The sequence below is a fragment of the Salvia hispanica genome, chromosome 4 (assembly GCF_029641045.1).
Source record: "Salvia hispanica isolate PSC_SH4W2 chromosome 4, Shi_PSC_v1, whole genome shotgun sequence".
Lineage (NCBI taxonomy): Eukaryota > Viridiplantae > Streptophyta > Magnoliopsida > Lamiales > Lamiaceae > Salvia > Salvia hispanica.
In genome coordinates, this window is record NC_142695.1 from 5427090 (window position 1) to 5488501 (window position 61412).

The window sequence follows — 61412 nt, forward strand, 5'->3', positions numbered from 1 at the left end:
CAAGTCAACTTCGATAAATTTATTAGTTGTTCGATATCGTAAATACGCATTTATCCACGTTGGAATGACTGAATTATTTTATGAAAAAATTGAAAAAAGTTGAATTTGAGGTGAAATTGAATTGATTGTTGTATTATACCACTACCATTAATGATACCCTCGTTTTTTCACCACTGCTAAATTACTTAATTTGTCATTAATTAACATTACTAGCATTAAAAGATATGACAAGATAGTCTCTCTATTTAATTTAATTTTCCAATTATATAAAAAGGAAATGGTTTCCTATATTTAGTTGAGTTTTTCACCTTTTGGTCTTTTGATGGAATTAATAAAAGAAAAATATAGCATTTTGTTTATAATATTTTGTTTATAATACCAAAGTCAAAATTACAAAAATTCCAATACAAGTTTATAATACCAAAGTTTTGGATAGGAGTATTTGTTATATTGGTAAGCATTAACTTTTTCGATTAACAAGTAATACTAAAGGTTTGGATATGTGTTGGCATTATCCATGTTAACAAGTAATAACTCCAAAATTACTTTTACGATTAATATTTACGAATCACTCTGACAATTATTCATTTTATTTAATCTTTGAGTTGTCAGTAGGATATTAACAATGCTACTATTAATTGTACTACTTCGTATTTATAAATAATTATTTAAAAAGTGATAAACCCAATAATAAATTTAAATATATTTGCATATTGCATGGGTGGAAGTATTGATGTTTGGTTTCTTAAGTTTAATTTTATAAAGTTTAATTAATGTTTTATTTTATATATTATACTAGAATTTTTTGTTGATATGAAAATTTGAAGCATTATTAGCTCCAATACAAGTTTGTACATTTATTTTATGCATTAGTTATTCTCAAATTTTATTTGTTATTTTTTATATTTATCTAATTTTTCCTCTTCGTCAATTTTAGTTTTCTCTATTTAACTTAGTAAATATTTATTCTAAATATTATACTTCTCTGTCCCAACTAAGTTGGTACACAAAACTTTTGGGTATCGAGACACAAAGTTTCTAAAATAATTTTCTTTATTTACATCTTGCACGAAGTATAGGATTTACTATGAATGTCGTCAGCTGCTCAACGCGCAGGGAATTTGTAGATGTAATAATTAACTGTTGCTAACTTGGTAGTAGATATTTAAAGATAAATATGTTCTTTACATGTTTAATTTATTAATAGTTCTTTCAAGATTTTTTATGTATATTTTGTTATATGGTATGTAGATAGGGATGTGATCAGATCAATAAGTGAATATCTGTCAAAAATTAAAGCAAATCTCAGTCATTGAATCTTCTGATGTAACTGTTAGATGAATGTCACGTGTCATCTAATAATGTAGAATGTGTAGTCTAATAATGTAGCTCGGCTAATAATCTAACGTGTTTTAGTCTAATAATGTAGATTGTGCAGTCTAATAATGTAGTTCGACTGATAATGTAACACTTTTAGTGTAATAATGTAGCTCGAATATTATTATCGCAACCATCCAATCTAAGGATCCAAGGGCTGAGATTTGTTTTGATATTTGACAAAATTTCACTTATTGACAAGAGTGCACCCCTGTGTAGATATGTAGAAAGATATTTACGTATATGTTTAGGAGAATAAGTACATGGGTGTACTATATATATTTTCAACTTTGATTTTGTAGTAGTACGTTAATATTACATATTTCATCGTGATATATCAAAGTAATAATAATCGTTAATTACTTATATTTCAATTCATTGTACTTCGTATATTAATAGTAATTTTTCTATATTGTAAAGTTTCAAATTGATTGAATCATTTATTTTTATGACAAAAAGTAATAGTAGTACTACTCAAAATATTTTAAAACTTATTGTGAAGAGATATCATTTATATTTAAACAATAGTACTACTCTAAATTTGGAAGAAATATTGTGGAAGTCAGGGGCAGATCCAGGATTTTATTGTAGGAGGGGCAAAATTATATATAGAAAAATTTTATATATTTTAAAAGGGGCAATTGGTATAATTTTATGTATATATTCAAAAATTTGCAATAAATGTATAAAGGGGAAGGAGTGAGGAGGGGCATTTGCCCCACCCGCAACTAGGCTAGATCCGCCCATGGTGAAAGTGTGTCATTAAGAAAATAAAAAAAACGGAAGAATGGGAAGGGATTAATAAAGTTGTATCATTGATGCGTTATCGTAGTAGTTTTGTGTTGCAGTGAATGTTAATGTCATAATATGAAGTCTGCAAAAATATTAATATGCTAAACAAATTGTGATAATATATTTCGAAAGAAATTTTTTTATCATATGTTTATGATTAATAAATGCATACCAATTTTTCTGAAGAATTTTTGCATATCAGCATCTAAGTATACATCTTTTGTTGATTTAATCATCCGTTGACAAAGAGAAAGTCTGGAAAATGTAATTGATTTTGTGTAATTGTAGCAGTTATTGCTTTTATAGATTTGTAGGTGAATATTTATTCATAAGTATTGTACTCTGTTTGTACAAACTTAGTTGGTACATAATTTTTCGGTATGAAATCTTAAAATAATCTCTTAGTTTTAATTAAAGAGAGTATGTTTTTCTTATAAATTTATAAGAAAATATGTATTCTTAAATATTGTACTCCCTTTGTCCCAATTAAATTGGTACAAAACTTATTGGCGCGGAATGTGTTAAATAATTTCATTTACTCATATGTTGCACGAATTATAGGATTTATTATGAATTTCGTCGGCTGTGCAACGCGCTAGGGATATACTAGTTTTATAAATTCTTAGTATTTGACGGGAGAAAGCCCAAAGGCCAAACCTTATTACCCGATTGAAATGGATGCATCTACAATTAGCGCTGGTGCATTGGTTCGTTTACAAGAATTGAACCCGTCTTCCCCAAATTTCAAGCAAGGAGCCTCATTTAGGGTTATTGGAAAGTATGAATTCGATCAAGCTTACTTTCTGTTATTGGCTGTGGTTTGATTATCTTTTCGAAATCTCTGCTTATTTTGATAGTAATTGTTTATGTATGGCTTCTAACTTTGGAATTCTAAAATGTCTTCCAAGTAAAGATGCATTCTTGATTGATGATATTAGAGATTTATGAGATTCATTTCTGCTGCATTTTTCAATAGTATGATTGAGCATTTTATCGAACACCTCCCCTACATGTGAGAAACTAGTTGCTGTGTTAGTATTCAAGATTTGAAGAGTGATATGTTCTCCTATACGATAGCTAATTGGAACTGTTTGGAGATTTTTTTTTGCCTTATTTGTGTGTATAAAATGCAGTCTGTATCAAGAACTTCAACTGTGTGAGTAAGTATAGCTAACTTCCTATCTTGTGTAAGTTAATAATACTCTGTTGGTATTTTCATGATTCAACCGTGAATTAAGAGCGCTTCGTTGGTACGTCTTTTGCAGTTCGTTTAGCCAATAGCCTTATATATCTTTGTTTGTGCATATTTCTCAATCATGTGAAAAACAATTGTGAAGATCGAATCTTTCTTTGTTATTCCAGGATACGAGAGTGTGACTAGACGGTAGTATATGCGACTGTTGATGGAGATAGTAGCGCTTAAGTCTAGCTAGCTTTTATCTTGTGAAAATTAGAATTGAATTTTTGTATGATCCGATCATGAGTGAAGAGGTCTTTGATCCGATCATGAATTTTTGTCTCTATTTACGCATATTTCACAACCGTGTCAAACAAAATTGGGGAAGAAAGACATCATTCTTTGCATTTCTAGGTTACAAGAATATGATCTGGAGACGGCAGTGGCTATAATCGTTGATGGAGATGCTAGCTTAAAGGTCGACACACAGTACCTGACCCTTAATCTGCGCCCAGGTTCTCTCTACCAGTTCATCGGGGAACTGCAGATTGAGCCAAATACTGAGGTAAGGCGGCTCATTTCCACTTACACGGAAACTTTCTTAGCCTCCAAGTCTATGATCATCCACTTGTTCGTTGTACTAGTTGGTGTTCAGCTATGGAATTTGGATTTATACGTTGGTGGTGGATGTGAAGACAGCACTACGCCTGTTGCTTGATCGTATGGATGATTTCTTTTTCTCAGGGAATTTTGAAGGCTCGGGTTGGAAGAAATGTTGATGGACTGGACATTAACCTCTACCATCAGACAATGCAGCTCGTAAGACATTTTCAAGCCGAGCAAGCAGGCATTCGAACATCTTAATGTCGGATTGTAACTGCCATGAAGCAAGATTTGATGGATCAAATTCCACTGTCCTTGATCTATGCTCGTGGTTAGAACTTAGGAGTTCAATGTTAATGAATCAATATACCAATATACTTTATTGTTTATTATGTGATCATGACTCATGATACACTTTGGCTAAAGTATTTTGAGTTTAATTTTGACATAGTTCACCATATGGTTCAAAAGTATAATCAATGAACAATTTAACATAAATAAATTGAACACTTGTGTGGAAGCGATAAAAATTGTGAATTTGCACATAAAGCTTTGTTTTTCTTACTATAAAACCTCAAGAGATATACATAAAAACTCCCCACTTGCAAAATGATATGGTTAAATTAATTCAACTCTAAAATACTTTTCTCTTTTAGACCCACTTACAATGTTAAGATTAATTAATCCACCATTACTCACTAAGAAAATCTAACACAAAATGAACACTTTACTTAAATTCTATGGTCCATCACTAAGGATATAAGACACCTTTAAATCTATGCTTTGTGTATAGATTAGGTAGTATGATGTCACAATTCACTAGATTAGATGTGCTAACCCTACATAATCATAATTAATGTCCATTTATTAGTGTGATTGATCACGATTAAGTATTAACAACCCAACTAATTCTATATACTAAGAAAAAGAAAAGTCTTAACCATATTTCTTTATTGTTTGTTTGCTTCTATGTTGTTAAGACAAACTTTTCACATACTAAATTAATTTTTTTCTTGTGATAAGATTAACAACTGCAGAATGCATAATTTATTACCGACTTTTAATTGTGAGCCACCAATTTCATTTATTTTATTACCGCCGTTATATAATATTTCATACAGTGCTATCTATCATTTAATAATTAATTTATAATTAGTCTCCAATGATACGTAGGGACAAATGGTTGGCCATAATTAACTTGATATCTTAATCTATTCCCCTGTTGATCTACTGCGGTTTGCATTATTTTAATCACAATAATTAATTGATTAACTTATTAGTCAATTATCAACAGTGCGAATTTAATAGTAAATTTCTACGTCGACCTTAGCTAATAGTACAAATAAATGCATTACTTTATGAGTCATTGAATAGTTTTCTCAATTCTATCGGTGTAGCATTATTGAGAAAATTCATAGATATGACCGGAATTTTGTTTTTGGTGTTATTAATTTTGTTGGCGGTCTAACTATATTTTAATTTATGACCTAATATCATTCAAACATATTGAATGCATATTTATCTCTCTAAAAATATATTCGATAAATTAATTATAAAGTAATACATAACTTGTTAAATTTATAAACGATCAATTAGAAATGATTTATTTCTTTTGGCTTAGCTAAATAGAGACGTAAAAGATTCAACTTTTATGCCTGTGATACAAGACAAGAAAAATCAAATATATATACAAAGAAATAATCTCAAATATTATACTCCTACTTTTTATGTTTCGATAATGAAATTTATTAGTTTACACAAAGCTTAGATTTGTGGGGTTTAATTAACGTGTGCATGCATATAACCATGTATATGTAATGTATATATATACACTATATATATGATTAGTACACACACATTACTTAATGGAGTTTAACCCTTCTGAATTATCATCTCTTCTTCCATATTTCAGCTCAAACCGCCGGCCCTTCACCGGAGCCTTGCCGGAGAGTGGAGTTTCCTAAATCTCAACAACTTATATATACAAAGGTAACTCTAATTTTGCTTTTTTCTTCTTCTTTTAAATCTATTTGTGAATGAAAACTTGTATTTTTAATCTGTCAGATAAAAAAGATCAGATTTTGCTCAAAAATGTTTGTTATGACAAATAATTTAGTACCAAGATTTTTCTGGGATTCAATAATTTTGAGTATTCATCGCCTTGGAATGCCTTATTTCGATCCCTGAAGCTTTCTTTTTATTAAAGATTCAATTTTTATGTGTTTTACTCATATTTCAAATAATGGAATTTGCAGACTGAAGCTTGATTTCTGCTTCTAATTACAAGATGGTGCAGCTATCCAACATATTCAACACACTATCGAAAAACATATCAAATAGAACTGAAAAGAAGAGCAGGCTTAGCACTGGAAGGGAGGCTGCGGCTGTTCTGTTAAAGGAAGCAAAGAGGAATGAACGGCTGCTGACCTCTTCTGGTTCCATAAATGGCAGGAAGAGCGAAACCTTCGCTTCTAGCTACTCAAAACGAGGCAAAAAGGGAATCAATCAAGATTGCTTCATTGTGTGGGAGGTAGGAAAATGATCAGTCTGCATATTGATAGAATTTAGTACTCTACTGTTGAAAGTTTTCCCAAATTTTCTTGAAATGGATTTGATTTGGCTTTCTGATTAGTACTATTGTGTGTTTTTAGGAGTTTGGTGGCCAAGAAGACATGGATTTCTGTGGAGTCTTTGATGGACATGGAGCATGGGGCCATTTTGTGTCGAAAACTGTTAGAGAGATGCTGCCTTCGTTGCTTCTCGGTAGTTGGAAAGAGGCTGTTGAGCTCAATGCAGGCGACTTGGATTGCATCTTGGAGTCGGAGAAGAAGCAGATCCAGTTTGACGTGTGGGAGCAGTCTTTCTATAAGGCTTGTGCTGCAGTTGATCAAGAACTCGAGCGACATTCTGCAATCGACTCTTTCCACAGTGGCTGCACTTCCTTGGCGCTTGTTAGACAGGTAAACCGCGATTTCCTCTTTATGTTTAGCCATCAACAGGGAGAGATTGGCGCATTATTTGTTATTCATAGGCCTATTTCATAGTCATTATCATGAAAGTTACAAACTTGGCTTCATTGTTAGCTTATTAATTGATATTGATCTTTGTCACATTTAGATTTTCTAGAAAAACAAATGCCAATATTAGTGAGTTTGTTGTGTTTATGCATTTCTTACTACAAGATTATCATGAAAAATTCTTGGTTTTTCATGGTTGTAAATGAGTGGATATTTAGTTATTGGATGACATAGATGATTCTTGAAAATAAGTGCTAAATAGTATGTTTCTCCAAACATAAAGAAAATGTGATCTAAGGCTATTGCTGTTGACCTTCTTTTCCATAGGGTGATCTCATGATAGTTGCAAATGTGGGCGATTCGCGGGCTGTGCTAGCAACTACTACAGACGAAGGGAATTTGGTCGCGACTCAGCTTACAACCGACCACAAACCAAATTTACCATGTTAGCCCTCAATCTCTACCTCTTTCCTCAACAATAATGCAGTTTCAAGATCTTGATGTGTGTGTTCATTGCCACAGATGAGCGCAAACGCATAGAGAAGTCTGGAGGGATGGTTTACTCCTGCCCGGATGAGCCAGGGGTGCATAGGGTCTGGCTGCCAAACGGGCAGGGGGTCAGAGGCCCGGGCTTGGCTGTATCGAGGGCATTTGGTGACTACTATATTAAAGACTTTGGCCTAATCTCTGAGCCACAGATAACACAAAGGTGCATTAGCAGCATGGATCAGTTTGCTATTTTGGCAACAGATGGGGTATGTATAGATGCTACTAGTAATCATTCCATGCTTCAAATCTATGATATTTTGTGTGTTTGAGACGTGAAATTTAGACGCCTAAACTGGCAAAGACCGATGTTCTTAAAATAAATGGATTGATAGGTTCTATCATATGTCAAGTTGAAATATTAAATATGGACACAATCCTTGAACTATGTTATAGAGATCAAGAATTGATTTTTCTTGATTATAACAATGATTTTGTTAGGTGTGGGATGTGATTTCCAATGAAGAAGCAGTGGAGATTGTTGCTTCTTCAAAAAGGGATGAATCTGCAAAGAGGCTGGTTGAGTATGCAGCTTGTGCATGGAAACGCAGGGGAAGATGTGCTGTGATGGATGACATTTCTGCCGTCTGTCTCTTCTTTCATCATTCAGCTTCTTCCGGTCAAGAGACGACCCCGTGAATGGGAGCCACGGGCGCATCTATTAGATAGTCGTGCAGTGGTTGCAGATTTCTCTCAATTATTTGTAAATACATGTTTTTAGATCAAGGACACTCATTGATCTAGCTTATGAAGAGTTATTTTGATCTTTCTGTTTTATTAAGGTCATATCCATAAATTTCTTAAAGAAAGAGTTGCAACAAAAAAAAAAGTTATTTTTGGTTTAGTTATTTCTACTAGTATTAGAACTTAGTTCGCCTAAAAAATTCCATTTTTGGGAAAAGTTCACTCCATCTTCCAAATAATATTTGGACTTTTTTCCCTTATCAAACCACATGTGACAGATGATGAGAGTGTGTTTTTCTCTCAATTCAAGTACACATGTTTTCTTATGAGATTATAATTAATACATATTCGAAATTATTCATTGGTTTCAAACGTAACATGCCAAGATGAGATCTTTCTCAACAGCTCAAACATGGAGTATAATTTTTTTTTTAAATAGTAAAATATATCATACAGAAAAATATTGAATACTCCTATTGATTTTCAATGTTGAATAAGGGCTACATGTTCACTCTCATCTGGGGAATATAAGCTGGAAAATTGGAATGTATGACATTTTATATACCCAATTAATCAATATAACCTTACTCCATTTTTCAACTATTCATGAAACATGATCATAATCTAACTCCTCTTCTAGCTGTTTAATCAACAGTTCCATCATTTTCTTGTACATAGGCATATAATGATCATTTATCATAGTCTTCGACAATCGGAGCTTACTGTACAATTCTCTCTGCGTCTCGTACAACCCGACTTTCTCCTCAGCCTCAACGTCATGCTCTTCACTGCTCGGCCCCGTGGAGGGCGTACAGATGATGTGCATGACCCGCCCGGGAGGGTAGAAATGGATGTTGTCAGAGACATCAGAAGGTGAAATGGCTGCATGGCTTTCGACTTCATTGGAGAATGCCTTCTCCTCTTCGGTTATCTCCTCTGCCACAGCCTCCTCCTCTTCTTCCTCTTCCTGTATCTCGGCATGTACCTCGCTCTCCTTCCTCTGAAGCTCTCTCTCCAGCTCATACCACAATTCACCTTCCGAGATCTCCTCAATTGTAGATGCATCAACAACTTTCTCCTCCTCTTCATCGGTCTCATCGTGCCCAGTGGTCCCATTGTCACTAGAGGAACAGTATTCCACCTTGTTCGTGTCAGTGCTGCTTATTATTACTTCAGTTATAACTGTTTCGGATGTCGTCTCAGTTATAAGAGGAGCCTCAGGAAGATCATCCGCTTTAGCATCTGAGTGAGAAGAGACAGCACGTCGCCTGGGTCCCATACACGCCCATAGTGATATTGAAGAACGGGTCTTAACAACTGCTTCGGCTACTACTTGTGCACGCTTCATCACAACCTATGGTAATGAGTCAAATGGCAGATTTCTTAGCAAAAAAAATTCTCACAAATGAAGTCATTTTATGAATGAGACAAGGGTTCAAGATTTTGCAGCAGACCTTAGTGCCACTTGAGACTGGTCGTAGAAGAGCACCAGCACCAACAACTCTTGCTCTGGCATTCGACATTGAAGGTAGTCGAGACCCAAGAGCAGTGGCAGACCGATAGATGACATTCAGAACTCTGTTGCGCTCAACTTGATCTCGAAGATCATTTATCCAAGACGAAGCAGTCACCTGAAATAGAAAGGGTGGGGAGTTCTTAAAGCAAAGAACCAAACGTAATAGAAGTAAAACACGACAATGGTATGTTCAAATATCTTCCGGAGAATATGATAATCAGCAGTACCTCTGAACGAAGATCATCAACAGACGCGGCTGAAAATGTGGGCACCAGATCAGAACCATTTACTATTGTGGTAATAAAGTGTTTTCCTGACTCTGCTAGCTCCCACGTCATGCAGGCAGCTGAAAGAAAGATAATGCACAAATAATAAATCATATAGCACGATCAATCTACTAGCAATCACTGTCGAGCAAATTTGAGAACTAAACTAGAACATGCCTGGGGCAAAAGTAAAACAAGTAGCTGCTGAAAATTCTTTTTGTTCCCGGAGAATGTACGTTAACAAAGCAGCTGTACCACCACCAAGTGAATGACCAACAATCTGAAATCAAATATAAACTTCGTAGAACACAAAGAAATTGCACACTTGAACAAAGACTATTGCACAAGACAGAGTGAAGAAAAAATGTCTCCTACAGTCCTACCTTGATCTCATAGTCAGGATTTTGTTCAACAGCCTTGAGTAAAGTAGGAGTACTCAGCTTTGCTATCCATCGAGCAGCAGCAACCATTCCACAATGTGCATATCCCAAAACCAGATTACTGACACCACCATCATCCAAAACTGAATGGTGAAAAGGGACCACTGCACCTGTTGCTGCAGTCAATGTATCTTTAATGCTGTGAGTGCCACGGATCAAGAGAAGGAAGCACTTTGAGTTTTCATCACGTAAAATTGTGAAGGCCGGTTTCAGAATCTGCAACAAGAAAAATATACTTCAAAGGTTTGAACATGTTTGAGATACAGACACCGCAACCGATACACACTACACAGAAACAATATCACATACCCCTGCTTTGGGCTTCTGAAGAAGGACATTCGCTTCAGTGAATCCAGCAGTTTCTAAAAACACCGGAAATGGCTTCTTCGAGAAAAACATACAAAGGGTTAGCAATCTTAAGTAATAATACAACTGATCAATGATATCAACCCCCTTCAGCCGCACAGCCTTTTCGCCCGCATACACACTTGCAACCTGCAAATTACCCTGCCAGATCACCCAATATATCAATAACTCCCAAAAGCAATTCTCAACAATGAAAGATACTCAAAATTTCCTCCAAGTAAAGCTTGACTAATTTGCCTTTACACACTATAAAATCAATAACACATGTCTCAAGAGAAAGTACCAATCACCAAAAATCACTGAATTTGCAACATTGAGATCAATACATAAAAACTACATTAAGATCAAACATCTTTCTAGGTCATTGCTGCAAAAACAATACCATTTCTAAAAAATGCTCAAAACTAAATTGATTATGCACAGCATTCCGCAACATCTATATCAGACACAATTCAGCATATTATCTAGAATACACCAGTTTACAGCAACTCAACATCAATAATCGAGCTGAAAACCTTCAATTTCCAACCAAAATAGATTCACAGCTCTCACCTGCCTCCGAATGAGATAATTAATCCCGAAAGCCAAGTCAGCGATCGGCCATTTCCCCAACGTCTCGGCGTACGTAAACCTCAACGTCTCCGACATCGTATAAATCGTCTCCAGCCAAGTCGCCGGCGCTTGAGCAGGCCTCCGCGACAGCCGTTTCTTCACCGATCTGCTCTTCGATTTCGAGCAATCGCCACCGGCTGAATCCTCCCCTTCAGCTGCCGCCGAAATCCGCCGGCTCACCACGTAGTACAGCAGCACCACCGCCCCCACCGCCGTCGCCATTGTCGTGGCTGCCATCGGAGCTCCCGTCCGACCAAATCAGCAACCAAATAGTAATTGTTCACCCTTGATCACTGCGCGCTTTATGCAAAACATGTAAATCACATAGATTCGGAGATTATGCTATAATTCGTCGCATAATCTGTTGATCGATTAATTGAATTTTGCAAGAGGGAGAAGAATTGGGGAAAGGGGGTTCAACAATCTACAGTCGATCACTGAAGCTTTAACGCAAATGCATAATGACGTAATTAGCCTTCCATTAAACACCGATTATTTTTGGTGTTGCTTTGTGATTTGATCCGCGTAATTAAGCCTGATAATCTACTAATTGCATTCAATTGCAGGGTTGAATGAGTATCATTTCTTTTACTATGTGAATAAGTAATAAAGATAATTGATAAAATGCAAACTCACCTGAGGTATAAACTCAAAAAAAAATTCCACGATACAGTTGCAACACTGCTTCAATACAATATCAAACACAGTATAAAATTTCAAGATTTTAATGTCAACATAGTATCAACACAATATTAACACAACATCAATCATTGACTATCATTGAAATTCTGTTGACATTTTCCTGTTGATACTTTTTTGTGATCTGTTGACATTTTTCAATGGTCCAGACTTCAGATCATAGTTTTGAGTTTATAAAATATTTAGGGTTTTCGTTTCATCACGTTCCAACTAATAAATCATGAAATAATTTTGATTTTTGACGGATGGGATAATTTATTGGGGGTAGTATTGTCATTTGAGGTTAAGTGCGCATTGCGTTGGATATAGGAAGGCAATATGCGTACGCTTAGCGGGATGTGGTGGAGGAGTTATCCTGTGTTTGACGGTGCGGGTGAATTCTGTGTCATTTGATTACTTTACGAAATTAATCTGTATTTTGTTAAGGAAATTTGACCAATAAGATAATTTATACCTTTTTGTGGTATTTTGTTAAGGAAATTTGACTATTACGATCCCAAATTAAAATAATGTCAAATTAGTGGCCAAAAATGCATATCGTCTTTATGAAAAGTGAATTTGTGTTAAATTACTAGTCAAAATAAATAGTAAAAATAAATTTAATGCATGTATTAGAAGTGGGACCATGGCTTTGCGATGTACCAAAATAAATGGACACCATAATTTCATTAAATCATAATTTGTAAATGGTCCACCATATTTAAGAAATACTACTAATTAATTTGATAGGTCAACCATAATTTATGTACTTTACGCGTGCAATTATAAATAAACACTCACGGATAATGTCAAAAAACACCTATTAAAATAGTAAGTTATACTTTCACAATCAACTCAACAAAGTGCACTTCTTTGTTTATAGTATGTGTTACAAGTGGATTTTCCATTCATGAATACACAAGGCAATTATCATGAACTTTCTTTACTCTGCCAAAACAGAAAACAAACGTAGATAACCTAAAAGTACTCCATCCAAATTCGACAACACAATACTGTTTGCAATCAGACATTTCCTATGAATAAACAACTCTATACTATGCTACTCTTACAACACCCCTCATACAATCATATGTATACTTCCTCAGCACGAAGCAACTTAAATTGATAAGGGCTGACCCCTTATCAAATATAGAGCACACGAAAATATGAAAACTGGCAGATAAATCCTAGTTAATGAGAGATTAGGGTTCCAAGAACTCCGGTTTTGAGAAGAAGAATACTTTATTTCTTAATTGTCAAGTTATGCGACTCTCTAAAGGGGGAGTGGATCCCCTGCTGTGGTGGGAACACAGCAGGGGCTGCTGTACCGTGAAACGCTGCCGTTTTCATCTCAACTTTTACGGACTTTACTCTAATCCATATAGCCTTTAATAGCCGCACTAATTAATACACATACTGATTCACTGTAATCATTAATCATGAGTTTATTTATATGGAAATTAAGTAGGAGCTTACGATAAATTTCAGAATTTCATTTGCATCATGTTCAATTAAATTTTATTAAACTATTAATATTATAATAAATTAACGTAATATAAGTAAATTATTATTTGAAATTATAGTTAGAAACTTATAGCTTATCGGTAGCAACTGAGAGTGATCTATTTTTATAGACGGAGGGAGTATTCTACTTTCAAAAGTTATGGAAATGGCCAAAATTCAATGAAAAATAATTAATAAATACAAAATTTGAAAACAAAATGTGTTCAAATTTTGATCATTTTTATTCAAAAACAAATTAAACATGAAATTAATAACTCCCTATTGCAAATTGCAATCAATAGCTCTAATTATGTTTTTTTAGTAATAATCTATTGATATTACATTAATACTAGTTAACATAATTTCAATTATTAACTTTTAATTACTAAAAGTTAATATTCAACAAAACATTACTCTTACTTATATAAATAAAATCACTATGGACGGTGGAAATAGTAGTCAAATTTTAACTTAAAGCAATGATCAAATAAAATATTGATTGAATATACTACACAACATCACCAAGTGTAAGCTCAATTAAAAATAGTAAATAAATGATGTAACTAAATCAAAACGCCAAAGTCTGTAAAAGTTGAGACGAAAACGGCAGCGTTTCACGGCACAGCAGCCCCTGCTGTGTTCCCACCACAGCAGGGGATCCACTCCCCTCTAAAGGATCCTAGTATTTATAAGATCCAACCCTGCTTGATTCGACCTAAAAGTCAATTTGGGAAAGAATCAAGGAAGAAAACCCGAGGATCAAAATAAAATAACAAAAAATATGAAATACCAAAGGTATGCATGAATAAAGAATTGATTGATTCAAAGATATCTCCCACTTAGGGGAATAATCTTTGAATTTGGCAGGTCTTTTTGAGGCTCTCTTCAATTCGGTCTTCCCGCCTCTTTCACTTCCACCTCCTTCTGTCTCGGCTTCTAGACGCCCTTCTTCTTGGGCTGCTGCTCTTCCTCGTTGTCCTGTTCATCCGTGGCTTGAGAGTTGGATGTGATCACATCCAAGGGCTATCATAAATACGCGCTAAAAAGATGGCATTGCCTTGTAAGCCTTATCGATTCCCACCACATCATCTGCACAAGTAAATAAGACACGAGTTGATACTTCTCAAGAATTAACAACATATATAGTGATCAGTATTGTCCACATACTTAAATTCTCGCGATGATAATAAACTATTTAAGCTTTCAATGATGGGTGTCTCGTCTCTATAGTTCTCGTGGAGTATTTTCATGATTCTTCCCAACGGGAAAATTTAGAAGTTTAACAAAATGTCCCTAAAATGGCTGTTACTTCAACAAAGAGTACTTTACCTTTCACTCTATTGTATAATGATCATTATTACTTTTAGTGAGACCTTGACATCCTTCCAATAGCCAGACATTTTGTTAGTATAAGAGGTTCAAGAGATGAAAGTAACTGACTACTTTTATCAAGATTTTACTCCCTTCTATACACAATTCTATACACAAGTATTGAACATTTTCACCACAAGATTTTACTCCATTTTATTCCCACTAAATTTAAAGATTCTGTTCATTTCCAATTCTAATGGCACTACTCCCACACAAATTAATAGTATGATATACTCTCCCCCATCTCTACAATATAGACAATATTTGAAACTGCTGAGGTTTATTGCAAATTTGGTAAAATAAGAGAGATAAAATGAAAAAGTGATTGAAGTTTTGTTAGTGGAGAATGAGACTCATGAAAATTGAAAAAGATTCCTTTAATAGAATTGACTTGTTTTCAAAGGATATCCTAAAATAGGAAATATGGTTTATTTTTAAGGGACAGATAATAATTAATTTATATATCAAAGATGTAGTACTCATACTAAAATTAATAGTACTTCATCATTCCACAGTAGTAAAGTCAATAAAGTAAGAAAGAGAATAATGTAAAGAAGTCTTATCTATAATATTATCTTTCTTACTTTACTATTTCTCTACTTTAACTATTTAGTCCGCTATTATCCGCTCTGAGGAGTGATCAATTGCTAACTCATCACTTAATTGCTAACTACAACTAATTTAAGGCCATAGGATTTTAGAAAACGTGTGGTCTACAATTTGCCACGTGTAATTTTCGTTTTTATTAATAAAATCAAAAAAGATAAAAAAAACGTCAAATTAGGGTTTTAGATGAAAATGTCAATATAGTATTTCGGAAATATCAATACAATGCTTTGAAAATGTCAACACAATGCTTTAAGAATGTTAACCCATTGCTTATATTGACATTCTACATGTATTATATTGACATATTTTATATAGTATGTTGACATTTCTGCTTTACGAAAAAATTGAAAAAATTTTGAATTTTTTTTTTCAAATTTTGACGTCGGAACATATGCATGTATGATATCGTTGGAATCCTTATAAAATTATCTTTAATTTAATATATGTTATATGAATTTAACGTTTTGTGATTTCTTTTAAAAGTTAGTTATAACTAAACATGTAGTTAACTGACATTAATACCCCTATTGATATTTTATGGAATTAATCCTATGGTTTTATTGACGTTTTTTGTTGATCGTATTGACATTTCGTGTTGATGATCTAGGCCCTTAATTTGAATATCTAATGACTACTCCCTCCGTCCCAGATTAAGAGTCACTTTTTGCCATAAAAGTCTGTCCCAGTTTAAGAGTCACTTTTAGAATTTTTCATATTTGGTCATACAATTTTACCTCATTCTTCATCAAAATTACATCAAAATGTCATTATCTACATTAAAATAAACCAAAACAAAAATCAAAAGTCAAAAGGGACCCACCTTCAACCAACTCTATCATCTCACTTCATTTATTACACACTCCATCATCTCACTTCATTTATTACACACTTCAACTCTTTCTTAAAACCCGAGTCATAACAATAGGTGACTCCAAATATGGGACGAAGGGAGTATTATTTAGTTGTAGTTAGCAATTAGGTATTGAGTTAGCAATATAACCGCTCCCCTATCCACTCTTAATCTGATTTAGCAGTGGAATTAAGTCATTTAATAGCGGAAATGAAATCGCGAGATTTTTGTAGTGGATGAAACTAATGAAGTTTAAGGGAGTCTCCGTTGCCTCTTCCATATATATTTGAAAAGAGAATATCTCTGTTTGATATCGCTTCTAATTGTCTTTTTCTCCCGATTACATGCCATCATCATCTCTACATTTTGCAGCATACTAGTGTTTAACCATGTGCAATGCAAGACTTAAACTGATTTTTTGCACTAATTTGAGATTATCAAGCGAATACCAAAATATAAGTTTTCACAATGAATATATTCGCTCTTGCCAAATTTAAATTCAATACATGACAATGTATATGCATATTTCAATTTTTTGAGAAGCATCAAAAGAGAAATACTTCCTCCGTCCCATCAAAATAAGGACTTTTTTTTTTTCCGTTCGTCCCATAAAATAGCCCATTTTCATTTATTGAAAGTTCTCATCAACTCATTATCCATATACATCAATTGATTTACAACTTATACCATATCATTAAACACTAATAGTATAATTTAAACCACCATTTACATATTTCTCTTATTTTGCCATTATATCCATTAATTCCAGTACCGTCTCAAATATCTCTATATTTATGAGACAGAAAGAGTAAGAATTGAACGGTAATACTCCATGTCATTTCCGAGAAGAAATTAAAATCAATTTAATTCTAACTATGTTTACAACTTTTAGTAATTTAAATATAAATATATTTTGAAATTAGACTAGTACAACTTAAATATCAAATATGAATAAATAAATTCATTTATAAATACAAACCTCAAATAATTTCAATATACGGAATATTAAAGATTAATAGAAAGTCAAAAAGATTGAATATAATAGGAGTATATAGTTAAAAAATATTTACTTAAATGAAAAAGAACTCAATTTTTAAAACATAACATAAATTGACTGACATATAAAAGCCTAAAATAATTAAATCCTCAAAACCCTTACTGAAAGCGCGCCTCCAAAACCATTCTCTCTCCCTCGCACCGGCGAAACTTGCCCTGCGTGCCGCGCCGCCGCGACACCTCCCCGCCTGCCTCTCCGTCCCTCTGCTTCTCCGGGCTCGCGGTGGTGTGTTGCAGCATTGATTGATTTTCTTCATTCTACTTTCTAAGGAACAGCTCGAAAAAGAGAAAATGGTGTCGTCAAATATAAGAGACGTTTTAACTTCATTTAGTCCGAATTTGGACTTGTTTGCCATCACTCTCGGTGATGGTCGGGTGAAGGTGCGTTTCTTTCATGCTTTAATTGCTATAAATTGTTGAAAAATGTGATGATTTTTACTGTTTGTTTGTAGTGTTCCTTAATTTGATTTAGGTTGTGCTATGCAATTAGCTTAGTTATTAAAAACGATTTTTAGGCAGTGTAGCAATGCGCTCTTGTTGTTGAGTTGTTAGATTTTTTATTCATCTTTGTATCAAAATTAGGGATGTAACTTACTCCTAAGCTATTCAGAGCTTGACTCAGTTTAAGCTCGTTTACTGATTAAATGGATAAAAGAACCTAATAGCTGAAACATCTATCTAAATTTAGAATGCTCAGTGGGATCGAATAAGCTCACAGTCTCGAACTATTTGTAAAATAAAGCTCGAGGCTTGGATTTATACTAAATAAATGAAGCCTGAGCACGAGAGTATTTGACTGAATTACACTTTTAATAAAAACAATGAAATATGATGCAATTACATAGTTCATACATGCATTCATTTGCTGGGATAGTAATTCGTACGATAGGAGATTTGGATGTGGATAATAATTTAGTTTGTCAAACTCGTAGATATGGGACACCGGGAAGAGTCAGGTGCAGACTGAATTTGCTGATCTTGATTCGACAGAGACGAAGAGTGTCTTTGGGAATCAGGAGGGAGGGCACCTTTCCATGGATTATACATGTATGAAGTGGTTTTCTCTGGAGAAAAAGGTTTGGTTTTTGAGCATATATTGTTAAAATAATTTGTTGTATAGTTCTTTTCTATCAATGCATACTAGCTTATATATGATACTGATTATTGAATGATGTTGAACTTCTGTGTTCAGAAGAAAAGGAAGCTCGGGAGTTCCCTGCTGTTGTTGGGGACTGGAGGTGGGGATGTTCTCGCGTTGGATGTGGCTGCCGGTCAGTTGAAATGGAGGGTTAACAATTGCCATCCAGGGTGAGTATCAAAATGCTATTTCTTTATTCTTTGATGTATTTGAGTTTCGCAGGATACTAAATCTGGATAAGTGTGATATGAAATTGGATGGTTCGCCCTTTGTTATTTTGTTCAAACATTGACACTAGCTTGATGACTTGCATCTTCTTCTTTTTTTTATTATTATTTAATTAAAGCTGACTTGGCCCTAAAATTTTGTGTACTTTTAGCTTTAGTACAACATGACTGTTTTTATGTTTATATATCAATAAGGGTTAGCATAGGAAAATGAAGTAATGGTTGCAATGATTGAAATTACATCCTTACGGGGACCTTTCTGTCATGCTTTCATCTTCAACATCCATGAAATTTAAGCATAAATACATGTGTTTTTGTGCTAATCAGTTATTTGCTCTTCTCTGTTAAAATTGGCAGGGGTGTCAGTGCTATTTCATTTCCTGCACATGGCTCACACATTTACACGGTGGGTGCAGATGGAATGGTTTGTGAGATAGAAGCAATGTCAGGGAACTTGTTAAATAAGTTCAGTGCTGCTTCAAGGGCCATATCTTCGTTAGCTATCTCCCCAGGTACTTCCCACATCCTTTTTTTCAGAAAAGTTTCAATTTTCGTAAGCTGGTTTATAAGTGTCAACATAAACGACTGATAAGTTGTTGCATTTCAAAGCCTGTAAACTGGTGTACAGTTTTCCTTCCTTTATGGCTGTTGCAGTCTTCGTATAAGTTTTTGCTAGAATTTGTTATTTTCCTTACTCATTGATTACTGGTTGGCTACTGCACTAATCAGATGGGAGAATGATAGCAACTGCAGCATCTCAGTTAAAGATTTTCAATTCTACAAACCACAAAAAGCTGCAGAAATTTTCTGGCCATCCCGTGAGCTCATAGTTTCCTTTCTTTAGTTCCTACAATAACTAACTTTATTAATTAATTTTTTCTATATGAATTGCTGCTAATTTCTTTCACTTTTTCGAGCCTTGTTGCATAGATCATTCATATTTCTCCATTTATAATAGGGAGCTGTGAGATGCATGATTTTCTCTGAAGATGGCAAATATGTGCTTTCTTCAGCAGTAGGAGAACGATATATTGCAGTTTGGGAAATTGATGGTAACAAAAAGAAATCTGGTTCTGTTGTCCTTGCAATGGAACATCCTGCTGTATTCTTGGACAGCAAGTTTGTCAACACAGGCGATGCAGATGATGCCAGTCTATGTGTTTTGGCTATATCGGAAATTGGTGTCTGCTATTTTTGGCATGGGAAGACTATTGATGAATTGCGCAATTCTAAACCAACAAAGATATTCGTACCTTCTGATGATGAAGTTCTACAGAAACACAGGGGGGGAATTCCCAATGTATTTGCTGGAAAGCTACAGAATATTTCTATGCCTGCATCTGGTCACGTATTCCTCGCATACGGTTTGCTTATAAAACCGACATTTGAAAAAGTTATGGTTCAGCCTGGAACAGACTTACAATTAAGTTTTTCACACAATGGTATCCTGTTACCAACCAGCAAACCCCAAAAATCTAGAAAAACTTCGCACATCCGTAACGAAGGCAAGTCAGATGCTCCCTCTACACAATAAGATGCATCCTTGGTTGTTATGAAACTCTATATGGCATCACCATTACCATTAGCTTGATTCAAATGTGCATCTGCTTGCTTGTTATTATCAAACATGGTGATGTTAATTATTGTAGCTATCTTATCCTTAATGTGGTATTAACTTTTATGTACGTATACATATATGTTGAACAGTTACTGCTCTCGATCGCTCAAACATAGAGGGCGCATTAGGCCCTGTGCCTCAGATGCTTGATTTGGTTACTGGAAAGAGTGAAGCCAAACCTGTTGGAGTCAAAGGTATGCATGGAGAAATTCACCCCCCTTCTTTTATTTATTTTATGCTTCATTTTCTTTGTTTGTTTCTTCATAAGAACCACGTCAATGGTTTGAAAAGATCTGTTTGCTCCCTAGTCTCTACTCAAAGAGCAAATCTTCCATAGCAAATTATAAGTTTTCTGTGCTCTCTACTGAAAGAGCAAATCTTGCATTGCAAATTACTGTAATAGAATCATGCAAATGAAGCAATAAAGATTAAAGTTGCTTTTTACAAGTAGGCCTTGTGTCATTGAGGCATTTTGTCACAAGGATTACATAGTGATTATGAAGTTTTAAAGACCAACATACTGCTTTTCTTGCTTCAACTGTTGTGATCTTGGAATATAGTCAGTGACACTGCATGATGCTTGTCTCTTCGTAAATTGATTGAGAGGAGCGGATGCGCAATGATTATCTGACTCATGCTATGTACAATCCAGAAAAAGATGAATTAGACACTGTTACACTGTGCATGGAGGATCAGCTGAGATCTTTAGGGATACTCAGCAGTACGGATGATGCATTAAGCTCGACATTGGTCTCTAAATACCTGAAGGGCATCAATCTTGATGCAAGTACACCACAGAAAAAGGTATTCTTTATGATGAAGTTTTAAGCTTTGTGTCTGTTCCAGATATTTGGATATAGGATGATAAATTTGTCCCTAACTCTATAGGTGAAGACTACTGTTTTGTCCCTGGAACCTAGTGATGCATTCGACCTTTTAAAAGGATTGGTGGATGTTTGGCAATCCAGGTCTGATCTCTGAATATCTGGGAACTCGAATGTGATGTTCTTTGCTACGATAATAGTATTCAATTTAGCTCCTGCACTTGCAAACTATTACCCAAATTTCGCAGAATAAAATATGTTTCTCAATCCATATTTCGTCTCCTCCTTAATATAGTTATTCTTTTGCCAGATCACACAGTAGCAAGTATGTTCTCCCTTGGATATCTTGTATTTTGGCGTGTCACAGTGGTTTCATCAAATCTAAGGAACCAAAATTTCTTGATTCCTTATACAAGGTAAACTGATGAATATTACTCAAAATATCCAAGAACATTATCGTCAATACGTTAGAATTACTTAATATTGTCCTTTTTTGGCTTATGACTCACTTTATGCATACTCCATCTTCAGCTTGCCAACGCCAAAGCACCAGCAATGAACTCTTTACTCCAGTTATCCGGTCGTTTGCAACTCGTGTCTGCTCAGGTTAATCTTTTGATTTCATGTAAACTGAGTTTCCCTCTGCTTGTTTCTGTGCTAATGAGCTTTGCATTGTAACCAGATTAACAAGGCTGTAGACAACAAGACTCCCGTCTCAGAACGTGATGATGATGAGCATGAGGATGAGAGCGAAGATGAAGATGTTGATGAAGTTGTTTATGGAGTTGATGATGATTCTGAGACAGACAGTGAGAGTGATGATTAGACATGTTTGTAATAGAGAAGGGTAAGCGATTAACCCCTAATTTTGTCACCATTGTATTATGCAGTTATGCAATTCATAGTATTAAACAGTTTTGTTTTAATCATTATTGACAACACTTCTGCGATAACAGCATTTTGTTCTTATAATTAGATTTTTAGTCTATAGAGATATCAGTTTATAATCCATTTCCTCATCATGGATCACCAACTATTGAAATCAATCCCAGAATCTTCATAATCATTGTCGTTACAAATGCAAAAAACCGGTTTAGGCATTCAAACTTAACCCACAAATTAAAAAAAAAATCTTATTATCAATCACAATTAAAATTGAAAACAATATCAATCAATATAGTGAAAACACACAATAATCAATCAAATTATTGAATACTAGACAAATAAACTAGGCAAAAGCATTGGGGTTTTCCAAGAGATAGGCTTCAATAACTTTGTATATAGCCATGGCACTCTCTTTCCCGGCCTTCACCTCTTCCTCCTGCACCTCGTACCCTCCAAACGCCTGATACTCGCTCGTCATCTTGCAAATGCAGCCGCCGTCATTGGAGTTCTCGAACTTAATCTCGTAAGCGATCGATTCGATCTTGTCGGCCAATGCATCGCCCTCAACCATCGTGTATTTGCACACGAAGTTTTCCTTGTCTAGTTCATCGATACGGTTCTTCATGTACTTAAAGTGACTAGCTGCATGAGTTAACAATTAAAATTTTTATTTTTGAACTTTCAAAATATTCACATTAAAAAAAAAGATGAAAATCATGAAACAATTAATAATTCAATGAGACATAAGTTTATAAAATGCTTACCCTCGGTGAAATTTACTTGCTCGATGCTTCCAACTCCTCCATCTCCTTGCAATAATTCGACACTCTTGATGAATTGTGGTAGGAGTTTTGGCAATAGGGTGTTGGATTCAAGGATCAATGCCCTAAATGCACGTGCCGGGGCAACCGGGCTAGCGAATTCTTGACTAATTTTGGTGACACTCATAGTAGCGATTTCAAGAATAGTACGAGAGGGAATAATATGACTATATGTGATATGATATTGAAAAAATTAGTGATAATTATATGGAAATAAGTTGTATATTTATAGGTGTGTGAAGTTTGTTAACAATGCACTTGATCAATATTGAACATGAGTTATACAAAGACTTCAAAGTTGTGGGGATTGGAAATTCTTTGTTTACACACCTTTGAATTTTCAAAAATAAAATAAAATTCATAATGATGTTTATGTCACATTTTGTCTACACCGGCTGCTAAATATTTGGAATATATACGTGGAATTAAGATAACTTAAGTTGACGCCAAATTTTGACTTTCTTAAGTTTGAATGATTTTGATATACTAGTATATATGTGAGCCCTTGATTCTTACTTGTGAACCTAAAATCAAAAGAGGGAATTGAACCACTTGATTGTTATGAGTTTTTTTCTTGGTTGTTGGGTTTCCTTTATTTAATCCCTTTTTCAATTTTTGATCTTTTAGATGTAAAACGATAGACTCTTCTTTTGGTTTAATTAGACAGCTTTAGATTGAGATATTTACACGCACAAAATTGTGGGTGCGTATATGTTTGATTAACGAAATTTGTTGCATTAATCACAAAAATAATAATCATATTTCGGAATCTGCAAAAGCCAACTTTTCTTTGTTTTATTTTTCAAATTAATTAATTTATTAGTATTTTATTTTATTTGACATGGTAAAATAGAGCAATGAAGTTTGAACATTAGCGTTTATTTTTTCACTATACGTTGATTTTATTGTTTTTATTTTTATTTTTTTATTTTGATTCAATTTTTTTAAGTGGAGTTCGAACATTGCTTAGAAATGACGTATGTATGGTTTCCAAATTTATTTTAGATTAAGATGTGCAATCAACCCAAAAACGAAACGGCCCATTTCCTTTTCGTTTGGTATGCCATATGAAATTCATCACTTGGCAAAAAACAATAGTGATTTCAATATATATGTGTTTTTGCTTGAATCAAGAAAAAATCCACAAAATTTAAATAACCATAAAAGATAAAAATAACCATACACGTCGTTAAAAGTGAACAGTAAACTAACAAATACATACAAATTACAATACTCCAAAAAAATGTTAGAATTAATTATAGGCATGAGGGTGTGCCAAAAGATAAGCTTCCACAACTTCATACATTCCAACAGCCCTATCTTTGCCTTGCTCAATATCTTCTTCTTTAATCTCCATATTATCCTTTGTATAATATTCACTTGTAATCATGCACCGACACCCTCCAAATCCATATGCCTCAAACTTCACCTCATGTGTGATGCGATCAAGCTTAGCCATCAATCCATCCACTTCAATAAATGTGTACTTGCACCTAAAGTTTTCTTCGTCGAGCTCATCGATCCTATGCTTCACGTAGTTCAACGGACTCGCTGCAAAAAAAAAATACAAAATAAGCCAGCAGTCGCAGTGGTGAAGCCAGAATTTTTTTTTATTAATATATTAAGTTGAAAATATCATAAAACTTTCCTTAGTTACGAAATCGAAATAAAAAAAGTGAAATAATTCTAGTAGTAATATATTGAAAAACACACCTTCTGTGAAATTGATTTGTTTGATGGTTCCCGGTCCGCCGGTGCCTTCGAGGATTTCAACGTTCTTGATTGATGAAAACATGAGTTGGGGAGCAAGATTGTGAGAATCAAGGATCAAGGCCTTGAACATCCTATTTGGGGTCACTTTTGTTCTAAAGGTTTGTGACACTTTGATCACCCCCATTTTTTTCTTTTCTTCTCCTGTGTTTTTTCACACAAAAATTGAGATGGGAATATGATTCAAATGGGTGAGGGTTTGAGAGAATAGGAAGAAGATGAAAATGACTCTAGTTGACTTAAAGAAAATAAGTAGTCTTTCATAGTGGGGAACCAATTTTTGACCCATTCAACGCGCAAAGGGAACCTTCCCATGTGAAGTAGAAGTCCTTTTTTGAGTTAAATCACTTATTTTTGCTTAAATGTGATTTGGAGAATATTAGTTTTAGTTAGTGGCTTAACAAGTGATTAAGAAACTAGGTGGCCAACATGTTGAAACCATGTGAAGATGTTCTTGGAAAATCTCGAGGTGATGGGATTAAGTTTCCGGATTCTTTGCATACTAATTATTTGAGCAATAATATTAAATAAATAATATATTGATAAAAATGTGAGATCCCTGTACAATAAAATATAATAAATGTTGGAAAGATTTTTAGAAATGAGTTTATAATAATGAAATTAATTGCACCTCCCAGGCCCCCACCATTACATTAGGAAAGTGTCGGCATGAACATGATGGCATGATATCCAATCACTTGATGCACCTAACTAACTTATTAGATAGAGTTATTTGCCCCCGGTGACAATGTTGGATATTTACAACAAATTATTTCAATGTTTTGGCAATAGCTATCTGGGTTTAAGATTAATTACGAGAAGTACACCCTTATCATGAATATTTTAGGGATGAGTATTCGGTTAGTAGGTTATCGATTGACTAGTTAACCGAATAATGTTGGTTAATCGATAATCAAACTTTTTCATTTTGATGCGTTCAATCTTATAACAATAAAGCAATACTCCATCCGTCCCGGATAATTCGTCCCAGTTTTTCATTTCGGTACGTCCCACATAATTTGTCTCATTTCACTTTTACCATTTTTGGTAGTGGACCTCATATTCCAGTAGCTCATTCCTACTCACATTTTATTATAAAACTAATATATAAAGGTAGGACCCACATTCCACTAACTTTTTCAACTCATTTTTCATTACAATTCTTAAAACTCGTGCCCGGTCAAAGTGACCCGAATTATCCGGAACGGAGGGAGTATATTTTATTTCTCAGCACACTGACTTTCAAGGCTTTCAAAAAGTTGGGGTAGTATCAAAAGCACTCTAATGTTTTCTTTGTGTGTACATTTTGACAGAAAAGAGAGACATGAATTTATCCCACATCGATTATGAACAAAACATGGGAGAAAGAGTGATAGAACCATATACTACAACCTACTTTTTCTGGCAGACCATATTGCCTAATGAGTTATCCAAAAGGCCCATGGGCCTTCTAACACCAATATAGTTAGTTTTAAATTTTAGTTTGGTTAAATTGGGGTAATTAACTGGAAAACAGCTAGCTTAGGACTGGTTATTTTGATAACTGATTTCTAAATTGTGTCGGTTTCGATTTTATAGCGTACTTGGTATGAAACTATTTTTGTTAATTAAAATTTCAATTCGGTTTAATACATTAATCTTCGTGCCTTTCCAAATGTCTTTATCTTTATGTTAATCATACACTATATAAATCTCAGTGGAGGTGCCCTTAAATCATGAAGATTTACAATGAATTTGTCACTTTACTAGTATATGAATTCGTGGACCACCGTTGATATCCAACCGGTAACCAAATTTTCATGTTTTGAATTCAATTTAAATCACACCAAATTCATAGTATTTCATCTGAATGTATTGTATATGATAAATATATGTTGTATAATAACTCAATCCTATAAACAATATCATCTTTTATTTAATTGATTTAAGATAAAGAAACCATTGTTATCTAAAAAAGTCTCCAAATTAATGTACTCAATCGAAATAGATTATCATAAGATACTTGGTCCTTGTACTTGAATAACCATATAAAACGAAATAAAACATATCCATTTCATCACCACGAAACATCTTATTTTCCACCCAATTCACATACATAGGTTGGGCAAAACAAACTCAAAACACAATACATAGCCAAGTTTAATTTGTTGAAAATTCATCTTCATAAATTCATGCATAAATCTCTGGGTTGGCCAAGAGATAGGCCTCCACAGCCTTAAGCAAACCAGCTGCTTTCTCTTTTCCAGCCTTGATCTCTTCCTCTTTGATCTCGACACCCGGTTTCGTATAATATGTACTACCATTTTTGCCCTTGGTACCACCATCTTCGCTAGCTTCCATCTTCGTTTCATAAGTAACCTTTTCGAGCTTGTCCATCAATGGATCGCCTTCGATCAATGTGTAAGAATAGGTCATCGTTGCCTCGTCTAGAACATCAATTTTGTGCTTCATGTACTTAAATTCACTACCTGTGCGTGTAACATAAACCGAACTTAGTTTTTTTGGGTTAAATAAGGACCTGATACGTATTGTAACGAACTGGTTAAACAATTTGTAGCGAAATTCAAATGTATAGGCCTTGGACAAAATTTGAAATAGAATTTAATATAAAAGGACAAACTTTTTTGGTCAAAAACTTAGTTTAATTTATATTTCTTGATCAAACTAAAAATGTACTAATTATATAATAAAGAAAAGCAAGAAATTAGACCTTCTGCAAAGTTGATTTTCTTGATGGTTCCGGGGCCTCCATTTCCTTCAAGAATCTCAATATTTTTTAGGGCTTGAGGGGCAATTTTGGGAATTAGGTTATCGCCGTCAACGATCAATGCCTTGAACAGCCGCGGCGCGGCCACGGTGCTTGTGAACTCCTCCGTGAATGTCACAGTCGACATATTGTGAAATTTTTTTGATCACTTTTACTAATGAAATGTACTTGAAGATCAATTGATTATGCAATGAGTTTGTGTTGAGACATGGGAATTTATATATGCAATTTGATATGATAGATTATGTTTCAACAAATTTTTGCAGCCATTAAATCTTTTGATGGCATGAATTGTAAGGTACCACTAAAGATAAGTAGATATCAACATAAATGAGTTTATGAGCATATTGAATACCAGCCGAATAGTATGGTTGTTGTTAGGAAATTTAGAATGTCCCACTTTAAATTATGATGAAGTAAAGTTAATGTTGATTAGCCATTTAAAGTTAAGTTTAAACTAATAACTCTTCAATTCTATATAGAATTCATTATTAATTGTATTACCTTTAACATCCAAAATTGTCAATATAATTAATAACCAAATAAATATTCCACAAAAAACATATATAATTATTTATTCAAACCATATATAACCAAAATGCAACCAATTACATTTCAAGCAAATAAAGGATGCTATAGCACCCATAAAAATACACACCTTGTACATAAACACAAACAATACAACTTCAAACCACCACCTTATATAATTTATTTGGAAATTTGAAAATATTGATAGTTCCCTTTAATTTATTAATTACAACTAGTATTCATGTGGATGTGCATGGAGGTGAGCCTCAATTGCATGGAAGATAGCCTTTGCCTTCTCTTTCCCTTCCTTGATCTTCTCCTCCGTGATGCTGTGGTGCTCCGTTTTGGTGTGGTATGAGCTCTTCGTTTTCACCACGGAGCCACCATCTGGGCCAGCGTCGACCTTCACGACATACGAGATCGAATCGATCTCGTCTCCCAAAGCATCACCTTCGATCACACTATATTTGTATGTGTGATTGGCCTCATCGATTTCTTCCACCTTGTGTTTTGCAAATTTGAATTGGCTACCTATATGATTATATACAAGTTGTTAGAAGGTACACATGTTTCTATTTATTTTTCTATTTGGTAAGTGATAGTCTTCTATTTTACCTGCCATGCACATTTGGATATTTAATTTCTACGTAAGAAAGCAAGACAATGACTACATTATAGTAGTATTTCAAAATCAATTGGAATTAAATGACTTAAAAGACAATATTGCCCTTAGATTATACTTAAAAATCTAAATAACATTAGATTTAAAAGTTCATCAAACATTTCCAAAGCAAGATTGTATTGTAAAGGTGTGTGACTCACATATATAGCATGTATAGTGATTACTGAAAGTAAAACATGCTAAGTTAAATGTGACAACCAGAAAAGGAAAGCAGAGAGCAGAGATAGCGGTATTTACCTTCACCAAAAGTGATCAACTTGATGGTACCAACTCCGCCATCGCCCTCAAGAATTTCGAAGCTCTTGAAAGCCCCGGGGACGACCTTGGGGATGAGGTTGTCAGAATCGAGAATGAACGACTTGAACAACCTAGATGGTGAGATGGTGGAGACGACTTCGTATTCGTAGGTCACGATACCCATGATGATAATGTCCTTGATTTTAAAAATGTTGGAACAAATGGAAGAGAAGAAGAGTTTTAATGTGTTGTAAGGTTGAGTTGTGAGTTTAAGGTTGGAAACAAATGCACTATTTATAGGTGAACTTAGGGTTAATATTGGCATACAAGAAAATAATCTCATCTTTATTAATTACTTATGCTACTACTTTTGTCTATGTCGGGATAGTAGTCTATATTTTTATATACATATTAGTAATATTTTATAAATGGTGTACCAACTACTACAGATCAGAGTACATACATGTATAATTTGATAAGAATTAGAAAGATACTTAAGAATTTCTCTATGCATGTGATATGTAGTATTTTACACGTTGATTAAAATTGATTAATAAGTATGTATCCATGAATTTTCTTTTCTTCTAGAAGTTCTGCAGGTTGGATTACATTTACAATCTCACGTGCTATCAGCTTAGAATGTAAGATTGAAAGTATTTCACACATATATATGATGATTTTCGACGTAAATATTTAAAGTGGATCATATAGATGCAAATTGCAATACCCAAAAATATTATGAACCAAATGAGAATATGATTTCTCATTAGTTGGCCAATTATTGTTATTTCTTTTGTCTCAAGGTGTAATGATATGCAAGTCGAACTTGGCTCCAAGATGTTTGTTCGGTTGTATTCAGAATAAAATTAAATGATTTTCCCCTCGGAAAAAAAAAACGAATTCAATATTTAATTAAAAATTTTACTGTATATCGTATATAGTTAACGCAGTTTGATCGAGTCTTATGAGACAATGGTTTATTTTACAAAATTAAACAGTACAAATTTGATCCGCGTTTCAAACAAATGATTATAGTTTATTCAATTTCTCTAAACCGATTTTCGGTAAGTTAGTAATAGTGAATTAAATCAAGAAGTTATTAGATCAAATAATATTCTACTATTCATTAATCTCATATTGACGGTGAGTCTTTATTAATTAAATATTTATACGATAAAAGCATATAATAATTAAGTGCACAAGTAACGGACCGTGAAGCTTATAAGCGCGTTGTCGCAGTCCCTCACGCCGTGCTTTCATGTTTTGTTTTGACTTTGTATTACGTCCGTCAAATCGTTTGTATATAGTCAGTATGAATGTAACTTTCAACACTTCAACAAATCCATAGTAGAAAGAAAACAACTGCAATAGAACTTTGAGCTTTAGTGAAGTGGCAGGTAGAATTTGAAAAGCTAGTTAATAAAGTTGACACCCAGATTTAACAGATTTAAAATTAATTTAATTAAAAGAATTAATAAAAAATACACCTAAACAGAAGCCGCCTCAGTTATTTAGTTTCATGTTTTAGAAAATTATGTCATATGTCTATTAGATATTTATTCAAATAATTAAGGTCCGCATATAATTTCAATTTTGATGGACGGGAAAAATATACTAATAATATCATATCGATAAGATTGAATGCCAAGTCAAATAGAATATAATGGGACCATCTGTAGGTAGTCGGTGACTTATTTTCCATAAAAATACAAATTAATGACTAAGTATTATATTCCGCTTTAAAAAAAAGTTTAGATAATACTTTAAAAAAAAGTTTAGATAAACCTAATTAAATTGGTAATAGTTCCCCGAAATTGAGGCACCAAGACATGTTTTACTCATAAATAGGAGTGAAAATTAAGTAAGCATGTTGTTGATTTAGTGCAACGCTATATATGGCTTATATATATTTAAATTTTACTTAACCTTGAAATCAGGTGATCAGGTCATTGATTAATGCAGTAATTAAGCACAAATCAAGTTACTAATCTATACATTGACGCGTTCAATTCAACTGACTAAACCAAGTTGTTAATAAGTAATGTATAAATTTGCTTTTCAATTAGTTAGATGTATGCATGTGATCCTGACCACGTTGGATTTTATGGATTTTTATGAAATTATTAAATCATTAGTCATTCTATGCGAAAACTCCTATTCCCACATCAAATCAAATTAAATTCTTCTAAATTTCTTGAATTCACATAAAAAATACAACTTGTCAAAAAAAAATTGTGCCTTCATAATTACACATGGATTTTTCGCTAAGGAACGTTGGTCAAAATTTATGTGCTTAAAATCTTGACTTATTATTTATATTTATAGGAAATAGTTCATTAGGACTGCTTTTTAAAAGTATCGTAGAACATAAAATCACAGATATATTAAGGATGCTAATTTATGTCTAATTATACTACCAACATTTTACAAATTGTTCTTATTATTGGTGTCTCAATTAAAATTAGTGGATACAAATAGAAGTATTTTGAAAAAACAAAAGATTAAGATAATTTCTCATTAATTTAGGGACACTTTCTTTTGTGTTTTAAATTGTTGTTATTTTAAACATTTTAAAATATTAGTACTAGTGTCTTAATTTTTGTGTTTTTAAAATATAAGTAAATTTTTTATAGTGACATATCTGTTTATGATTTAGTATCAGTTCCTGACTCAATTGTTAACCGATTGGTCGTAGGTTCGAATCCTACTTCAATTTTGACTTTATCTCCGGGTAGTATCCGGATAAAACTACGCCGTATCTTTCCCGAAACATAACCTAGAATCAGATCCTCATTATCTAACCGAACCCGGAACATGCCATTGGGAAGTGATTCAGTAATTAAACCTTCATGAATCCATTTTTGTTCTTTCATTCCAGGTAAAGCCTCCTTGAGGTATATCATAAATTGATATAATTTTGGTTGATATATTTTGGTTTATGCTGATCTGATTTCTTGAGCCTATTTTAACCTTCAGATTCATATCCTCATGTACATAGACACATTTGAGGCTATATACAATTAAATTGTTAGTATTAATTTAATTAATATAAGGAGCCGGACAAGGACACTAATGATGTGTCCGAGCTATTTGTTAACATTCAATAATTCTTCATCAATCATCATGCTATATATCTCATGGTTAAGTGACATATTTTCATTACCATTACTTTTATCATTATGGTGAGGACAGAATTAGTTATTGGTAAACATTAAATTTATGTTTCTGTATTGTTCACACATGCAATAGGGGAATAAATAATTGAGGCGGCTTTAATTTGATTCGCATTTGTTAAACTTGATTCCATGTCCCACGAAACTAATATACAAAAAATTAGGATTGCCTGATTTTTTTTACTTTTTATTTTATTTTAGCTATTTCTACCTACTCCACTTCAGTAAAATTATCAAATAGATTTTTACAAAGTGTTTGCTTTTTGCTTTTGGATAAGGTGGAGGTACGTATTTTGAAAGTTAAGTTCGTTAATGAAAAAAATACTAATATTAATTTGCTAATCATCAATACTTTTTCTTAAATGGTTTGATCATCATAAAGTGACTAGTATTTTATCCGAAAAAATAGTAAGTCAGTGTCACTCCTCGAAATTTTATCATTGCATAAATTCGTTTGAATAAGAATACTGAAATAACCATGATATGACAGGCAAAATTAACTTTTCTAGAATCAAAAGAAAGGTAGTTTCATAGAAACTTAAGAGAAAATAAAAAAATTGAAAATGGAACACTTCACTTTCACATGCACCTAGTGAAACTACATTCTTGGCACTGCAAAGAAGACTTTAAAGTATGGACAAAAATATAGTGGAAATATTGATAAAGATGCCATCTATTCATTCACCTATAAATAAGGCCTCTTGTTACAAATCTTAAACACACAACTCCATTTGCTTCATTCTTTGCTACAAATTCCAAACTTATTTTCTTAAATCAAAGATATAATTAATATCATGGGTGTAGTGAATTTCGATTATGAGGTTGTCACCACAATCCCACCACACAGGTTGTTCAAGGGATTCCTCCTCGACGGCGACAATCTTATCCCTAAGGTCATCCCCGGCGCCTTCAAGAGCTTTGAAACCCTTCAAGGCGACGGCGGAGCTGGCACCATCAAGTTGATCACTTTCGGCGACAGTATGTACTAGTTTTAACCTGACTATGAGAGAAACTAATCTGACTATCAAATTAGTTTCTCTCGTAGTCAGATTAATTATGAATCCTATTCTATTAAATTAAATTCCATTGTATTTATTTTAATGATGTCATCCTATACACGTGCGCAGGCAGTCCTTTCAAGTTTGCCAAGCACCGCGTGGACGAAGTCGATGAGGCCAACTTTGTTTACAAGTACAGTGTGATCGAAGGCGATGCTTTGGGCGATGAGCTTGAATCGATCTCGTACGTCGTGAAGGTCACACCCGGTGCTGATGGTGGCTCTGTTGTGAAAACGAGCAGCTCGTACCACACCAAGACCGACAACCACAGCATCACCGAGGAGAAGATCAAGGAAGGGAAAGAGAAGGCAAAGGGTGTTTTCCATGCTGTGGAAGCTCACCTAAATGCCAACCCCCATGAATACAACTAAATCAATGCCAAAAATATATGGAATATCAAATTGAGTGGAATAAATGAGTTTGAATTTGTATTTGTTTGAATATGTAAAAGGTGTGTGATTATTTCTATTTTGTATACTATGTTTTTGTTGGCTAGGGCGCTTTTGTCCTTTCGCAATTTGAATGTAATTGGTTTGATAATAAATTAATAATGTATTGTATTGATTGCAATGAAATAATTCAAGATATTTGGAAGGTCATAAATTCATTAAAAAAAACTACTACAGTACTATTTAAAATCCAATAAATTGATATGCAAATCCAAACTAGAAATGAGGAACAAAGGAAAAACACAAGAATAGGATTTTCACCTTCACCAAAAGAAGAGGCCCAAAATATAGCTACTGCAGTGTAGAACAAATGAAAGGAATATAATCTTAATGCAAATTGCTTACTACATGAATAACGTGCTTAACCCAAAACCTAACACTAGTATTATTCAAGAATGTTGAGATAGATGTGGCAAAAGTATATATTTTTATTTTCGTAGTACTGATATAAGTAAAAGTCACACGAACTTTTATCTAACACGGCTAAGAGGATAACCATGAATTATTGACTTTCAAGAGAAATGACCTTGCAAATACAAAATGTCGTAAAGATAAGAAATTGCGCAGCTTTGAGATCTTATAACAGCTCTTCTTGGAAGAGATCCTGAGCAATAAAAAAATCTGAGAAAGAACTACCTCTATTTATGTAGTATTCAAGTCCAAGATGGCATGTACGCACTTCTGCACAATATCGAAAATTATCAAGAGAAACATCAAGATTGAGTTGCAATACCAAAAACCAAGCAACCCAACGGCAATTACAATACAACAAGAATCAAAGTCAGTATGGTGTGAGAAAAGTTGTTTACTTCTGAGACTTCTAACCTGGCATATTTAGTTTAAGATTGAATTGTGAACGCTGTTATGTTGATTTTTAGATGATAAAAAATATGATTACGAATCATACACGAACATGACATAAAAGATACATACATCTAAGATCATGGAATTAAACATAAAGTCAGTATGGTGTGAGAAAAGTTGTTTACTTGTGAGACCAAATGGCTAGATATAACTCACCTAAACATAATTATACAAAAATAGTTCACTCATAAATTTAATAAACTACTATTTGGTAATTGGTTGTATATATCAGATGAAAGTTACCCACATTTTGTACCCTGTCATGATTGTTGGTACATCCAGCTTCAAAATAAGACATCACCTTTCTCGATCCACGAGCATTAACATTGCGCTCCACCAATGTAGACGTCTTATCGATTGGAGGCCGCCCTAAGAACCCAGCTCAGGTATATCAATATTAACTGTTTTGCTTATCATCTAACATCATTCACCAATTACTAAGATTGGAATCAAGTTGCTAAACTCTCGAATCGCTGCAGATAACTAGGAACAGAACGAGTTATGAAAATCTCAACCAACTCAAGCAGATTCACTCACCAAGTGCTTTCTGGAAGCAGACAAGAACAGAGCTAGCCGGAGACCTTAGTCCCTCAAAATGTACAATCCTAGCATAAAAAAAGGGTGATTAACTGATTGTTGAGATTCACACCCAAATGATGACCAAAAATACAATTACTTCATCATGAAATCTGAATATATAGCACTGATTTTCTCCTTGGAGTCTCCCTGCACTGCTCTTCACTTCCCATTCTGCATCGAAAAAGTTTATTACTATCCTACATAAAATTACAGAATCTATCTACAGAATATAGCTACTTCAAAAATAATGTAACTTCTCTAAATAAGTAGAACATTCGCAATGCAAGTTAATTCTCCACAGAAAGACAATCATGGCCAAAAACTTAATTTAAAAACAATTAACACAACAATTAATTAAAAAAACATTTCGAGATTAACAAAATTAGGCCGACCTTACTGAATTGCAACTAACACATACATCCATAGCTCTGCTACTTGGTTAGAGATTGATGATTTACATTGAAAAAATTATATATACTCGATCAAGTGACGATACAAGAGGCATGCCTAAGTCAACCTATTACTTAAATTAATTAAAAATAATTTATAATAATTTATAATAATATCTAGTACTTTATGAATCATTATATAAATAAAAAACTAGACTGACTATGTTGTCTATACATTCAATGGAAGGTGGAAGTCTAAGGCTACTGGTCCTGAAAACATGACTAATGGGATGAAAAGGGTCAACGGGCAGCATCGAAAGATAAAGACAATGCGATGACCATTATTAGCAATGAATGATATACGAGTGACAAGTAGCATGAACTAAAAACTCAAATTTAGTGGAATTTGTTGGCTTTTAAGAATCGATCAACTCAGACCTTGGTTTCACGTAGATCTGTTATCGAATTAATTTGAGTCAAACTAATAGTTACAATATTTGCGTTCATTATGTGGATTCTATTTGCTTGATTTTCGTTTTATTTACTATCGTTTCAATCACAAATATTTTTTGGTAGTAAATAATAAATTATATTTGCTAGTTTATTCAAAACTATATTAGTATCATTATAACATCAGTCAATCACATATTTTTAGGCAATAAATAATAAATATAAATTCGCTAGTTTATTACAACTCTATTATATATCATTATAATAATAAGTCAATCACATATAATTTTTTGGCAATAAATAATAAGTAGATTATGCCCCATTCGCTAATTTATTACAACTATATAGTCAAATAAAATCTACATAGTGAATGGCTCGCACGCAATGCACTAATTTGTATATAGCATTAAATAGCATTTTATGAAATCTCATTAAAAACTTATCAATTTTGATTCAGGGTGAAATGTTAATCATTCAATAGTTTTTTTGAATAATGTTCCAAACCATTCGATTTGTAATATATTTGTATGTCTTACTTTACCGTGCAATTTGGGCAATTTGGAGTTTAGCTTTAAAATTGAATAGTGAAAAATAAATCACGAAAAATAGTCAAATCTATCAATATATAAAGGGAGAGTTTTTAGAAAAAAAATTTAATGTCAGTTTTGCCATTTTTGGCGGGAAAGTGATGGCTGACTGGATATATTGATTATGTAATGAATATTGTTCATTATTTACTCCAGCAAGTTTTTATCGAATAAAAAAAATAAAAAATTTAAAAAAATTTAAAAAATTTAAAAACATTAAAAAAGTACAAAAAAATAAATAAAAAATGTTTTTATTTAATAAAATATTAAATTAATTGTAAATTAATCAAAACCATAAGATTAAGAAAATAAATGGCCCAAATTCGGTCTCTAGTTCGGTCTTTAAGAATGGTTCGACATTGATCACAGCTCTATAACTTTATATCCAAATTTATTATTTAATGGTGTTATATATTTTGATCTTTTTATATAAAAGCTTAAATGTTTTTGTGGCAAAATGCATCTATTTCAGCTATTAGAATGGGGATCAACCTCTCTTCTGTCCATTTTCGTTTTTTATCAAAATGTTTTTTAACTTTTGTGTTATTATATAAAGTAAAGGTCAATTTTGGTTCTAAACATATGACTAAAATCCAAGTTTAGTCCGAAACATTCATTTTCTGAATAACAGATCCATAACATAACATTCATATTTATCCGAACGCAAATTGTACAACTATTATTTTATAATATTATTCATTTTTACTATATTAATTATTTACAGTACATTTCATAGCTTCAAATTAGAAATCACTATCATGGAGTAGTATTCTTCTTTTGTTTTGGCCCATATTGTTTATCTCATCTCGTCTATTAGGCCATTTCTGTAAAAGTCTCAAATATGCCCTAAGTTTACATTATTTCTTTGCCATCTGCACCCATTCACACAATAGATGTATATGTATGTTTTTTCTATTTCTTTTCTTTGTAGTATTCCCAAACCAAATATGGATCATATCTAAAAGGCCTCAACATAATCTGGTTATAGATTCACATCAAAATTCTTATATCGGCCTGGGCAGGGTACGAGGGGCTAATACGTTTTTAGCTAATAACAAAGATCAGGTATAACAATCTGTTTCAAGTTAGTCGACTATGAAAGCCTTCAGCCATGTCTGTAAGTTGCATCTCGTCTACCAACCAAGCCTCAGTCTGCTTTCTTGTTAGAGTCTTCATCAGTCTCTTCAGTTTTTGATTTCGATTCATCAAATGCCAACAACTGCATAAATTAGTGAACTCATAAATTAGTGAACTCATATGTTTTCTCAGAAGATCTTGAGAAAACAAAAATGCTAGGCCAAGAATTTTCAATGTAAAACTCCAGAATCTAGAAATAGAAATGACAACTCTTAAAGCAAGTATGAGGGTGTACGGTTTGAAGGACAGATAGTTCGGTAGATATAAAGTTGGATACGGTTAAAATAAATAAAACCATATCCCAAATAATAATCATATTCCACCTCTTTAGGTGGAACTCATATCATCCATTTCTAAATACTTATTTTAACATCAAGGAAAGTGATACACACCCAAATTTGGTGTGTATTGAAGAGGCAAGTGGATGGGTGGGGGGTGGTGAGTCTTCAATTCAGCCATTATCATTATGATTAATAAATGACAGTTCTGTGAAAGTAGAGAGTTGTTTTAATGCAACCATTATCACTATCTTTATTATTTTCATGAATAAGACTAGAAGTTGGAGATATTATCAATTTGTCCACCATTGTAGTTGAACGGCAGTGGCAGAGGCTTTCCTTGTAGGAAAAAGGGCTTTCCCTTAATTTCGTCCTATTTTTTTTAGCCAAGTTATTCTGATGTCGGTTCATTAATGCTACTTATGCCAGACATATTTTCTAGAATTCACGGTCCACCAACCTATCTCTCTGTATCAGAAAGTCCACATTGGATATAGTGTCACAAGTTTCTAAATTGACCAGCTTCTATGCAAATTTACCTTCCTCGGAAAATAAAGAAACGACACTAACATGAAATACACCATAATGGAGGGTGTTTTAATATTGTACAAAAATAAAAATCAAAATAATAATTGACTTACGGGTTTAACTTCACCATTCCATATGCAGTGAGCAGCCAAAAATCCAATGACACCAGGCACGATATAGAGCAGAGCAGGCTGGATAATTAATTAGAATTGAAAAACACAAAGATTAAGATTAAGACAAAAATATAGTATAAATGAAGATGATCTTTTTGGGCCAAATCCAGTCTTTTCAAGAAGATTACGCACTTGTGCAGCTTGAAACCAGTTCATTACGATGATTGTGGCGACCAGACCAGCTGTATATCCTAGGAAAGCACTCTTAAAATATTGGCTGTCCTTCCCTCTTGAGGCATCAAATCTAAGAGCTAACGCTACAAAAATCCCTGAAAAGTACAAGCCAAATTAAACTACTGATTGAGCTAGAAGGTAATTCAGTCCTACTCATACACAAAGAATGCCTATGAAATGAACAAAGGAAGAATAGTCATATACCCACTCCAAGCCACCTATATAGATGAAACATGAAAAAGAAGCAACAGAACTAATAGTAGAAGTATCTCTTATTTATTACTGTGATATCTAAATTAATCAAAATTGTAATAACACTTGTCTACAGTTGATATCTATATACATAATACATATATATGCATATAAAACTATTTTATTCAAATCCATAACTTTTACATGAATCACACCAAATACCATTTTGCTAGTAAATGAAAAGAAGACATGGTGTGATGCTATACTCATGTGCACATTATTGAAATCCGCTGTGCAAGTAGATAACAAACAATAAGGTACTCCAAATCATTAATCAATAGCTGAAACTGAAAAGTTCATACCAGGAATCACTATATCACCAAGTCCTAACATTGAAAATGGGCGAGCAGAATTTGATGTAGGGAACAAAAGCTGCAACAAGTGAAGTATTAGGTTTTCAAAATTCTGAGTCTTAACTAGGAACGGCCAAGCTAAGTAGACAGGTTATACAGTTCAAGTATGCACCTTTATTGGGGCATCAAAAGATTTCGCAACGCTAACCATAACTGGGGTGAAGAAGACCCAGAATATGTCATACACAAAAAGCCCAGCCTGTTATTGGCAGAATATATGCATTAAGAAAAGAAGAGAATGGAGAAAACAATAGTTGTCAGAAAAAGAAATCCAAAATCTCACGCTCGGCTCATAGAGAAATGGAGTTGAGAAGCTAGGTAGTTATGTGATAGCCATTCGTTTTATAAAAATATATACTTACCAGTAGAATGGCTCCAGTCTTGAACGAGCCAAGTGAAAGCATTTCAATTCCCTGAAATTATTATGTAGAAGAAATGAAAATGGTCAAAAAAAGCTACTCCTACAGATAAATGTTACTATAATGATTCAAGATCTCTAAGTTTCAATGTGCACCAGCTTAATCCACAAGAGTCATATGGTACGTCATATGGTACGTTGGATGCACAGAGATAAAATATCAGTTATTGTAATGTATTATAACCTGAATGGAGAAGGCGAGCCCCAAGATATTGTTAGCTAGCCAATGCTTCTGCTTAGCATACCAAGCGCAAAAGAAGGTTCCAGGAATGGCAGCAATTATCTGTGATTTTGTAAACTCAAACTCCAAAGCTGCGAACAAATATATAAATAAGAATGCCAGCATATTACAAGTAACAAAATGTTGAGAAGATTAAACAGTATTCCAGTGTTTACAATTTGTTGCTCCCATAACCTTTTTGGGTATAAAAAAATAGAACTCGCATTCTAAAATGAATGTTTTAATTTAGAAAGCTATTCTGGTACTAAACACTAAACAGCCAAGATATAACCCTAAACTATAATCCAAGTCAACTTAGATATATGGGTATTATCTTTGGTTGAATACCCGAAATGAAATGAGCAGCAAAACTGGGGATTCTCAAGAGAAAATTGTGACAAGATAACCATAAATTTGCTATTAGATGATAGAAAAAAATAATACAAAGTTATTGGCAAGTTCATACACTTGAAATATGGGAAACGTAATGTAATAACATTATCATTCCATGGTTTGGGTAGGAATCCTTGAATTTCAGGTAGCAGTGTTGCCCTACAAAGTTTACACAAAGTAAGTAATATTAATATAACATCATAATATAAAGCCAGATAAACCAATAAAGATGACTAAGCTAAATGAGACATAATCCATATGAATGGCTTACGCTAGTGCAGCAATCCCAAGTACAAAAAAATAGCACGTCAAAACAGCATTAACCAAGTCTTTTGATAGAAATTTGAAAAGTAAAAATAGTGACAGCAACATTGCACTCCCAACCAATGGAAACCGCATGGCATGTTCGTTGGACATCGTTTCCTGAAATATTTAATTGTGTGACCAAGGAAAGTTGATAATATATTCCTCAAGGCTCAAGCCACATGTTTTATCAAATGGAAATGTAATAGAATCCAACTTACTGATGGTGGAGTAGGCTTAACAGAGCGATAACATCCAACGCAGACAGTTAAACAAGCTGTCAAAATGACATTCAAATTTGGGTCTACCTTTACAACAAGTGGGGCAAGGGTCAAAGCTGTAACAATAAAGCATGAGGTCAGAATGTACCAAAAGAAGATACCATGATGTAAACTTATTCACACTACACAGTTTATAAATATACATTTTCGCCAAAATGAATATGGAACTTCAAAGAAACATTAGTGCCTATGAATACATATACAACACTCTCTGACCAAGTTGTTCCCAAATCCAGAGGAAGAAATAGCTTATAATATGATCCTTGATGATTTTAGGACTAGCCACTGTATCAAGTTGGGGTACAAAATATGATGGGCCTAATTAAGTGAAAAATATGCCCGAGTACATATAAAAGTTGAGGAATGTCAACCAAGTTTCCACAAAACACTCATCCAGTAATGAGGTTAAGGCAAACTATTCATCTTCACATTCACTTCAACTCAAATTAAGTTCATAACTTTCATTTGGTGGCACAGAAATTAAAGACAGGCAGCAGGTTTCACTTTCCTGAGACCATATAAACTCAATGAAACAGAAAATGACATACCTGCCAGAGCCAAATTAGCAAGACGCTCATGGTTCTTCATTCTAATTACTTCAGAAAACTTGAATCGTCCCTCAATCTATAGAGTCACAGTGTGTCTGTTGTGTAATATGCAAGATGAGGAATTAATACACATGAAATAAAGCACTGGAACATAAGATTTGAGCTCCAAGAAACCATCACACCATATAAGTTCATGTTTAATCATCACTCATTTTCTACTCACCACTTTCTTTCTTTTACAAGCATATGCATGAATACCTAAACCCTAAACCCTACCAACACGTTGTCTTAGGTGTTAAAGATATAGTAGGCACATGAATCTTGAGAGCTGACAAAATTACTTGTTTGTGCATTGTATGATCATCACCAAAACTAGATTATAAACGAGCCGAGTATTCTCAATAACACAGTGCTTTTGAGGAATGACAAGAAAATTGTGTTTCTCGATTAGTCGATTAAGAAGCCTTTGATAGAGGGAAAACTCGAGGTGTGAATTACACATCACAGATCACAGTACATCACTAAACTTCCACCAAATACATAACATCCATTAGTCAATGCAAAATTCAAACAATTTAACATTCAATTCGATATCTCACAAATCTTCTCATTCATATTTTAAGATCTATCAATTCGAAATCTTAGATCTCACTACAAAATCCAACAAAGAGTGTACTGAGAAAGGAAGAAGAAGCAGCGCCGATGGAGAAGACGATGCAACATCGGCGAAGAAAAATTGACCTGAGAAGAAGACGGCGAGAACAATTCCACGGCGGGGGAACTGCCGCGGCGGTCGGTCCGCCGAGAATAAGGAAGAAAACAGGCTGAGGCGGCCGCGGTGAGAGGGTGAGAGAGGAGAGAAATGGAAATATTTTTATTTATTGTGTTTTTATTATTCATTTATTGCATTTCAACTTTTATTGAGTACTATAGTAATTCATGAAACTAATTGTTTTTAAATTTTAATGTCATTAATTAGATTAAAAAAATATAGATATACTCCTAATTTATATTTATGCAGATAACAGCGTTCAAATATGTAAATTTAGTCGACTAAAATTCATGTGAGCTACAATTTTTTACACACAAATTATAAACCACTATTACATGTTTTATGGTGTATTTATATAATTACGGTTACAAATGTTTATGTGATTTGCAACTGTAAAGAAATGAACGTAGTTCTTTTGTACATTGGAAGATGATGTTGCTGATTAAGAATTCGCAAACAGAAAATTTTAAACAAATAACAATTATCATCAAGAAAGGTAAGAAGACAGCATATACACATGTATAAACACAGATTACATAATTAGGATCAAATTGAGTAGATAAATTGTCACACACCTGCAAAATATGAACGCTTAGATCGGGACACCTCCAGTATGTGTGAATTTCACTCAGAAAAAAAAATAGTTTCCTCTTTTTAACGCTGTAGAAATAAGAAACTAAAGGAAAATGAAAATCAATAAATAGGCATTCTAGAGCCACGTCTCTGCACGGTCATTCTCCCAATAACATGTTGCCACATCAGATAATTGCTTATCTCGCGGCAATAAATTTTGAATAATTATGAAATCTGAAAATAGATTATTCTGTAAATTCCATTTGCCATAATTATATATAGCAATCCACATAGAAAAATGATATAATAGTATATATCTTATGTTATTATTATTTGTTAGCATTCTTATTATTTATCTAATTTATTTATCAATTACAAAAAGTGAAAAAATCCACCTCCAAAAATATCCACATTACATCACCCACCATAATAAAATCCAATTTTGATGCAATTTGGGTTTTGAAATTCACTATATTGCGCCCTAAAATAAGGTTTTAAGCTTATTTTTATTACTATTTAAAAAAAAAAGGAGAAGGAGAAGAAAAAAAGATTTCACCAAATTTGGCACATAGGCACTTTTTGTAAAACTTTCAGAAAAAATGAAACTTAGCTTCGATTTAAATAGTACTATGTTATATTTATGTATAGGCGTTTTAGGTAGCATGAAACAAAAATTAATTCGAAGCTAGGGCCATTTATGGTGTAGGCCAAAATTATGTTACGATCACTATTCATAAATTTGACACACAAATTGGTCCTACGCCTAAATTCCGATCGATGAACTATTGACATATTATCATATTCATGCATCATTAATTTTCCTAAGAGCACTCCCAATGGAGTTCCCTAAAAACTCCCTTATTTCTCCCTAACTCCTGCCACATCAGCGCCACATCAGCACCAAAATTTATCCCCAGTTTTTAGCCAAGTGCTACATTGGTTTCTCCCTTATTTCTCCCTTATTTCTCCCTAACTCAACATTTCATTTTTACATCATTATTTTTTATATTATTTAATTTTCCCTACAAATGTATTTAATAAATAGACTAATAATGAACAATTCATCGTTGTATTAATCATTGGAAAATATAATACAACGAGAAAAAAAAAACTACAAATAAAAAACGCAAATAAACAAAGATTTAAAAAAAAAAAATCTAAGACGGAGGGGCCGGAGGGGCGTCGGGATCGAGCCCCAGCGTACTCTGCAGGTGTTGGATGCATTTCCAGAGGGCCGCCTTTTCTTCAGGGGTCCCGCCGCCGGTGAAGTACAGCGTGTACATCTGGGTCAGATTGGCGACATTGCTCGAATAAGTGGCTTTTTCTAAGTCGATGACGGATTCCGACGCGACTTCCGACGTTGCGCCCTTCCCCTTCCGCCTCCCCTTCGCCTTCTTCACTCCCTCCGGGCGCTCGTGCGGACCATCCCCACTCAAGTCGATGTGGGCCGCGCTCCCCTCGCTCTCCGAAACGCTAAGTCGCGAGCGCACCGATTTCCCGTGCAGCGCGTCGTGCATTCCCGTCCGGAATTTGGGGAGATCCTTCAGCTTATCGTAGATGTTCCAATACTTGAAGCCCTTCGTCGACAAGTACTGGCTACTATACATCCGGATGGCCTCATCTCGGACCATGTGCTCGTTCTGGCCACTCGTCATGTGAGTCATCAAGTTAGAATAAATACCGTTGAAGTGCCCGCAGTCCCTCATGAGGCGCTCCCAATGCCGACGGATCGCCTCGCTGCCATGGTCCTTCATTGAGGCAGTCTTGTGGCTCCTGTACTTCGCGGCAATCCGCTCCCAGAATATGATCTCAGTCTGGTAGTTGCTGCGCTCCGCGTCCTGTGACGTGTCCGCCCAGCAGTCGGCTATCAGCTCGGACTCTTGCAGAGTGTAAGTAGTCCTTACCCGCTTCGGCCTCTCATCGGAACCCGTATCAGTCGCAGCCGACGACGCCGGCGCCTTCCCCCTCCCGCTCCTAGAAGGCGGCTCGGTGGGCGTTTCTTCCACCTCGAAGTCCTCCGCGCTCAGTGTCGCGGCCTGAGATTCTTGGTCGCCTGGGGTTGATCCGGGGGTGTCGAACTGGGGCCGATACACATCGTCGGCTGGAAAGGGCATTCTGCCGGCAGAGTTGAAGTACGGAGAAAGTCTCCGCGCCGGAGGAGTCTGCAAAGGAGACGGACCCCCGTATGGAAGTTGGCCGGGAGGAGAACCCATCGCCAACAACGACTGCATCCACTGCTCGTTTGCTTCATCCGTGTTGGGAATTTGTGAACTCGACTCTTTCCCCTTACCCTTATCCTTACCCGATCGGGAACTTTTCTTCCAAAAGCTCATAATTTTGATGAAAATTGAAGATTGGGAGAAGAGATTGAAAATGGAGAGAATGAAGATTGTGGGTGATGAATGGAGGAAGTGGAGGAAATATTTATAGGGGTGGAATGTAAAATAGCCGTTGGGTTCAAAAAAAAAAAAAAAAAATTTTAATTATCGCCGATTATCGCCGAGCGTCGCCACAGTGGCCGGCGATCGCTCGGCGATAATCCGGCGTTAGAACGCCACTCGGCGAAGCAACGGCAACATTATCGCCGAATTATCGCCGACTTCGCCACAATGGCCGGCGATAATTCGGCGATAACCGGCGATTTATCGCCGAGAATTCGCCACCTCCATTGGGAATGCTCTAACAACATACTCCCTCTTCCCTCTGTTTCCGCCATAGTTGAGGCGGAACTTTTGGGCACGGAGTTTTAGAAATGAATGTTGGGTGTTAAATAATTAGATAAAAAAGTAATAGAGATGAAAAGGTAGAGAGAATAAAGTATAAAGTAAATAAAATAGAGAGAATAAAGCAAAAGAGTAAAGTAAGAAAGATAAAAAAGTTACTAAATATGGAAATGACTCAACTATAAAACAATTTTCAGAAATGGTTAAATGACTCAACTATGGCGAAACGGAGGGAGTACTTTAAAAAGTCGAAATTATAAAATAGTATAATTTAAATTTATTTTCTGAAATTTAGCATATAAGATAGCCTCTCTATCTAAAACTTGGATACAGCATTAATTTGGAATAGAAAGTAATTTATACGTAAGTTATTCTATTTTGCACTTATTACTTCACAAAATAATTTCATGATTCGATTTAAGTGATAATAACTACTCCATATTTATAGACATTTTAAAGCAATGTACGTAGCGTATATCTATTTGAAAATTGTACGTAATACAACTGTCTATGTTGCACATTAATATATTATTTTTACAATAAAGTTATTATTGTAAAATAAGATTTTAAGATATTGGAACATTAAATATAACAAAGAAATTCAACTACAAGAGTTATACATTATGTATTCATAGTATATAATAAGACAAATCAAGTTTAATAAACTTCAAGCAATACATTCTTCCACAACATTTTATTGAAACAGTGACAACTCAAAGCTCAACAAAACAAGCCATTATTTAATTAAAACTGGTAAAATTAACAGAGGGCTAGATATAATTTTTCCAATTTAGTTGTATTCATTGGGGTTTGCTTGGAGGTAAGCTTCAACAGCATGGAAGAAAGCCTTAGCTCCTTCATGTCCTTGTTTGATCTTCTCTTGAATCACATTTTTGTTATCTCCTTTAGTGTGGTATTTGCTAGTCACCTTGTACACACAACCTCCATCTGGACCGTCTTCAACTTTCATGTCATACGAGACAAGCTCGAAATCATTTTCGAGGGCTCCACCTTCGATCAAAGTGTACTTGAATACACGATTTGCTTCATCGAGCTCATCGGTTCTATGTTTTGCGCTCTTGATTTGGTCTCCTATTTAATAGAAACACAAAAAATTAAAGTTATTTTCTTCTTTTTTATATAGGAGTATAAACTATTTGAAATATAAAGATCGATTAGATTGTTTCTCAATATATATTATTATACCCATATTACCCTCGATAAATATATGTTATATTTGAACTTTCAAAGTAAATACACAAGTAGGTACCTTCAGCCCAAGTGATCAACTTGACGGTACCAGCGCCGCCGTCGCCATGAATTGTTTCGAAGCTCTTGAAGAAGCCCGGTAACACCTTGGGCATGAGGTTGTCGGAGTCGAGAATGAATGATTTGAATAGTCTTGCCGGAGGGATCGAGCTGCTGATTTGTAGAACATCGACGATCACACTGCCCATGATTTCCAAATGAAATCAAATTAACAACTCAAGAATATTATAAAGCTGGAATTTTTAGAGAGCAAGATTGGATTGATTGTGGTGGAACAAATGGCCCTCTATATATAGTGGTGCAGGCAAGGTTAAAACTGACATATCACTCTCCTTTATACAATTATATTTATTATATTTAATTCTTGACCTCTTTGGTTTGCATTTGAATTCTTCTCTTCTAGACAAAGTACTCATTTCCAGTCAAGCTAATTTGAATTTATGACAAACTTTATCCACTAATTTACACTTTTCTAAATGGTCGTCATTTCTATTTTAGAGCTAGTGTTTTATCATGGTGCTATCAATCCACCTAAACTCTTCAAGAATAGAGGTTTTTTTTTTTTCATTCCTCATGTCACACCCTTTAACTTTATCACAAGATCCTATCTCACAAAGACACAATTTTCTAAATCATTAGTTATGGACATGTCTTATCTAATAAATGTAATTATTTATCATAATTAATTAACTTTCGTAAATTACTGATACATCTTGAGCTGATAAGACTGGCAATATTTTGTCGAACGTCTAGAAAATTGATAAAAAAAATGTTATGTTTTCATCATTCCAAAATATGAATTTCTGTTGAGTAAGTCTGTTTTATAGACTAGTAAAAATGATTTTGAGAACCAATTACTACTAATTTACTACTCCTACCAAATTGGTCAATAAGGGAGGCTGCGTTAATAATTGTCAGGCAATTTTTTTTTCTTTCTAGAGGATTTCTCGTATATCGAATGCCAGTATCGAAAACCGTTATATGTATTCTTCTGATCTTTATCAAATATATACATCTTTCTTAAAATCAAATAGTCATTACAAAAATAAAGCTCTTTAATTTGCGTAACATTAATGTACTTGCAATAAAGGTAGAAATACTTTAAAATACAAACTAAAGAGAGTGCTCGCTATATGTGGCCCGTCGCAAAAAAAAATCGAACACAAGCGTGCTTGCAACTAAGTTTTTCGAGCACATGGGTGTTTGCAACTAATTTCTTTGTAAATTAATGAATATATTATCATTCTCAAACTGCTTGCAATTTATTTTATTTTTTGTATTTTATATTTGCAATTTCTATTTTATTATTTTATTTATATTTTAAAAAATAACTGAAATTTAAAATAAAATAAAACTTGATATTAAATAAATAAGGAGTATATTTTACTCATGAATAAGGGGCAGAGATTCTTAAAATTTCATGTGTTCCTACGTCCTTTCAACGAGTGTAATTGGAAATAAATTTATTCTTTATCTTTCATATTCCGCTTTAACTACAAAAGCACATATTCTATTAAACAAAACCCCAAAAACTAAGTGTCACTTCTACAAATAATATAGTCTTTTCATCTTTCATGTTAGTAGTTTCTTTTTAGATCGTCTACCGATACTTTTCACAATTACTTTTTACTACTTTTAGTAATGAACTTCATATTCTACTAATTTAATATCACTCACGTTTGATTACAAAACTAGCTAATACTAATATATAAAAGTAGAGACTCACAATCAATTCATTTTTTCAATTCACTTTTTAATTACATTTCTTAAAAAATTCGTGTCAAGTCAAAATGTGATAATTAATGGCGGACAGAGACATAAAATAATGTTACTGAAACAATTTTGCAAATACAAAAAATTTTGAAGCGGTTATAACTTATAGCATAAAGAATGATCTACGTCCAACAGTTGCAAAATGATCGGAAATTTCCAAGCACAAAAAGTGCTAGCGCGGTAACATGTGCTCGATAAAGAGCTTTTATTTTGTAGTGAATACATTATTTAAACACTTAAGACATTTTTAAAAAAAAATTCAATGTAAAGTAAAAATCATCACTCCATTTTTATCTTTTCACTTAATTCACATAATAACATCGCATAAAATTATGTTAAAATATAGTATAATGAAGTAACATTTCATTTTAATTAGGATAGAAAGAATATTGAAAGCCGACAAGATACTATTGCACATAATAGCTAATGTATCTGACCTAATTATTAACTTAACTATTTGATATAAGTGTACCTATCCTTGTGTAGTCTAATCGTTTCTTTTCACCACATAGTTTAAGAAATTGTATTAAAAATAAGTTAAGTGAAGGAAAAATAAATTAAAATAGAAAAGAACAAAATGAGAAAAATAAAGAAAAAATAAAGTAACATATAAGTAAAGAAAGAAAGAAGAAATACATTTGGTTTCCAAAAAAATATTCAGCTACACTTAGACAACCTAAAAAAATTCGACTTAGCTTAGAGAGGAAATGGGTTGTACTACTATTTAGGAAAATTGATAGCAATATATTGCACTCTTTGACAAGTGCACGTAATTTGTATACAACTGTTCTATTTTTCCCATTAATTCATTATCTCCACAAATATGAATTAAAGTTGTTTTAGTAAGATTTAAAGACAGTGGAACATTAAACATTACATACGAGTATATATATAATAAGACACACTAAATTTAATATACTTTAATCAATACATTCTTCCACGAGACCACACCATTTTATTGAAAAAGTGACAACTCAAAACTCAACAAAACAAGCCATAATTTATTTAAAACTAATAAAATTAACGGACGCTAGTTATAATTTTTCCAATTTAGTTGTATTCGTTGGGGTTTGCTTGGAGGTATGCTTCAACAGCATGGAAGAAAGCCTTAGCTCCTTCGTGTCCTTGTTTGATCTTCTCCTGAATTACATTGTGATTATCTCCTTTTGTGTGGTATTTGCTAGTCACCTTGTACACACACCCTCCATCTGGACCGTCTTCAACCTTCATGTCATAAGATACAAGCTTGAAATCATCTTCGAGAGCTCCACCTTCGACCAGAGTGTACTTAAACACACGATTTGCCTCATCGATCTCATCAGTTCTATGCTTTGCGCTTTTGATCTGGTCTCCTATTTGACAAAAATACATGAATTTTTAAGATTAGAACACACACTTCATTACTAATATTATTATACACATATTACCCCTAGACAAATGTATGTAGTAGTATTTAAACTTTAAAAGTAAATAAACAAGTAGGTACCTTCAGCCCAAGTGATCAACTTGACGGTACCAGCGCCACCGTCGCCATGAACTGTTTCGAAGCTCTTGAAGAAGCCCGGCAACACCTTGGGCATGAGGTTGTCGGAGTCGAGAATGAATGATTTGAACAGCCTTGCCGGAGGGATTGAGCTGTTGATTTGTAGCACGTCGACGATCACACTGCCCATGATTTCCAGATAAAATCAAACTAACAGCTGAAGAAAATTATAGTAAAACTGGAATTCTTAGGGAGAAAGAGTGAGTTGATTTGTGGTGTGGAACAAATGGCACTCTATATATATTGTTGTAGACAAGGTTAATATAGTCATATCACTTTCAATTAACTATACAATTCCTTGGAATTTGTCCTCTTTGTTCTGGAGGACAACTTACGCATCTCCAGTCAAACTATTTTGAATTTATGACAAGCTTATCCACGAATTTGTACTTTTATAAAACGTCTTCATTTATCTACACATTTTATAAAACGTCTAGAAAATTGATACAAATATATTTTGGATCCCTACAATAATATTGGAATTTCTTTTATTGAGTCTATTTTATTGACTAGTAACATTGATATTGACTAGGAATACCAATACTCGGGTTGATTTGATTGAAAACATTTAAAACCAAACTAGTCAAAATGGGAGGCTGCGATCATAATTTTGTCACGCAAATACTTTTTCTAGAATCACAGCACAATTTGCTGTGCACAAGATTTTTCAACTTATGCACATAATTTTATACGGAGTTTTTTAATAACTCCCTAGTAGTAATATTGAAATTATTTAAGGATTATATTCATAAATAAATTTTATTAGTACAATATTCATATTTAAATTACTAATAGTAGTACATTTAAAATTGAGTTTATTTTGATTTCTTATATGAGATAATATATAGTTGTTCAAGACTTTGACTCTTATTTCTTTTTTTTTATGCTTCTCAAAATATTGAAATGTGTATTTATAGTATCATTTGTTGAATTTAAATTTGGCAAAAGCGAATATATTGATTGTAAAAACTTTCATTTCAAATTAGTATGAAGAAATTACTTGATTCATCGCACATGGTTGATAATAATTTACATATACTGCTAGTTTTATGCAGAAAAAATATCCTTACACTTGATCTATGTATAGATTCCTGGTTAACTAGCGAAACCGGTGATTCAGAATTATCGATTAATCGTAACTGACGATTTAATTTATTTGAATCAAAATCAGTCCAACGCAACTGATTAGTCGATTCTGAGTTGACCAACTACCACCGGGCATGGGCCAAAAACCAGGGTCCTGGTCGGCCTATGCATAACTGGTTCTCAGTGCTCATCTTGAAAAATTAAACTTCGGTATGTACTAAATAATTGAAAATGAGAACTGTATTTTATTTGTGTTACTAAATTGATAATTTTAGAAATTAAATTAAAACTAAAAAATCTCAGTATAAAAACTAATATGTCTATTTAATTTGCAGATTGAAAATAGCAGCTTCCTATGATTCTACGAACATAAAATAGGACTGTACTTTTACGTTATATATTCTGTTATAATAATATTATAGAATCTAGGCACATGCACATCATCCTATTTTGATAATATTATGAGCATAAATTTGGCAACCGATCTACATATGCATCATGCATGGATCTAGTTAATTGAGTTTTTTTGTAACAAAAATAGTCTGCACTATATCTATTACAAAAGGCATGTTGAACATAATTTATATTGGAAAATATATATGCTAGTACATAAATAACGACTCATTTGTGGGTGTGGAAGCCGAATATACACTTTCCACAATTCCGACTATAAAATTTTTATCCCTATTTACGTAGGATCACACTATACTGATTATATGATTGAAAAATAAGAATTTTGATGGTATTTATGGACCATACAATATGTTCTGTAGAAAATAATTGTCACTCCTTGTGAAGTACATACACCACTCTACACGCGCGTTGATGACAATTCAACTTATTTAATGAAAATTAAAAACACAAACCAACAATCTAAACAAGATATTTTTTTTCAAATTTCCACTCAGATATTGTACTTATGAGGGTTTGCAAGAATGTAGGCTTCAATAGCACGAACAAATCCCTCAGTCCTCTCTTGGCTTTGCTTGACCTTCTCTAGTATGCTATGGTGGTTATCCCCTTTGGGGCGATAAGTAGTGACAAAGGTCATAACAGAAACGGCGTCGTTTTGACCATGTTCAACGTTGATGTCGTAGGTGATGGACTCAAAATCATCTCCCAATATACTGCCTTCGATAAGACTATATTTGTACTTGTAGTTCGCCTCATCGATTGCTTCAGTCCTATGCTTTGCGGGCTTGATTTGAGTCTCTATTTAGATACAACAAATGAACACAATTTATGTATATAAACATAATATTGATTTTGTATTAGTAACAAAAACTCAATAAATATATATATTAGGAGTAGGGGGTGCGTTATATTGCTAACTTTTTAAGTTGCTAACTCTGTTAATCCATCAACGCAGTGTATTAAAAATGTCAACACATAATGTCAATTGTCAACACAATACATTGAAATGTCAGCAAAATTATGAATTGACATATTAATATCACCGTGTTGACAGTTTTAATGCACCCTATTATAAGTTAACAAAATTAACAACTTAAGAAAGTTAGCAATTGATCATTATCCCTAGGAGTAGTATTTATTTACCTGGGGAAAAAGTTACAATCTTGATTCTTCCAACTTCATCATGATCTCCTTGTATGATTTCCAAAGACTTGAAAACTCCGGGCATGATCTCCGGTAGGATGTTGTCGGAATCCAACACAAATCCTTTGAATAACGTTCCCGCCGGTATCGAACTCTTTATTTCTTGCTTATCAACTATCGCCGCCATAATTAAACTCTTTTTTTTATCGATATTGAAAAATCAAGATTTTTCGGCTAATTAAGAACTAAATTTGGCATTGTATCTCAAAACGGCTATTTATAAGCGATGGTAAAATTATTTGTTAGTGTCATTAATTGTTATAACGAATTTTCTTCATACGTGATTATTTGGTTGAAAGTCTTCTTTGCTATATAGTATATACATAAATTATTTTATGTGGTCTGGCTCGATCATTGACTGTGATGATTATTTAATCGTTCTAGTTATCTTGAAATTTTGGATTTATCAAAAACACTAGCTAAAAGACAAGATCACCTATATGCTCAAAATTTCAGTATAATTTAAGTATTTATGGATAGTGATAAAATTCAAACTTATATATTGTAAAAACTAAAAACTCTTCAAAACAACTTCAACATTGTTTCAATACAATATCAACACAGTGTAAAATTTCAAGATTTTAATGTCAACACAGTATCAACACAATATCAACACAACATCAATCATTGACTATCGTAGAAATTTTGTTGACATTTTTCTTTGATGTTTTTTTTTGATCAGTTGACATTTTTCAATGGTCCAGATCATAGTTTTGAGTTTGTACAATATTTAGAGTTTTCATTTGATCACATTCCAAATATTTATTATCTTATTATTCAACAAATTAAACTTTATTAAGAATGGGTGAAAAAAACATAAGAAAATAAGTAGATGAATGAATGAATCTCAAAATTCTCTCTCCGACCCAGAATAGTAAGGAAAATTGACTTAAACGGTGGCCAACAATTTCTCTAAAGAAATTGCCACTCAATCATTTTCAATTGATTGCAAATGGAAAACTCTCTTTTTAATATATGTATAGAAAGGGGAGGGATCAATTGCTAATTAATTATTTAATTGTTAACTACAACTAATTTAAGGCTATAGGATTTTAGAAAATGTGTGGTCTACAATTTGCAATATGTAATTTTCATTTTTATTAATAAAATAAAAAAAGATATAAAAAAAACTCCAAATTAAGGTTTTGGATGAAAATGTCAATATAGTGTTTCGAAAATATCAACACAATGCTTTGAGAATATCAACACAATGCTTTAAGAACGTTAACCCATTGCTTATATTGACATTCTACATGTATTATATTGACATATTTTATATAGTATGTTGACATTTCTGTTGTACGAAAAAATTAAAAAATTTCGAAATTTTTTTCAAATTTTGACGCCGGAACATATGCACGTAGGATATCGTTGGAATCCTTATGAAATTATCTTTAATTTGATATATGTTATATGAATTTAAACTTTTGGGATTTCTTTTAAAAGTTAGTTATAACTAAACATGTAGTTAATTGACATTAATAACCCTATTGATATTTTTTGAAATTAATCCTATGACCTTATTGACGTTTTTTGTTGATCGTATTGACATTTATGGACTAATGATCTAAGCCCTTAATTTGAATATCTAATGACTATTATTTAATTGTAATTAGCAATTAAGTTATGAGTTAGCAATATAACACTTCACGTATAAAAATATAAATATCAATATTAGAAAACCATTTAACTTAACTGAATGCAAAGACCACAAGGAAATTAAGAGGTCAAGGCAATTAATTATATCTTACCACACTCTTGCGGTTTGAGATTTTTTATCTAATCGAAAAAATTACATATATCGTGATTGGTGAATTAATCAGCTTGTTTCAAACAGAAAAGAGTTAAATAAATTAAAGCAAAATAAAGTTAGACTCTAATTTTATCCCTAGAGCTCTTCATCCACATTGACTATTTCATTTTTTATGTAAATTTTTAAAATTATAGAATGGGTATGAACAGTTTCATATAAGGTTTAACATCAGCTTTTATGGCAAGAAAATATAAAATATTACAAATTTAGTTTTTCAAAGAACATAATATTCAACAGTACCCCTTTAGAAAAGTTACTGAGAACCGAAATATTTGAAGGCTAAAATGACATTTGAAAAAAAGTGTACGTTCAATATACTATATATTGGTCAAAATTGTTGGCTTAGTATTAATATTACTATTCTAGAGGATACATATACATATTTTCCAATTATTGACTCTATGCAACAAAAGTAAATTCATGCTACATACTTTTCAGAAACAATAGGAAAAAAGCTATAGATTTAGTTAAATTTTGACTAGCGTTCTAATTAAAATGACTGTCTAAGTCCTGGAAATTTCTGCAAAAGATGGAATATTTCCCGTGGCTACCCGATTTATGACTATATATACAATTTAAGATCTCAAATATTATTTCCACTATTTTTATCGTTAAACATTTACCCACTATTAAATTACACCTCCAACTCAATTATACTAAACATAACATATGGATGTTGTAAATGATAATTCTTCCCTAAATGCACTAATATAGCCAAATTTAGGCCATATGATTTTAAAGATCTAATGGTTTCAAATGAAGCCATGTGTTAATTTGTAAATAATAATTTAATATAAAAGTGTATCAATGCCATTCCTTATACATGATTATTTTCATAATTTTCATGATGTTAATATAGTAGGTTGACATTCACATGATTATCGAAAATATTAAAAATTCACATAAAAATTATCAAATTATTATTCTTCCAAACATATGCAACTAGGATCTCGTTAAAATTTATAAAATTATTTTTAATTTAATATTTTGTGAAAAAATTAATTTAAATCGAAATAGTTATATAAATTCAAAGTTGTGAATTAGTAGTAGTATATTTTAAGAGAAAGGAAATAAGTAGTTGGTTATACTCCGTCCCAAAAGAATATAAATGTTGAGTTTAACATGAATTTTAATGCAAAATTGAAAGGGAAGGAGAAAAGGTAGTAGAAATAGTATTAGTAGAGGGTAGGATCCACATGTTTGGTTGAATTATAGCGATATAAGTTTTAAATAAAATGATAAGTATGGGTAATTAGTTTTTAAATATTTTTAAAAATAGAAAAGTGCATATTTTTATGGGACATACTAAAAATTAAAGAGTGTATATTCTTGTGGGACGAATGAAATATTACATGACGACTTTTCTAAATAGAATTTGATCATTCAGTATAATTTTTGGTTTCTTTATTTTCTAATGATTATTAGCCATTAATAGAATTTTAAGTCAACAATCAATCATTTTACTATAACTTTATATTGAAAACTCCATTCATTTGGATAAATTATTATGATTCACCCATTCGAATACTAGGATTACTATTAACTAATAATGAAATTTATTAATCAGTTGTCGTGTTGACAGGCACTAAGGCTAATAATTAAATATTAATAGATTGTTTTATCACATTATCAACAAAATATTGAAGTATTGTATTTAATTTTTAAACATTTGATCATGCTCCTTCATTTTCAAGTTATGGATCTTCTAGCAACCCAATGCAAGAACCAAAAGAACGACTAGAAAGAGATACAAAAGCAAAATGATTTATTGATCAATTTTCAAAGGTACAAGTACACTGGTACATCTTTTCAACATTATATGTTCACACAAACATTAAATGGGAATAAAATGGCCATCAAAAACTTATTTGAAAATCACACATTTGATTTGAAAACACACAACACACGAAATTGCACGCATAGCCCATCTCTATCTTTTGAAGTCTTGTTTTCAGTTGTATACATCAGGGTTGGAATGTAGATGTCCCACAACAGCTTGGAAGAATCCAACAAGACTTTCTTTGGCTTTCTTGATACTCTCTTGAATCGCATTCTCGTTATCTCCTTTTGTGTTATATGTCACAACTGATTTAAGAATGCAACCTCCATCCGGACCAGCTTCAACCTTGTTAACACTCTTGACAGACTCAAAATCAACGCCCATGTTAGCACCTTCGATTATACTGAACTTGTACACAAGATTTGCCTCGTCAATTTCCTCGACCTTATGTTTCATGGTCTTCACTTCATTTCCTATTCACCATATATTAGCCAAAAATGAATGATTTGGTTTTATATCACATATATAGCAAAGCTAACATAAAATAACAAAATCACATACATATATGTACCTTCATAGAAAGAAAGCAGTAAGATGGATCCACCATTGCCCTCTATGTATTCTGCACTCTTGAAAACTGTAGGTAAAATATTGGGCAATAGATTCTTGGCATCAACAAAGAAAGCTTTGAAAAACCTAGTTGGTGAGATTGAGCATGTGAGTACTTGCTCATCAACAATTACACCCATGATTTACTTTTTTTCTCTTTCAAATGAAATAATCAAGTAGTACTATAAGATCAATGAAGAGTAAGAACTAATTGAGTTGTGTGTATTCAGTGTGAGAACCAATGACCCTATTTGTAGTGAAATGTGGATAGAATTTGTCATATTTGGTTGGCATTCTTTATCAAAATTTCCTACGACTTTTACATATTTTATTGTTCTACTACTAATTTTTCATATTTTGATCATAATATAATACTAATGTAAGTCAATAGTGCGAAACAATCTCGTTCTGCGCCAAATGTTAATATTAGTTACATGGTCTGTATCAATATTATAGTAGTATAATAAAATTAATTGCAGTCCTCTTATAATTATAATATTGAATTTTAAAATTGGTGGCGTTATATTCGCATAGAACATCTTATTGCTTTGATTCATTAATTATTCTATGAATTATATACGTAGGGAGTGTTATATTATTAACTCAATACTTAATTGTTTATTACAACTAAATAATAGCTATTAGATATTCAAATTAATGGCTTAGATCATCAATCCTGAAATGTCAATACGATCAACAAAAAACAAAAAACGTCAATAAGGCTATATGATTAATTCCAAAAAATATCAATAGGGGTATTAATGTCAATTAACTACATGTTTAGTTATAACTAACTTTAAAAAGAAATCCTAAAACTTTAAATTCATATAACATATATCAAATTAAAGATAATTTTACAAGGATTCCAACGATATCCTGCATGCATATGTTCCGACGTCAAAATTTGAAAAAAAAATCAAAATTTTTTAATTTTTTTCGTACAGCAGAAATGTCAACATACTATATAAAATATGTCAATATAATACATGTAGAATGTCAATATAAGCAATGGATTAACATTCTCAACGCATTGTGTTGACATTCTCAAAGCATTGTGTTGATATTTTCGAAATACTATATTGACATTTTCATCCAAAACACTAATTTAGAATTTTTTATCGTTTTTTATTTTATTAATAGAAACGAAAATTACATGTGGCAAATTATAGACCACACGTTTTCTAAAATCCTATGACCTTAAATTAATTGTAGTTAGCAATTAAATAATTGAGTTAACAATTGATCACTCCCCTCATAATGAAGTACAAAGCGCATAATTAATTTATAACGGTGAAATGCAAAAATTGGCACTCGTCAATTTATCAAAACAAGAGATTTAGAACATATAAATAAATAAATAAAATAAAAACACTCGAATAACTATTAGTACACAAAGGTAAACACCATTTAAACCAATATATATATATCAAACTCTGCCGGTCGGCAATTTTGGAATAATGCTCAAAAGTGTATGTTTTGATTGGATACACAAAAGTAAAATACACAAACATAAACAACAGAAAAACACGAATGATTGAATACTAGCAAAAATAAGAAGAAAAATACATGACATAAAAACAACAACTACACCGTGAAAACGGGTCGTTGGATGACGCGATTTATATTATTTTATTGTTAATTATTAAATACTTTAGATAGTCGACAAGTATATTTTTCATTATCCGATCAAAATAACTCTGACGGTTTTATTATTTCCGCATTTTTTAATCATACTACATTATATATACAAGTCAATAGACCCAACAATCTCATTCAACGCCACATATTTTGAAATTGATCTCATTATTTCACTTCTTGTCTTCGTATCTAAACACTTAAGGGGTGTTCGATTTGCAAGATTATATAATATGTAGTTTGTTTGGTTCATGAGATTCAATCATTAGGCCATCCACATTCATGTCTCAATATCATCTCATTCCTTAATTATTCATGAGCTCCACTGAATTTTTTACCCCATCTTAACAAAGAGACAGCACCTCCAACCCTCCATCTCTTAACCATTTCATCCCTTAACTATTCATCTCATTTCATTTTTATTTTAATTTTCAACAAATTCAATTAATATTTCACTGAAATATTAAATTAATACTAATAATTTCATAAATTCATTAAAAACCACGGAAATTGAGTTATTTATAGATGAATGTGGAAAAAAAAGTAACTAAAAATCGCTGAAAATCGACGCCCACTCGCAGAGCCGGCGAGTGGGCGTCACAACCTAACTGCTGCTCGCCACGTGGCCGACGCGCATGGCGAGCCAGCTCGCCAACATGCTCTCGGCAGAGGGATACGGGACGAGACGGAGTGGCCACATCGCTGGGTCGATGTTGTCTCGTCTAGCCGAGACGAGACCGAGACAGCATCGAGCTGCCGCTGCGGATGGCTTTAAACTCAATCTTAGATGGATAATCACGTGATAATTAATCATGGTTAACCTCATGTAACTAAAATAAATCTAATAACTCAATTATATATCATATCTTGGTACTATTTTATCAAGAAAATTGAACATCACATTAGTAGATAGTACTATTAAGGGTGACTCCACCGTCGCCCTTCCCGTTCGCCCGTCGCCGATGGGCGACCGGACATCCGCCTTAGGGAGCGGGAAGGGCGCCCACGCCCGTCCCGAGTGCCCCTGCCATGGGCTCGCCCCTCGCGTCGACGTCCGACCGGACGTCCGCCACTGTGGCGAAGGTCGGACGTCCGACATTTTTAATTTTTATTTTTATTTTTATTTTTTTTAATAAACTCTATAAATAGGGCTCCCCCAACTTCATTTCATTCACACCACTTGTGTTGACAAGTTTCTCTCTCTTAAATCTACAAATTTCATTTCTACCACAATGGAGTACAATAGAAACTCCCCCACCACGAGCGGAGGGAACACACCCTCGATTCCATCGGATCGGAGGGAAATTTTGCGGGGATGAATCCCCAGATGGCGGGGATGGGCGGAATGCCGGCGATGACTCCCCAAATGTTCTACAATGTGTACACTTGGATGAGTCAGATGGGTCAGATGATGCCAGGGGCCGCGGGTATGCCGACAAATATGTCGAGAATGGATGGGACTATGCCAGAGGCAGCGGGGATGGGCGGTATGCCGCCAAATATGGCGGGGGTGGGAGGGATGATGCCCGGGCAGTGGGGATGGGCGGTATGCCGCCAAATATGGTGGGGGTGGGAGGGATGATGCCCAGGGCAGTGGGGATGGGCGGTACGCCGCCAAATATGTCGGTGGGTGGGTCGATGCAGCACAGGAGCCCGAGGACGCCCAGGGAATCTGTCTATCGGTCATATATAGATTTGTTGGCCGATGATTCTCCTACTTCTATTCCGGAGACTCAGTACGCCGGCATCGAGACTTTCTCTTTTGAGGATCTGGGGCTATCGCCGATCCGTGAGACTCCCGATGAGGCGGGGCCTGCTGCAAGGGGCAGGAGCAAAGGCAAGGCCAAGACCAGGAGCGGGGGTAGGGGCAAGGGCAAAGTCCCGAGCTCTTCCTCGCACATGGGGACAGAGGAGGAGGAGGAGGATGAGGGTGAGGATGAGACTAAGAGGAGGACGATCTGGTCCGTGTGGGAAAATGCCGCGCTTGCGAAGGCATGGATCGGTGTTGTAGATGATCCCTACACCGGAGCGAACCAGTATGTTGACCGAATGTGGCATCGCATTAGTGCCGCCTACCGCAGCATCAAACCGGCTGGGGCGAAGCCTCGCACACCCGAGCAATGCCGGAAACAGTGACTTCGGTTGAGGCCTAAGCTCAGTCGTTTTGCCGCCCTCTACCAAAACAACATGCGCATGGTAAGCAGTGGCATGTCTGAGGATGATGTGAGGAGACAAACCTTGGCCCAGTACCCCAGCAAAGAGTTGAGGATCAAAGAGTTTGACCAGTGGGAGGCCTTTCTCATGGTGAAGGATTCGCAAAAGTTTGCGACTGGTGACGAATCGGGCTGGAAGCGGACGAAGATCAACTCTTCCGGTGAGTACAGCAGCAGTGCTGGTTCGCACGAGTTCCCCGAAGGGCTAGTGGGAAGTCCTAATGCAGTGGGAAGGGCTAGTGATGTGGCAGTGGAGTGGGAAGGGCTAGTGCTGACGTGACATGCAGTTTTTGTGGGAAGGGCTAGTGGAGGTCCTAGTGGGAGGGGCGCCACCGGAGACACCCTAATATAATAGTACTACTACTCCTATTATTATATTATCAAAATAATATTAAAGCATTATGTTAAATTTTTAAAAAATTTATTAAATATGCCCCTC

General features: G+C 33.8%; 13 protein-coding genes and 1 pseudogene across 15 annotated transcripts; 4 read left to right on the plus strand and 10 right to left on the minus strand.

Annotated features, from left to right (window-relative positions):
- Nucleotides 1-2754: 2754 nt before the first annotated feature.
- On the plus strand, nt 2755-4395 carry LOC125196448 (CST complex subunit TEN1). Its single transcript, XM_048094963.2, has 3 exons — nt 2755-2947; nt 3761-3911; nt 4091-4395. The coding sequence occupies exons 1-3, from the start codon at nt 2844-2846 to the stop codon at nt 4208-4210; spliced, it is 375 nt and encodes a 124-aa protein (XP_047950920.1). The 5' UTR covers nt 2755-2843; the 3' UTR covers nt 4211-4395.
- A 1349-nt stretch (nt 4396-5744) lies between these two features.
- LOC125194159 (putative protein phosphatase 2C 34) lies at nt 5745-8289 on the plus strand (annotated as a pseudogene). The gene is made up of 7 exons (XR_016128916.1): nt 5745-5763; nt 5862-5938; nt 6205-6479; nt 6601-6909; nt 7294-7411; nt 7489-7721; nt 7954-8289. The product of XR_016128916.1 is annotated as a putative protein phosphatase 2C 34 (transcript).
- Nucleotides 8290-8647: 358 nt separating this feature from the next.
- Nucleotides 8648-11832, minus strand: LOC125194157 (lipase class 3 family protein). The gene is made up of 7 exons (XM_048092223.2): nt 11337-11832; nt 10728-10925; nt 10362-10634; nt 10156-10258; nt 9940-10058; nt 9651-9827; nt 8648-9550 (listed from the first exon to the last, which is right to left on the minus strand). Exons 1-7 carry the CDS (start codon nt 11631-11633, stop codon nt 8801-8803), a joined length of 1917 nt encoding a protein of 638 aa, XP_047948180.1. The 5' UTR covers nt 11634-11832; the 3' UTR covers nt 8648-8800.
- A 5717-nt stretch (nt 11833-17549) lies between these two features.
- Nucleotides 17550-22223, plus strand: LOC125196208 (transducin family protein / WD-40 repeat family protein). The gene is made up of 12 exons (XM_048094631.2): nt 17550-17844; nt 18396-18539; nt 18656-18771; nt 19186-19340; nt 19558-19646; nt 19787-20333; nt 20536-20640; nt 21099-21250; nt 21335-21414; nt 21581-21686; nt 21802-21876; nt 21953-22223. The coding sequence occupies exons 1-12, from the start codon at nt 17755-17757 to the stop codon at nt 22094-22096; spliced, it is 1803 nt and encodes a 600-aa protein (XP_047950588.1). The 5' UTR covers nt 17550-17754; the 3' UTR covers nt 22097-22223.
- A 166-nt stretch (nt 22224-22389) lies between these two features.
- Nucleotides 22390-23185, minus strand: LOC125196209 (major strawberry allergen Fra a 1-2-like). The gene is made up of 2 exons (XM_048094632.2): nt 22920-23185; nt 22390-22797 (listed from the first exon to the last, which is right to left on the minus strand). The coding sequence occupies exons 1-2, from the start codon at nt 23101-23103 to the stop codon at nt 22499-22501; spliced, it is 483 nt and encodes a 160-aa protein (XP_047950589.1). The 5' UTR covers nt 23104-23185; the 3' UTR covers nt 22390-22498.
- A 929-nt stretch (nt 23186-24114) lies between these two features.
- On the minus strand, nt 24115-24968 carry LOC125193211 (major allergen Pru av 1-like). The gene is made up of 2 exons (XM_048090971.2): nt 24690-24968; nt 24115-24527 (listed from the first exon to the last, which is right to left on the minus strand). Exons 1-2 carry the CDS (start codon nt 24871-24873, stop codon nt 24229-24231), a joined length of 483 nt encoding a protein of 160 aa, XP_047946928.1. The 5' UTR covers nt 24874-24968; the 3' UTR covers nt 24115-24228.
- A 1806-nt stretch (nt 24969-26774) lies between these two features.
- Nucleotides 26775-27711, minus strand: LOC125197448 (major allergen Pru av 1-like). Its single transcript, XM_048096188.2, has 2 exons — nt 27457-27711; nt 26775-27214 (listed from the first exon to the last, which is right to left on the minus strand). Exons 1-2 carry the CDS (start codon nt 27638-27640, stop codon nt 26916-26918), a joined length of 483 nt encoding a protein of 160 aa, XP_047952145.1. The 5' UTR covers nt 27641-27711; the 3' UTR covers nt 26775-26915.
- Nucleotides 27712-28060: 349 nt separating this feature from the next.
- Nucleotides 28061-29216, minus strand: LOC125197449 (major allergen Pru ar 1-like). Its single transcript, XM_048096189.2, has 2 exons — nt 28961-29216; nt 28061-28572 (listed from the first exon to the last, which is right to left on the minus strand). Exons 1-2 carry the CDS (start codon nt 29142-29144, stop codon nt 28274-28276), a joined length of 483 nt encoding a protein of 160 aa, XP_047952146.1. The 5' UTR covers nt 29145-29216; the 3' UTR covers nt 28061-28273.
- Nucleotides 29217-32845: 3629 nt separating this feature from the next.
- LOC125192809 (major allergen Pru ar 1-like) lies at nt 32846-33755 on the plus strand. Its single transcript, XM_048090469.2, has 2 exons — nt 32846-33111; nt 33261-33755. Exons 1-2 carry the CDS (start codon nt 32928-32930, stop codon nt 33560-33562), a joined length of 486 nt encoding a protein of 161 aa, XP_047946426.1. The 5' UTR covers nt 32846-32927; the 3' UTR covers nt 33563-33755.
- A 3702-nt stretch (nt 33756-37457) lies between these two features.
- Nucleotides 37458-43035, minus strand: LOC125192348 (signal peptide peptidase-like). Of its 2 annotated transcripts, none has more exons than XM_048089890.2 (12): nt 42915-43035; nt 41568-41662; nt 40960-41075; nt 40707-40858; nt 40509-40594; nt 40007-40134; nt 39767-39817; nt 39517-39603; nt 39354-39423; nt 38758-38894; nt 38566-38643; nt 37458-37728 (listed from the first exon to the last, which is right to left on the minus strand). In XM_048089890.2, exons 2-12 carry the CDS (start codon nt 41605-41607, stop codon nt 37657-37659), a joined length of 1017 nt encoding a protein of 338 aa, XP_047945847.1. In that variant the 5' UTR covers nt 41608-41662; nt 42915-43035; the 3' UTR covers nt 37458-37656. The 2 variants fall into 2 exon arrangements, with proteins under 2 accessions (XP_047945847.1, XP_047945846.1); XM_048089889.2 differs by lacking the exon at nt 42915-43035 and adding an exon at nt 42309-42464.
- Nucleotides 43036-46235: 3200 nt separating this feature from the next.
- Nucleotides 46236-47173, minus strand: LOC125196664 (major allergen Pru ar 1-like). The gene is made up of 2 exons (XM_048095269.2): nt 46906-47173; nt 46236-46727 (listed from the first exon to the last, which is right to left on the minus strand). The coding sequence occupies exons 1-2, from the start codon at nt 47090-47092 to the stop codon at nt 46426-46428; spliced, it is 489 nt and encodes a 162-aa protein (XP_047951226.1). The 5' UTR covers nt 47093-47173; the 3' UTR covers nt 46236-46425.
- Nucleotides 47174-49543: 2370 nt separating this feature from the next.
- On the minus strand, nt 49544-50446 carry LOC125196663 (major allergen Pru ar 1-like). The gene is made up of 2 exons (XM_048095268.2): nt 50164-50446; nt 49544-50029 (listed from the first exon to the last, which is right to left on the minus strand). The coding sequence occupies exons 1-2, from the start codon at nt 50348-50350 to the stop codon at nt 49728-49730; spliced, it is 489 nt and encodes a 162-aa protein (XP_047951225.1). The 5' UTR covers nt 50351-50446; the 3' UTR covers nt 49544-49727.
- A 1580-nt stretch (nt 50447-52026) lies between these two features.
- On the minus strand, nt 52027-53131 carry LOC125197273 (major allergen Pru ar 1-like). The gene is made up of 2 exons (XM_048095998.2): nt 52864-53131; nt 52027-52518 (listed from the first exon to the last, which is right to left on the minus strand). Exons 1-2 carry the CDS (start codon nt 53048-53050, stop codon nt 52211-52213), a joined length of 495 nt encoding a protein of 164 aa, XP_047951955.1. The 5' UTR covers nt 53051-53131; the 3' UTR covers nt 52027-52210.
- Nucleotides 53132-56484: 3353 nt separating this feature from the next.
- On the minus strand, nt 56485-57331 carry LOC125197475 (major allergen Pru ar 1-like). The gene is made up of 2 exons (XM_048096224.2): nt 57088-57331; nt 56485-56989 (listed from the first exon to the last, which is right to left on the minus strand). Exons 1-2 carry the CDS (start codon nt 57263-57265, stop codon nt 56688-56690), a joined length of 480 nt encoding a protein of 159 aa, XP_047952181.1. The 5' UTR covers nt 57266-57331; the 3' UTR covers nt 56485-56687.
- Between the last annotated feature and the right edge of the window lie 4081 nt (nt 57332-61412).

Bases quoted from the DNA above. Each gene is read 5' to 3' on its own strand.
- LOC125196208 (XM_048094631.2), top strand. From the start codon at position 17,755: ATGGTGTCGTCAAATATAAGAGACGTTTTAACTTCATTTAGTCCGAAT. The intron at 18,772-19,185 runs GTGAGTATCAAA...TAAAATTGGCAG, and splicing joins GTTAACAATTGCCATCCAGG to GGGTGTCAGTGCTATTTCAT. The intron at 20,641-21,098 runs GTATGCATGGAG...TGTACAATCCAG, and splicing joins CAAACCTGTTGGAGTCAAAG to AAAAAGATGAATTAGACACT.
- LOC125196209 (XM_048094632.2), bottom strand. From the start codon at position 23,103: ATGAGTGTCACCAAAATTAGTCAAGAATTCGCTAGCCCGGTTGCCCCG. The intron at 22,798-22,919 runs GTAAGCATTTTA...TAACTCATGCAG, and splicing joins GCAAGTAAATTTCACCGAGG to CTAGTCACTTTAAGTACATG.
- LOC125197273 (XM_048095998.2), bottom strand. From the start codon at position 53,050: ATGGCGGCGATAGTTGATAAGCAAGAAATAAAGAGTTCGATACCGGCG. The intron at 52,519-52,863 runs GTAAATAAATAC...GTATCTAAATAG, and splicing joins GATTGTAACTTTTTCCCCAG to AGACTCAAATCAAGCCCGCA.
- LOC125196664 (XM_048095269.2), bottom strand. From the start codon at position 47,092: ATGGGCAGTGTGATCGTCGATGTTCTACAAATCAGCAGCTCGATCCCT. The intron at 46,728-46,905 runs GTACCTACTTGT...TCTATTAAATAG, and splicing joins GTTGATCACTTGGGCTGAAG to GAGACCAAATCAAGAGCGCA.
- LOC125192348 (XM_048089890.2), bottom strand. From the start codon at position 41,607: ATGAAGAACCATGAGCGTCTTGCTAATTTGGCTCTGGCAG. The intron at 40,859-40,959 runs GTAAGTTGGATT...TAAATATTTCAG, and splicing joins TTAAGCCTACTCCACCATCA to GAAACGATGTCCAACGAACA. The intron at 37,729-38,565 runs GTAAGTCAATTA...TAATTTATGCAG, and splicing joins GGAATGGTGAAGTTAAACCC to TTGTTGGCATTTGATGAATC.
- LOC125197449 (XM_048096189.2), bottom strand. From the start codon at position 29,144: ATGGGTATCGTGACCTACGAATACGAAGTCGTCTCCACCATCTCACCA. The intron at 28,573-28,960 runs GTAAATACCGCT...ATAATCATATAG, and splicing joins GTTGATCACTTTTGGTGAAG to GTAGCCAATTCAAATTTGCA.
- LOC125196663 (XM_048095268.2), bottom strand. From the start codon at position 50,350: ATGGGCAGTGTGATCGTCGACGTGCTACAAATCAACAGCTCAATCCCT. The intron at 50,030-50,163 runs GTACCTACTTGT...TTTGTCAAATAG, and splicing joins GTTGATCACTTGGGCTGAAG to GAGACCAGATCAAAAGCGCA.
- LOC125194157 (XM_048092223.2), bottom strand. From the start codon at position 11,633: ATGGCAGCCACGACAATGGCGACGGCGGTGGGGGCGGTGGTGCTGCTG. The intron at 10,635-10,727 runs GTATGTGATATT...TTCTTGTTGCAG, and splicing joins TTCAGAAGCCCAAAGCAGGG to ATTCTGAAACCGGCCTTCAC. The intron at 9,828-9,939 runs GTACTGCTGATT...TTTCTATTTCAG, and splicing joins TTGATGATCTTCGTTCAGAG to GTGACTGCTTCGTCTTGGAT.
- LOC125197475 (XM_048096224.2), bottom strand. From the start codon at position 57,265: ATGGGTGTAATTGTTGATGAGCAAGTACTCACATGCTCAATCTCACCA. The intron at 56,990-57,087 runs GTACATATATGT...TATGGTGAATAG, and splicing joins ACTGCTTTCTTTCTATGAAG to GAAATGAAGTGAAGACCATG.
- LOC125193211 (XM_048090971.2), bottom strand. From the start codon at position 24,873: ATGGGGGTGATCAAAGTGTCACAAACCTTTAGAACAAAAGTGACCCCA. The intron at 24,528-24,689 runs GTGTGTTTTTCA...TTTTTTTTGCAG, and splicing joins ACAAATCAATTTCACAGAAG to CGAGTCCGTTGAACTACGTG.
- LOC125192809 (XM_048090469.2), top strand. From the start codon at position 32,928: ATGGGTGTAGTGAATTTCGATTATGAGGTTGTCACCACAATCCCACCA. The intron at 33,112-33,260 runs GTATGTACTAGT...ACACGTGCGCAG, and splicing joins GTTGATCACTTTCGGCGACA to GCAGTCCTTTCAAGTTTGCC.
- LOC125197448 (XM_048096188.2), bottom strand. From the start codon at position 27,640: ATGTCGACTGTGACATTCACGGAGGAGTTCACAAGCACCGTGGCCGCG. The intron at 27,215-27,456 runs GTCTAATTTCTT...TTACACGCACAG, and splicing joins GAAAATCAACTTTGCAGAAG to GTAGTGAATTTAAGTACATG.
- LOC125196448 (XM_048094963.2), top strand. From the start codon at position 2,844: ATGGATGCATCTACAATTAGCGCTGGTGCATTGGTTCGTTTACAAGAA. The intron at 2,948-3,760 runs GTATGAATTCGA...TTGCATTTCTAG, and splicing joins TCATTTAGGGTTATTGGAAA to GTTACAAGAATATGATCTGG. The intron at 3,912-4,090 runs GTAAGGCGGCTC...TCTTTTTCTCAG, and splicing joins AGATTGAGCCAAATACTGAG to GGAATTTTGAAGGCTCGGGT.